Source organism: Phragmites australis, chromosome 18 (assembly GCF_958298935.1).
Source record: "Phragmites australis chromosome 18, lpPhrAust1.1, whole genome shotgun sequence".
Classification (NCBI taxonomy): Eukaryota; Viridiplantae; Streptophyta; class Magnoliopsida; order Poales; family Poaceae; genus Phragmites; species Phragmites australis.
This window is the reverse complement of record NC_084938.1, coordinates 1,405,557-1,466,504: the sequence shown is the minus strand read 5'-3', so window position 1 is coordinate 1,466,504 and position 60,948 is coordinate 1,405,557. Positions and strand designations below refer to the sequence as shown.

At 41.9% G+C, this 60,948-nt stretch overlaps 4 protein-coding genes and 1 pseudogene across 5 annotated transcripts; all 5 read left to right on the top strand.

Moving 5' to 3' along the window:
- The first annotated feature begins 7,689 nt into the window (after positions 1 to 7,689).
- On the top strand, positions 7,690 to 16,224 carry LOC133899492 (protein DESIGUAL 2-like). 2 transcript variants are annotated; one of them, XM_062340476.1, is made up of 4 exons: positions 7,690 to 7,789; positions 7,900 to 8,271; positions 8,451 to 8,635; positions 16,004 to 16,224. In XM_062340476.1, the coding sequence occupies exons 2-4, from the start codon at positions 8,170 to 8,172 to the stop codon at positions 16,182 to 16,184; spliced, it is 468 nt and encodes a 155-aa protein (XP_062196460.1). In that variant the 5' UTR covers positions 7,690 to 7,789; positions 7,900 to 8,169; the 3' UTR covers positions 16,185 to 16,224. The 2 variants fall into 2 exon arrangements, with proteins under 2 accessions (XP_062196460.1, XP_062196461.1); XM_062340477.1 differs by having other exon boundaries at positions 7,703 to 8,015; positions 8,142 to 8,271.
- A 2,390-nt stretch (positions 16,225 to 18,614) lies between these two features.
- On the top strand, positions 18,615 to 19,932 carry LOC133899416 (protein DESIGUAL 2-like). Its single transcript, XM_062340403.1, has 3 exons — positions 18,615 to 18,716; positions 18,906 to 19,087; positions 19,746 to 19,932. Exons 1-3 carry the CDS (start codon positions 18,615 to 18,617, stop codon positions 19,930 to 19,932), a joined length of 471 nt encoding a protein of 156 aa, XP_062196387.1.
- A 22,636-nt stretch (positions 19,933 to 42,568) lies between these two features.
- LOC133899414 (protein DESIGUAL 2-like) lies at positions 42,569 to 43,564 on the top strand (annotated as a pseudogene).
- Positions 43,565 to 46,974: 3,410 nt separating this feature from the next.
- Positions 46,975 to 49,790, top strand: LOC133898337 (zinc finger BED domain-containing protein RICESLEEPER 1-like). The gene is made up of 2 exons (XM_062339001.1): positions 46,975 to 47,198; positions 47,535 to 49,790. The coding sequence occupies exon 2, from the start codon at positions 47,543 to 47,545 to the stop codon at positions 49,529 to 49,531; it is 1,989 nt and encodes a 662-aa protein (XP_062194985.1). The 5' UTR covers positions 46,975 to 47,198; positions 47,535 to 47,542; the 3' UTR covers positions 49,532 to 49,790.
- A 6,460-nt stretch (positions 49,791 to 56,250) lies between these two features.
- On the top strand, positions 56,251 to 60,100 carry LOC133898817 (serine/threonine protein phosphatase 2A 57 kDa regulatory subunit B' theta isoform-like). Its single transcript, XM_062339572.1, has 3 exons — positions 56,251 to 56,695; positions 56,774 to 58,057; positions 59,272 to 60,100. The coding sequence occupies exons 2-3, from the start codon at positions 56,846 to 56,848 to the stop codon at positions 59,578 to 59,580; spliced, it is 1,521 nt and encodes a 506-aa protein (XP_062195556.1). The 5' UTR covers positions 56,251 to 56,695; positions 56,774 to 56,845; the 3' UTR covers positions 59,581 to 60,100.
- The last annotated feature ends 848 nt before the right edge of the window (positions 60,101 to 60,948 follow it).

Genomic DNA, 60,948 nt, shown 5'->3' with positions numbered 1-60,948 from the left:
GGAGGTTATTAGAAATTTATCTTGAATAAATAACTTGCATGAAATTAACCCTACGTTGGTCTGATTAAAATCATACAACAATTAAAACTCTAATCCGCATCACCGTTGGGCAGAAAACGGAAAAGAATTTGAATTAACATATAAAATAACGCATAATTACAGTCAACTTTGATCAGAAAGTAATTATGAACCTACATAAATAGATCGTAAAATTCTCTGGAAAGATCTTCCGGTTGGTTCCAATTTGTCCAAAGAATTAATCATAATTTTTGTGCATTAATCATCATTAATTTTTGGCCATAATCCAGTGCACAAATGGTTAATCATTAAAAATTCATTGGATAAAACATAAGGAAAAGTGACTGTAATTCCTAATACTTAAAGAAAACGGTCCAAAAGGTACTCTCAACCTAGCCCGACCCAAGCCACGCGCGCACCGGCCCGATGGCCTCGACGCTTCTCGACCGTCCATCGCGATCGACAGTCATCCGCTGTTTCACCAGATCAAACGGCGGAGCGGCGCCGGTCGCCCTAACCCTAACCCTATTCCTCCTCCACCCCTCCGGAAAACACGGCCGCAGAGAGAGGGAGAGAGAGGCGGTCGCATTGAGAGATGAGAGGTCGCGAGAGCTAGATCTGGCGAGAGAGAGAAGAGGAGGAAGGCAAGAAGATGCTGCCATCGATCGGCTCGCCGGCACGTTCGTGCGACAACGGTCGCGCGCAACTTCGTCAAGCCGGTCTGTGGAGGTGTCGTGAAGACGACGTGCGCACGCGACAAAAGAGAGACATACTCCGGCGCGAGAAGATGACAACGAGGCAAGGAGGTCCGAATGACTCGCGCGCTCTGGGGTTACAAAGTGGGGATTTGCGGGTTTAGGTCTTCGGAAATGGGGAAAGGGCTCAGATTTGGGGAATTGAGGAATTTTCTAAGGTTTTTCATTAGGGTTCTTTTGGATTCCCAAAATCCACTCCTTTTATGCACTGCTCGAGGCTTATACATGCCCTAAGCCCTCAAACCGATCCGAATAGCACACAAGAACACACATATATGCATAAATTATATTTAATCCGAGCCTCAAAACCCCTAATTCATGAACATGTTATCTAATCCGACGCTAATTGGGGCTAATTATCACTTAAACATGCTCATTTAACATTAATCCAAGACATAAACAACCTAAAACATGAATATGAGCATTGATCCGAGCCTAATTCATCTTAAATATTCATAATTGACAGCTAATTGGTGTAAACCGAAACTAACTAGGCCCGTTTGATCATAAAACAACGTCAACCGAACACAGTCTAACATAATTAAGGTCTAATAGACTTGATTAGAGGCAAGTTAGGCTTTGATGCCAAATATTAGGTCTAATCCTTAGCTAATTAACGTGATGCCCTAGCTCTAGGATCAAGCACCTTGTAACAGCAGAAGCGTGAATGTGTACCTGCATTCGGTGACGCCATCAGACGAGGTTGAGAGGCGTGATGTAGGCGTAGCCGTGCGTGATGATGATGATTGACGCCGTGCATACCGTCGGTGTTGTTGTCGCTGGTGTGATGTAGGTGATGTAGATGTGGCCGTGCATGAGGGAGAGCTTGGCAGAGATCTTCGAAGTAGTCCGGCAGCGGCCTTCGCTACACTGCAGCGCACCCTTTAGATCGGTCTAGGATTTTGGGATGTAGGGGTGTGCATTAGCTACGTGAGATCAATTAAACTCACGAGCCCCAGCATTCCTGTCACACCCGATTTTAAGACCAAAACCAGATGTAAACTATATGTATACCAGGATCAGTTTATTCATACATATAGCGACTTCATCAGTGCATAACAAACACAATGCTTCTTATTACAACGCTATTTATTACAAAATGACCACACACGGCTCTAAAAGAAAATACACCACAGCGGGACAGGAAAGCGCAGCTCCATGCCAACAGGCAGCCGACCAGGAGCTCCACAAGCCTAGAACTCGGCATCATCTTTAGGGAAATCAACCTCAAGAAATTCTTCAAAAGTTTCACCTTCTGAAACAGCAAGCGTGATTATTTCTAATACTCAACAAGTGGGGGAAAAATAAATTTGATATGGTGGCTTGAACCAAGGTTTCCTATTCTCTAGGGTTTCATTTGCATAAAAGCCGATTTTATCCCTAAACTATAAAAAAGCAAATTTTATTTTAAGAAGGAAAAGATGCACAAAAGATTTTCTTTAACCTCTGAGAATTCAACCAATTCTCAACCATGTAAGACATCCACCCGACTAATCATGTGAGGGTCCATGCTGCTCATAACCGTGAGCACGGCTGAATATTCAGTTTGACACTCTGCAGAGTTTGTACACTTTACCCATGAGTCGTGATCTTCTCTGTTGCCGGTACCTGCCGGTACCTTACACACTTCCGGAGTGTGCACCAAGAGATCACTACGAGGCTTTTCCAAAGAGCCTCCCACTATGCACTTGCCCACTGAGGTTTCACCGCCGTATATAAGTGGAGTAACCCTCCACCCCAGAAGCTCCCTCTTATGCCGGGTAGAATCAGGAAGTAACCCTTCCTTATCTACACATCCAATTGGCTCATACAACACTAGAAGAACATCTAATTACTAGCCAAACCGTACCATATTGGTCTCGTGATTGTTCTATTGCCATGGATGGTCGCTCCACGAACCGGTCCTTAAAATGGTATGGGCAAGACCGCCAATAACCCTATAAAGGTAGATTACCAAACATTCTAAACAACCAACCATGCTGGGAAAAATAGCCCTTTGTTGCCCAAAACCTCAATTATCTTTGTTGTTAACTCCCTTAACAACATCAATTTTCATGTCATACTTCCTATATCAACTTTTAGTTCATAACTCATGATTCATCACCTACATACTACATGTTCATCTAAAAGCATGGCTAAGCATAAACATGATGTTATTTTAAGGATAAAACATCTAAAACTAACACTAGTATTTGCTATACTACCCATTTTGTAAAACAGCATGCATATTTGATAAAGACTATCTTTATGTAAAAACTGGGTTCGCAACATGATCAAGACACTTGCCTTCGTTGAAGTGATGCACAGGTCCTTCAAAATCTTCTTCCTGGAAGTTCCTGAACTCTTGGACTGAATCGTCTACACGAGCACACAATCAAACATAAGAACAGTACACCAAACAGTCCTAAAGCTAGGGAAAAATCCTATAAACAGAATCTACACGTCGCTACGAGAATATGAGCGCAAAGATCACCTAAATCACAGCTACGAGCAGAAAGTTATGAGCGTTTGAAGTTTCAGGGGTGTTTCTGCAAATTTTACTTATTATCAGAGAAAATCCGAATTGTTTTTATACTGAAAATTGGATTTATGACGTCACAAAACAAAACCGAATTTCTTTCTCAAAACAAAATCATATGGAATAGGTCTACGGGACCATGGACCGCGACCTGGAAGGCCGGCAGTCCATGCCTACGGTGCACTGGATTTCAAAGGGGTATGCACCAAATAATCTGGGCTGCCGGATCTTGATCGGGCAGCACAGGCACGCGCGGGTGGCAACCGGCGGTGGCGGGGATCGCCGGACTCTCGCCAAAATGGCGCTAACGAGCACGGACCTCGGTGGGGAACGACGCAAAAGATAGAGGAGGCGGAGGGGAGTCTTACGGAGGGCTTCTTGCGGCGGAGAGGATCCAAAGGTGGCCGGCGGCGAAGAATGGTGGTCGGCGGCATTGGAGCCCGATGCGGCGGCGCTCCGGTGACGGGGAGAAGTCGAGGAACGTCGGGAGACTTCACCGAAGGCCCCGCGACGCCAAAGAACAAGAGCCAGGGTCAAAAGAGGGCTCGGCCATGAAGAACAAGGGTGCGCGGGGAGCTCTCTCCGGCGGCGGAGAAGAAGACCGGCGTCAGGGTCGATTCTGTGGGGGAGAGAAAGGGAGAACTGAGGGGAAAAGTGGGGAACGTCACCACGGAGGACAAGGGGAGCTTAAATACTCGAGAAGAGAAGAGGAGCGGCCGGAATTGAAGAAAATGGCCAGCGGCCATGGAGTTTAATTGCTTCGGTTTTGAGATTAATCAGAGAGGATTTGAAGGCAGGATTAAAGGGGAAACGGGCGGGGGCGCCTTAATGGCGATCAATGACTCGGATCTGGCCTGTTAGGGTAGTGGAGAGGGCGCGGGGAGGCACCGATTTGGCGGCAAGCTGGCACGAAGGTGATCGGGCGCGCCGGAGGAAGAAGAACGCGAGCCGCGGCTCGATCTGGCGGCTGGCTTCGGCTCGGGTGGGGCCCACGCGGCAGAGGGAGGCAACCAGCTCGGGACGCCAGCAGGCCGGCTCAGCCTGCGGGCCGGCACGGGGAAAGGAAGGCCGGCAGCCCATGTGGGAGAGAAAGAAGAGGGGGAGGGGGGTTTGGACCGGGGAAGAGAGAAATCGGCCCAAGAGCGATTTTCTTTTTAGGAATTCTTTTTTCCAATTTGATCAAACCAATTCCAAATGAGGTTTTAAAGCGGCGAATCCTAGCGAAATTTTTCAAACTTTTTCCACCCCATAAAACCTTATTGCATCTACAATGGCATGAATGCATTCAAACATTTATCCTAGGCCAAGTTAAATTTAGAAATTAATTTCCTATTGAGCTAAGTTGCAACACCTGAGTTAATTTCTAGTAAAATTTTAAATTATTGCAAATATTGAATTTTTGGGTGTTACAATTCCCCTTTTATTATTGCGCTGCGTGGAACGGGACTGCAACCAACATTGATGGTGCCCCCGATCAGGACGCTATGGTGGGGACAGATCCCCTTATTTCTTAATCCATTTTGTTAGAGAACATTAGCACGAGCTGAGATCAACTCCAATAGGCAGCTCTCAGCTCACAACTCTCTCTCCCTCCCTCTGATGAAAAGCAAGCATTTTTCGAATCCATCTTTGCGCTGAACTTGCTTTTTATATCTCTGTTTCAATGGAATTGGAGCTAGGACAATATCTATAGGGTAAGAGATTCACATATCACATCAGGTGTACAGGAACTGCCAAGCGGCAAGGTTGCAGATCCTTACAACCATTCCCGTAAGCAGATAAACAAATGGAGGTGGTGCAGTGGGCTGGGCCTAGCGGTGTAGATGAGGAATAAGTTTCAGCCAGCTAATGCGCCCATCGAAAGCCTAGGAAGATGAAGAAAGGAGAGGAAGATGGATGGGGCTGCGCAGGTTTCATTCGGGCCGAAGATGACTTGCCGTTGGGTTTGCAAAGGGGATTGCTATACCTCACTCAATTTTTTCTTCCTTCTCTCTCACTCGATTTTTTTCTTCCTCTCTCTTCCTCTCTCTTCCTCTCTTCTCTGATTCCAGCAAGATCCGCTCCTGACTTCTCCATCTTCGGCGAGAGCCGCCCTGATCTACTCCCTCTCCGACAAGCTCCGGTGAGGCCGGGAGGTTAGGGTTTCAGGGTTTCAGGGCCGGGGTTTCATCGGAGTATAGCGGGATTAAAGGGACGGCCGGTGGTGGCAGGTTGGCTTGGCGGTGGTGGCGGTCGTGGGGGCGGGGCGGTGAGACGGTGAGGACACCACCGGCCGCAGGAGGCGGAGGACTGCCGATTGGACAGTGTCGGGGCGGAGGCGTCACGACAACAGAGCTAGGTTAGTGCAACGGTGGTCAACGGAGGTAGATCCGGACTTGAGCAGGAGGGTGGGGTGAGGGCGTCACCAGCGAGATGGATTCGGGTCGGGAGGAGGAGGGCAGGGGGCCGGCGAGAGGTAGAAGAAGGATGAGGGCTGTCGAATCTCGATCTGATGGCCACAAAATTCAGTGAGGGGAGGCAATGATTTGCCCGAGTAAGCATAGACAGGATAGAAAGAAGAGGAGAGTCTAGTTGCTCACTAATTTTGGCCCGAGCAGAAGAGAGTTAGGAATTAGGAATAGGCCCGCCGCAACCGAGCTTGGCCTGCTCAAAGACGCGCTATCCTCGGTCAAGCTGACACCAGGAATGGTCGTGCGTCTTCTCTCTTGCAACCCGTCACCGAGCTGCCCTACCACAATGTTCAGGCATGGCAAGACCCGAATACGCGTGTTCCTGTTCCGGTTGGGCTATCTTGCCTCCGATTGCTGCCCGTTCTGCCCCGACGAGGAAGAAGCGCTACACCACCTTGTTACAGACCCAGGGGGATCACAGCACCAAATCAGCACACAGGAACACAATTCACCTCATGCTTCGACAAGCTCCTTACTGTCAATTCAACTCAATCACAGAATGGGGATACAAGTTTGGAGACAGAGAGAGAGAGATAGCACAGATGGAACTAGCTAGACTAGTCTGGAAGAAGCAAGGGGACGGGATTAGAGAACAGTAAGGAAGGGATTGGAGAGGAAGTTCAGAGGAGGTAGAAGAACCGTGGAAGGAGAAGAACGGACGAAGAAGTACTGGTTTGGCTATCTGTTGTTCGATGCCCTTCTGTAGAGATGTCCAGTTCCTTTTTGTACCTGTGGCTTGATCGGCCCGGTTAGCTCCAGCCAGGCGGCAGCTCAGCCGGTTCCTAACACACCTCTTCCTCGCCTGCCCCCGGCTTGAAGCTCTATGGGCGCGCATCTTCCCCAACAATGGCGTCCCGCGCGGGCCAGACCACGCCCTCGCTCTGCTCTCGGCGTCGCCCCTGCTCCAACAGCCAGTTTTCCGAAACACGGCGTTCCTCCTCCTCTGGGTGATTTGGAAAAGTCGAAACCGCATGGTCTTCGACAACGTGCGCCAGCATACATGCAAACGAGCTCTGTCCGATGCTCAACATCCACCTCCAGCTGCGGATTCACCGTGCCCCCTTGTGACCTGCTGCCTCAGCGCTATGCCGCTATCAATATAAATTAAAACCCTCATCCCCTCCCCCTCTCCATTTGTAACCTCTCCTTCTTGAGTAGTTTCCTTACCATGGGCTGAGCAAGCCAATGCAACGTCGCCACTCCCAAGGCATGTGACTGCTTTCTTTTTATCAGTATATAAGCTGCCAATGTTCCATGTCTTTTAAAGAAAAAGAAATTAGGCCACATCCATCGCTATCGGTGCCCGTGGCCAGGTCGAGTGAGTGGAATTCAGGATTGGCTTTTAAATTCAAATATAAAATTCTTTTAAACCATCGATTCATTTCGAAAACCTTTTGCCCCGTTGTGTTCGTCACAATTAATCCTTCAAAATATGATCTATATTCAATATATTATAGTGTTCCAATTTTGTTTCAAAAACACAATTATATCAAATATATACTGTTCCAACAAATCACCAAAAAATGTTTAATTTTATATTTATAAATTATTGAACTAGATTTTATAGTTGTTCCGCTATATCTTTTGAAAATGTTGCATATGCTAAGAAAGTTGAGTGCAGTTACTCTGTTTGTTGTTTAGCAAATTGTTTCATTAAGTTTTCTAAATTTTTGGGTATATCGGGATTAAAAGAAATAAAAATACAGACCAGTGATTACTAAGGGATAGGAAAATTGAGAGAAACGAGGAAAATGGAAACGAATAATAAATCTTGACTGTACGGAGCAAGTAGAGTGTTACTGCTTTCACTGTGTATTCAGCTTGCTGAATTAACGAAAGGTTATTCTTGTCTCTGATAGGCTCTATTGTCCTCTTACTGCGTTTTGTAAACAACCATTTCATGCAGCGCCGAGGCACGCTTCTCTACATTTCAGGTCGTTCAGGTTTCGGTCTGAGTCTGGTTTTCTATTATTTTGACCAAACACTAATTTCGTGCAGCTCGAAGGCACGGCTCTTCTCCTTCAGTTCATGTTTGGGTTTGGGTCCAGGTATGGATTTAATTTGGGTCCAGGTCTGGTTCCCTTTTAGTTTGAACACCTCAGTGTGCAGTCATCCTCTACAAAAAGCGCCGAGGCAGTACGCTTCTACTACATTTCAGGTTCAGGTCGTTCAGGTTTGGGTCTGGGTCTGGTTCTCTATTATTTTGACCAACAACTAATTTCGTGGAGCTCGAAGACACGGCGGTTCTCCTTCTAGGCTTGGGTTTGGGTCCAGGTATGGGTTTAATTTGGGTCCAGTGCTGGACGTCTGATTCCCTTCTAGGCATCCTCTACAAAAAGGGGCCACGGCTCCTTTTCTCGTAAGCATAATCCTTCTTCAGTAGTTCATCTCGTCTCACAGAAGTTCGATAGGATACTAGCAGGCTACAATGGCTAGAGTGCAAGCTGTGATTGCGGTGTGCTTGGTGATTCTAGCCCTGGATGTCTCAGCTGGAATGATGGCGATACAGGCCCAAGCTGCTGAAAACAAGGTACCATTTCAAGATGATCATTTCTCTCCGGTTTCATGAAGCACTTGCTTTTCAAGTTGAAATGCTTTACTTCGTCATGCGTGATTCTTGGTATTTGGTCTTGTTGCAGATGACAATAGGTGCCTGATATGATGTTTTTGTGATTATTTGACGCTTGTGTACGTTAATCTTTCCTGCAGGGTAAAGGAGTGGCAATCATCTTCTTTCAGTGCAAGAAACCAGTCTACGAAGCTTATCAGCTCGGCCTCGCGGCTGCAGTTCTCCTTGTTGTTGCCCACGCGGTAGCTTGCTCTCTGGGTGGCTGCTTGTCTCAGTTGGATTCCATCTGGGCATCCAGCAATAGGATCCTGGCACTGCTCTCATGGTAAATCCTCTTGCCTAGTACATTCCTTTTGAAATCTGAGACCATCCTAGTTTGGAGTTTTATTCTAGATGGAAAAAGTGTAACACTAAATGAAAAATACCCCATTAAATTAAGTCGAATAATCGTGGTAAGATATGTATATGCGCAAGAAACGACTCATGCTTGACTCAGGCTACTGGTTTATACGCTTCCTCATTTGTGTTGCTGTTGTCCCAGCACACCATATGTAGGACAAAAACGACGACTAGAGGGGAATGAATAGGCGTCACAATAATTTCTTTCGAAATAGATGTTCTTCTCTTATTTTATCACCTAACGTGCTTCAAAAATAGATCACAACAAAGTGCAACACAAAACACAAAAACCACAGCGGAAACAGAAGAAACTGGAAGTTCTGAGTTGAATCCGGAAGTTCCAGGTTGAATCGGAAGTTCCGAGTTGAACAGTACTGCGATTCAAAAATTCAAAATCCAAACATGAAAATCCAATCAATAATAGGTCTCATGATTGGAATCGAACACTAGGTTCTACAACATATCAATCCATGACTTATCCTCATACAAAGCTTGGATCTTAAGAAGAAACATCCAAATATCAAAAGGATGAACACCCGGTGAAGATAGTCTCCAAGTTGATAGATAAGAGGCAAGAGAATTCAATATCTAATTGTGTAAGTTTGTCCGTGAATTTTATACCTCTAGCAACGAGAAGAACCACTCCAACAAGGCGAGAAAATTCAGCTTAATTGCGAAAACAAAAATCACAACTAAAGGACGAAAAACTTGCAAACCCGCAAGGGAACCAATAGAGGAAAATTAGAATGAGGTGAAATCAAGCACAAGAGTAAACATAAATTCCATTGCTTGCATAGATCAGCTCTATTTTATATGGATTATAAAGATTTTCTCTTACAAAGCTCTAACCTAATAAATAGGCTAAGCAAGCCTCTTCCTCTCTTCTAAAATCCTATCACAAAGCTCTCATATGAATGGCTTAAGAGGCTCAAGTGGCTGGTTCATCTCTCCCACATAGCTCTATCCCTCTATTTATAGCCTAGTTTCCTTGACCCCTAAGTTTCTTAGCTTGTTTCCAAAATACTCTGCTCTTCTATTACACTCCTACCTACTACCGAGCGTATTCTGGTCTATTTTCTCCTTCATCCATCGAACGACCGTGACGCCTTCATGACTTAGCTTTGCCTCGACACAAGCTTCGCGATGATGCCACATGCACTTCCATTCTTCCCACGGGTTTGAGGCCAAACCACGAAACCCCTTGCACGCTTCTCAAAGCGAGACTCACTGCCACTTGCTTGACCTTAAGCAAGCATCCCGATGTCGACACGTATAATCCGTCTTGCAATCTTGACCACCAGCAAGTTTCTCCTGCTCCCGATCCCTCGAGCCGCCTTGTCACTTGCACCGACATCACTTTTGCTTGACTTTGTCAACATGTTGTCTCCATCCATCTTTCATGCGTTGCTTGACCTCCACGTGTACAGTTAGGATCACCCTTGACTCTGTCCGGCCTCCTCGATCGTTTGGCACCAAGCACCCTACTTAGCCCCGATCATCCCACCGTCGACTGCCAAATAACATCCATTACCTACACATCATAAGACAAGCAAATACATTTTTTCAACTCCAACTCCAGTTAATCCAAAATCAAAATCTTAGTTGAAATTACATTCCCAAGAAGAATCATGAATACGGGACAAACTGACTTCATCCATGGTACCCGGAAGTTCCGGTTCAAACCTGAAAGTTCCAGACTGGGAAGTTCCGGGCCAAACCCGGAAGTTTCGGTCCAAACTCGGAAGTTCCGGTACTCGAAAGTTCCAGGTTCAATCCGGGCAAGGGCTCTCGGTTTTGGTTTTCCCGAGAATCTGGAAGTTCTGGGTCTAGCCCGGAAGTTCCGAGTTCATATAACCGAAATTGAACACCGGAAGTTCTAGCGATACAAAAACACTGAACGTCGGATATTCACCCGGAAGTTCCAGGTTCACTGGAATCAGCACATCAAAGCTTAAGTAAAAATGAAGATCATCAAACCAAATCAATACCAATGTCAATCACTCATCACAAGCAAACTAAAACACATTTCAACTTGGTTTCTCAATCTCTCTTGATGAGTGTATTGACAACTCTCAAAGCACAAATACATTGATTTATTGAAGTTTAACAAAAGAAGCTTATCCAAGTGATCAAAAACTCGAGAAAGAGCAAAATCATATCACTTGGTATAAGAAAAATTACAAAAGCTCTAAGAGAGGTAGAGACAATCCAAAGACCTCAAAAGCCCAATAAAAGCACAAATGCCCCCCTTGATGAATGCACATTTTTCACATATTTTCTCCTCCTTTCATCATGCAAGATTCTTCTTTGTGGCTTCATGTATATTTTTCTCCCCCTTTGATAATGTAAACATCAAGAACAAAATACTATGCAAAGCATGAACATGCAATCCTAATAAGCTTTCACAAATATACTACAAAGTATTTCTAAATGCTAGAAACATCAAAGGGCTATAGAAAGTAGAATGTGGAGCTCACAAGCGTATAAAGGCTCAAAAATATACAATATTATAAGAATATGAAGCTGTACAAGCTAAACTGAAGAATTATTAGCGCATTTAAGTTCACGTAGTCTAATCAAGTTAAAAGTGACCAACACATAAGCATCCACTCGTGCCGAGACAATACAAATATTAAGAGTTAGCTAACTTCAATCTCAAACTATAGGTAAACAAGCATTCATGATAGTAGCCTTTGCAAATGCTCACATATGGAACCAAGACTCTGTTAGAATAAGAGATTAAAAAGGATTGAACAATTAGGCACATTTCATTGTAATTCATCTTATCCTCAAGTTGACTTTAGCAACTATAGGTTCACTTCTTTGGTAAACCACATGAAGCATCAAGGCAACCGTATTGGATCATATTTTAGCACAATAAACTTGATTTCTCAATATTATTCAAATTTGTATAAATTATCAAGTTTTCACATGATCAAATCAAGAAGTGCATTTGCAATACAAAGAACACATGTTCCCCCAAGATTCTATCCTAAGCTAAACATTTGACCAAGATTGAAAACATAGTGTAATGTTCCCCAATCCACTATCTTAAAATAAGAAGTTTAGAATAAGATATTCATCAAACTAGCCTTAACACAAGCATTGACTAAACCAAAGTAATTACGAAAACGGTGATAAAAAATACAGCATTTTATAGTCTACATGATTCATAAAATTATCAAATTTCATCTTTAGAAAAACTAGCTTACTTGAAATATTTCATGTTAAATCATCAAGATGAGGCTAAGATTAAAAGCTTGCTCTGCACAACTACTCAATTTAGTCCAAATTCAAATCTAGTAACAGAAAATGCTAAAGACATATAAGTCAAAGCTCAACTACTATGATTATCTTACAAGATTATACGTAATACAAATGCAATAAAAGTAAGATAGAGTATGTACAACTGAAACTCCCCTTCACACAATGCTATAGGGATGGCACACTCCAAGCTCTCCCTTCAAATAGTTAAATCTTGTTGCATCTAGAGGCTTAGTGAAAATGTCAGCAAGCTGGTGTTGGGTATCAATGTATCTTAAGTCATTATCTCCCTTCTCATTGTGGTCTTTTAAGAAGTGGAATCTCACATCTATGTGTTTGGTTCTGGAGTCTTGGACTGGATTATTGGCTAAGCTGATGGCACTGGTGTTGTCACACAAAAGAGGCACACTCTTGAAATCTAATCCAAAATTACTCAAGGTAGTAACCATCCAGAAAATATGAGAACAATAGCTAGCGGCGGTAACATATTTAGTTTCAGCAGTTGACTGCGTAACACTAGTCTGTTTATGAGAAGACCAACAAACAAGAGAGATACCTAAGAAATGACAAGTACTCAAGGTACTATTCCTGTTAATTCTACAACCAGCAAAATCCGTACAAAAAAATACGAAGAGAGAGAGAAGAAGAAGATGCAAAAAACTAAAGATCATACTCAAGGGTGTGTTTGAGATACCTCAATATGCACTTCACCGCTTGGCGGTGAGATACCCTTGGTGCCGCTTGGAAAAGGGCACACAAGCAGACGGCGAAGTGTATGCTGGGTCTTGTCACCGTCAGGTACAGGAGGAAGCCAATCATACTCCTGTACTACCGTTGGTCTACCTCCACACCATCTTCATCCGAATCAAGCACGATCGAGGTAGCCATCGGTGTCGCCAGGGGCTTTGCATTGCTCATGTTGAACTTCTTCAGCAAATTCTTGGTAAATTTCGTCTGGTGGACGAATGTACCTTGCTTGCTTTGCTTGATTTGCAGCCCAAGAAAGAAGTTAAGCTCGCCCATCATCGATATTTCAAATTTTCTACTCATAGTATCTGCAAACTTGGCTACAAATGCATGAGAAGAGCAAAAAAAGGATATCATCCACGTATATCTGAACAAGAAGAAAATCATTGTCATGCCTAAAAGTAAACAAAGTTAGCCACAAGTGTATGAGAAGAGCCATAAAAAATGATATCATCCACGTATATCTTAACAAGAAGGAAATCATTGTCATACCTAAAAGTAAACAAAGTTTTATCCACCGACCCTATCACATACACATGATCTAGCAAGAAAAACTTAAGCCTATCATACCAAGCCCTAGGCGCCGCTTAAGTTCATACAAAGCTTTCTGAAGCTTGTATACTATGTATGGATATTTGGGATGCTTGAAACCTGGGAGTTGCTTAACAGAGACCTCTTCTTCAATAAAACCATTTAGGAAAGCACTTTTAATATCCATTTGATACAATTTAACATCTTGGGATGCCGCAAATATAAGGAGGATCCTAATAGTTTCTAGCCTAGCTCCCGGTGCAAAGGTATCCCTTCTATTTGAGTGAAACTCTGAGCCATAAGTCTAACTTTATTTCTAACAACTGACCCATTCTCCCCCTGTTTGTTCTTGAAGACCTATTTGGTGCCTATGGTATGAATGTAAGGAGTTGAATCTACAAGGACCCAAACTTGGTTTCTCTCAAAGTTTTCTAGTTCCGACCTATCGGAACTTCCAGGTTGAATCAGAAGTTCCGAGTTGAATAGAACCGCGATTCAAAAATTCAAAATCTAAACATGAAAATTCAATCAATGTTGGGTCTCATGATTGGAATCGAACATTAGGTTCTACAGCATACCAATCCATGACTCATCCCAGACAAGGCTTGGATCTTGAGAAAAAACACTCAAATATCAAAAGGGTGAACACCAGGTAAAGATAGTCTCCAAGTTGATAGATAAGAGGTAAGGGAATTCAATACCTAATTGTGTACGTTTGTACGCGAATTTTATGCCTCTAGCAACGAGAATAATCACTCCAACAAGCTGAGAAATTTTAGCTTAATCATGAAAACGAAAATTGCAACCAAAGGACGAAAAACTTGCAAACTTGTAAGTGAACCAATAGAGAAAAATTAGAAGGAGGTGAATTCAAACACAAGAGTAAACATAAATTTCATTGCTTGCAGAGGTCAACCCTATTTTATAGAAATTACAAAGATTTTCTCTTACAAATCTCTAACCTAATACATAGGCTAAGCAATCATCTTCCTCTCCTCTAAAGCCCTAGCACAAAGCTCTTATATGAGGCTCAAGTGGCTGGTTCACCTCTCCCACATAGCCCTACCCCTCTATTTATAGCTTAGGTTCCTTGACCTCTAAGTTTCTTAACTTGTTTCCAAAATTCCCCTATCTTGTAGTACACTCCCACCTACTACTAAGGGTATTTTAGTCTATTTTCTCCTCCATCTATCGAACGACCGTAACGTCTTAATGACTTCGCTTTTTCTCAATGCAAGTTTCGCGACGATGCCACGTGCACTTCCATCCTTCCTATGGTTTTAAGACCAAACCGCGAAACCCCTTGCACGCTTCTCAAAGCGTGACTCACTGCCACTTGCTTGACCTCAAGCAAGCATCCCCATGTCGACACGTGTACCTCATCTTGTGATCTTGACCACCGGTAAGTCTCTCCCGCTCTCGATCCCTTGGGTCGTCTTGTCACTTGCACCAGCATCCCTTTTGCTTGAATTTATCAACACACCATATCCATCCATCTTTCATGCTTTGCTTGACCTCCACGTATACAGCTAAGATCACCCTTAACTTCGTCGGCCTCCTCGATCGTCCAGCACCAAGCACCTCGCTTGGCCCCGATCATCTCCCTGTCGGCTGTTAAGTTGCATCTATTATCTACACATCATGAGACAAGCAAACATATTTGTCCAACTCCAACTCTAGTTAGTCTAAAATCAAAATTCTCAGTTAAAATCATATTCCGAAGAACAATCATGAACACAGGATAAACATACTTCATCCAGGGTACCCGGAAGTTCCGATTCAAACTCATAAGTTCCGGACCAAACCCAGAAGTTCCGGTCCAAACCCAGAAGTTCCAGGTTCAATCTGGACAAGGGCTCTCGGTTTGGGTTTTCCCTGGAACCCGAAAGTTCCAGGTCCAAACCGGAAGTTCTGAGTTCATACAACCGAAACTAAACACCGGAAGCTCCGACGATACAAAAACTCTGAACGCTAGATATTCACCGGAAGTTCCAAGTTCACCAGAATCAGCACATCAAAACTTAAGTTAAAAAATAAAGATCATCAAACTAAATCAATACCAATATCAATCAATCATCACAAGCAACAAGTCATATTTCAACTTAGTTTCTCACCATCACGATTAAGGATTTTTATTTTTTTTATCTCAGCAAACTTTCATGAATTTCGTCCATTCCACCGGGGATGAGTAACCCCTATTTCGTTCAACAAATTTTTGTCCAGTTTTTTTTTCTTAATTTATTTTAAGGGCCTAAAGCATCAAAGGCACATACTCGCAAAAGCATATTTTTTCGATCGATTCAGCACTTGGGACACATCTAGTTTTTTTTATTCCTGAGCTCGCCGACAAATTTTTCATATTTTTATGTTACTGACAAGAGAGCCCTACACCTAGAACCGAGGGGAGGGGACAGGAGGGGGAACACAAAAATGTAGAAATCACAAGGGACGACCATACAATCGTCACTAGCTAGAAACGGCTACAGGTACACCTAGAAGTTAATATGTTTTTTTTATCATTTACAAAAGTTAAAAATTAAAATCTGTTTAAACCATTCAAATGAAATTTGGAACGGAAACTGGAATTCGCGAATATCATCTTTTCCACTGGTGAGTTTTTTTTTCTTCAAACCGGAATATGAATCCCTAGTCACAATGTGAAATAACGACCAAATGGTAGAGTTGATCTAACTTTTTTGGTATAGTTTATTTTGTGATCGCTGCTAAATGTCACCGTTCTATGATTTAATAGGATGGCCGTCATTGTTGGATTCTTGCTGTTGCGCGACGGGGCCATGTCCAATGCCAAATCAGAGATTTCATGGGGCTTCATCCACGTCGACATATTAGCCTTGGGTGGCAAGATTTGCTTCGTCCACTGCGTGATCACCATCGCCTACTACATCACCGCGGCAGCGCTGCAGTTTGCATAGCCTATCGGTTGCGGGGATCATCTATGGGGAGCATTTCAGTCGAGAGAGTCATTTAAGTCCTTAGCTCCTGTTTATAGAGCTACTTCTAATTTAAATTTTTTATGTAAAGTATTCTATGAACAAAGTGATTATTTAGGTTAAATTATATAGATGAAGTGATTTTATGGAAAAAAATGAATTAGGGGAAGCTGATTTTTTAACTCTCAGTATCTATCTAGTTCATTTCAGATAATCACTTTAATAGAATCACTCTGTGAGCTGAAAACTACAAACTATTATTTGATAGAACTCCTACTGATTTCACTCTCAAAATTGATCTAGAAGCTCTACCGAACAGACACTTACTTCTGTTGTTTCGTGTTGGTCTGTCTGTGAGCGTCTAGTTTTGTCCTGTGCCAAAGTTAAATAATAGAAGAGGAATATAATAGCATCTGAGTTACCAGAGAATAGCTCCACCATTTGGCCAGTTGGAGTCATGTCTTTATATTGAGCTTGTACCGACAATTGAAGTGCTCCTTATGGTGCTTATCTCTCAGTCGATTTTTTTTTTATTGTAATAGTTATATTTTATACTATGTTGCGATAGTTTTTTTATTTTTTATCTGATGCAGCAAGTATTACTGTGTGTTGAAATAATTAATTTTGTATGTTGCTGTAGTTCTTTGTATTTTTTTAACTACCAGGATTTTCTTACCAAAAATCCAAGTCTTGTATCTTATTGCTAGTCCCAGGCTAACATTGTACACCACATTGTTACAAGATGATATTATTTTCATACATATCGAGTACAACATATTATTACATCAAAGAGGCTTAAATCCAAGTACATGGACCAACCAACCAAATACATATATTAGCTAAGTGCTTATGTGTTATAACAAAAACACAAGTATTGAATGCGGTAGCATCAAACATAAACTCAAGGTATGAAGATGTGGATGCGTTATGGGAGTGCTGTCGAACGAATGCATCAGGAGCGATGTCGTAGTTTAATTTTAGATTGGATCTGAAAAAGTAGGAGGATATTATCTGCTAATTTTCCTCCTAATTTATTTGTTTTAATTATTTTCAATAGTAAAATCGTTTCTATATCCATAGCCGGTAACAAGACGGGGAGACTAGAGGATGAGGGCGGATGACAAAAGTGGGTAAATCATTATAATTTTAAGGGTTTTTATTAGATGAGAGAAGAGTAGAAGAAGAAGTGAAATGAGAACCAACTCATGTTTTATATAGTAGAGATAAAGAAACAACATGTGACACAACACTTCTCTAGCATACAAGAAAATTTCCCCTTCTCTACTGACGGCCACCCTACATCTCTGCATCGGTCAATGCTATCTCGTCTTCCACCTCACCCAGGCCGACAACATCCCCAGATGGGTTCAAACACAATGGAGGCATTGGGTGGAGCAGGGATAGGTAGAGGCAGAGGCGTTGGAGATGGATGGGTACAGTGAGGCGCAGGTTGGCTTTGGCGGAGCGGGACTAGATTAGGGATTGAGAGATTGGGGTCAGAGGAAGTAGAAGTGTATTTTGGGCATATTGGTGCATTTGACGGTTGAATGTCGGTGTTAGCTCATGAATGAAATGATGTTGCACTGACCTAACAAGTTTCAAAACCAATGGCATGAGCCTAAATATGACAAAACGATGGCAAATGTCGAAACCGTGATTAACATAGTGGCAAAAAACCTAAATTTTCTTTTTTACTTTGACTATATCTTTTTAAATATTTAGGTTGAAAATATGAAACATGCGTGCACATTTGTCTTGTAGAGTACTTTTGTAATATTATAATATTTCTATTGGTTTATATAGCCATATAACAATTGAAATTGGTGGTCAAAATTACATTATAAAAATATATCGATGTCCAAAATGACAAGTATTTTTGACCAGATAGAGTAAGTAGCGCTACAACTTTTGCTAAGTTTTTAGCTTGCTGAATTAATGAAGGTTATCGTTATCTTTGTCTCTGCTAGCCTCTATTTGTCATCACTGCGTTTTGCAAACAACGATTTGGTGTAGCTTCAAGATAGTGTGCTTCTCCTTGGGTTCAGGTTTGGGTCCGGGTCTGGTTCCCTTCTATTTTGACAGACAATTTCGTGCAGCGCCAAGGCTGGCCGCTTCTCCTTCAGTTCAGGTTTGGGTTTGGGTCTAGGTCTGGTTCCCATTCATTTTGACCAACGATTTCGTGCAGCGCTAAGACGGATCGCTCCTTCTTCAGTTCAGGTTTGGGTCTGGGTCTGGGTCTGCAGGTTCCCTTTCCGTTTTGTCCACCCCCGTGTTTGTCCACCCCCGAGTTTTGTCACCGATGAAGATTTCTATAAATGAAAGGGCCACGGCTCCTTTGATGGTAAGCAACAGATCTTTCTTCAGTAGCTCTTTTCATCTTACAGAAGTCCGATAGGATAGTAGCTCGCTACAATGGCTAGAGTACGAGCTGCCATTGTTGTCTTCATAGTGATTTCTGCCCTGGATGTTACTGCTGGCATGCTGGCAATCCAGGCTCAGGCTGCCGAAAACAAGGTAAGATTTCAAGTTGTTGATTATACCTGTCAGGTTTCATGGAGGGCTTTTCAAATTGAAATGGTTTTCAGATTATTTCTGTTTTCCCACTTCTTCATGCGTGGTTATTGGTATTTGATCTTGTTGCAGATAGAAAAGGTGCTTGATATGATAATTCATACCTGACACTTGTTGTGATCTCTGCTGCAGACTAAAAAAGTGGCAATCATCTTCATTCAGTGCAAGGGACCAGTATACAAAGCATACCAGCTCGGCCTCGCAGCTGCAGGGCTCCTTGTACTTGCCCATGCAATATCCAACTTCCTGGGTGGCTGCGCCTGCCTTTACTCTCAGCTGGAGTCCATCAACAGGAAGCTGGCAGTGCTATCATGGTAAATTCGCTTGTCCGGGACATTCTTTTGCAAATATAAAACCATTTCGTTTCAAAAAAACATATGAAGACATCCTAGTTTGGAGCTTTATTATAGATGGAAAAGTGTAATACTAAATGAGAAACCCCTTTTTCTGTCAACAGATTTCGGTTCAGTTTGATTTAGGGTCTGAAGTACCAAAGGCACAGGCATGTTGTTACCGTGGTGATTAGCTCGGTCCATCGCTTGTAGCACGTCTAGTTCTCGCCGGCAATTTTTTTCATACTTTTGTGTCCCTGACAAGTGGGCTCTACGCCTACAACGGATGGGGGGAATCAGAAATTGCGAGCCCAGTGCCTTGCCACTATGCGAGTAAGCGAGTGTTACTGTTACATGACTTGGATCCAGAAGGAAACATCTTTTTTATCCTTCAAAATATTTAAACATTTAAATTTGTTTATCAAACAAAATTTTGAACAAAAAAGTAGTGTTCGCAAAATTATAGTCTCTCCCGCTAGTTAATGAAATAATTTTGCAAACCAGAATATGAATCCATGATCACGATACAGAATCATCTTGTGATTATACGACACCGACCAAATGGTAGAGTTCATCCGACCCTTTTTGTAAAAGTTGTTTTGTGATCACTACTAAATGCAACTGTTGTATGATTTTATAGGATTACCTTCGGTGCCGCGCTCTCGCTGCTGCTCGCTGGGGCCATGTCCAACACAAAGTCAAAGACGTCGTGCGGGTTCATGCACTTCGACACTTTGGCCCTCAGCGGCAACATGTGCTTCGTCCATGGCGTGATCGCCGTCGCCTACTACCTCACGGCCACCGCGGCGGCGCCGGAGTTTGCTTAACCTATCAGCTGCAACGATTATCGTTGGGGACTACGCAGTGCGTTTTGTTGTTTCGTCTTGTTCTGTTTTTTTATTCGGCTTGGGAGCGTCCAGTTAGAAAGAGAAGATATGCTTGTGGTTTGATGCTTGCTGCGACTGCGTGAAAAAACCTGCGACATGGTTAGATGGTTCATTTGTAACAGTTTCTATGTGTCGAGTCGATCCCTGTGCAATGCAATGGATCATAAAGTTCCTAATCTCATTTTTTTAGTGTATAGAATCCATGATCGATATTGTGTATTTTTGTTTTGGAGTCATGTGTTTTTATTCAGCTTGTACTGACAAATGAAGCGCTCCCCTAGGGTGATCAATAAGAGATTTGCTAGTTCTCAATCTCCTGAAATTGTGCTTATCTCTCAGTTGATTTTTTTTATGTTGCAATATTTATTTCTATACTATGTTGCAACAACAGTTCTTCGTATTTTTGTATCTGTTGCCGTAGGTATTACTGTGTGTTGAAACAATTAATTTTGTATGTTACAATAGTTTTTCATATTTTTTTGTAACGACTCAGATTTTCTTTAAAAAAAATCCAAGTCTTGTACCTGAATGTTAGTCCCAGGAACATGCTACATTGTCGCAAGATGATATCATTTTCATACCTATCAAGTACAACATATTAATATTACATCAAAGAGGTTTAAAGCCAAGTACATAGGCAAACCGACTACATACATAGAGATAAAGAAATAACAAAAGACTTCTAATGGTGACACATAACTCCACAAGCAGACTTGAGCGTGAACATAACCCCATCATCTTCTAGTCTTCATGTCGTTTAGTCTTCATTACCTGATAGAAACTTCTAACTGGGTTGAAGCACAGCGGGTGATGTGGATGTGCGTGCGATGAGGTCTTCCATGACTCTATGGTCATCTTCTTGCCGAAGGAGCCCGCCGGTGAGAGCACTTTGGGTGGTAGCAGGCGGGCGCAGTGGGGGCGAGTGGGACGGCCATGTCAGAGAACAAGATGGTGGTGGTGGAAGCGTTGGAGCTGGATTAGGGATTGAGAGATTGGGGCCAGAGGAAGGAGAAGGGTATTCTGGTGCGGTTGACGATTGAATGCTGGTGCCAGCTCAACAAAATAGTGACGGTCGCATACGAGTGAAACGGAGGTGGCAAACCTAACACGTTTCAAAACCAGTAGTGGTATGAGCCTAAATATTATAAAAGCAATGGAAAATATTGAAACCGTGATTGACCTAGTGGCAAAAAAACCTAAATTTTCTATGAACTTCAACTATATTTTTTTAAATATTTAGGTTGAAATTATGAAACCTATGTGCACATTTATCTTGTAGAGTATTTTGTAATATTATAATATTTCTATTGGTTTCTATAGCCATATAACAATTGAAATTGGTGGTCAAAATTGCATCATAAAACCTTGTCGATGTCTAAAATGATAAGTATTTGTGATTAGATGGAGTAGTAGTGCTCCAGCTTTCACTAAGTAAGTTTTTATCTTGCTGAATTAATGAAGGTTATCGTTATCCTTGTCTCTGCTAGCCTCTATTTGTCATCACTGCGTTTTGCAAACAACAATTTGGTGTAGCTGCAAGACACTGTGCTTCTCCTTGGGTTCAGGTTTGGGTTTGGGTTTGGGGCTTTGGGCCTGGGTATGGTTCCCTTCTATTTTGACAGACAATTTCGTGCAGCGCCAAGGCTGGGCACTTCTCCTTCAGTTCCGGTTTGGGTTTAGGTTTGGGTTTGGGTCTTGGTTTGGTTCCCATTTATTTTGACTAATGATTTTGTGCAGCACAAGACAGATCGCTCCTTCTTCAGTTCAGGTTTGGGTCTGGGTCTGGGTCTGGGTCTTTCGAGAATCGGAAGCGAAAGGCAGATGACATGGCCCCGCCCAGCGCCCGGCAGCGCAGCTCGCCTTCTTCTTTAATTTCCTTCGCTTGAGGCTAGTTTGATTTCATCCATTGATATCTCTTCTCCGCTACTTTAACTGCATCTGAGCATCTCATATAGAGCAAACCAAGCTGACCCCATATTGTAGGGTGGATCTCGAAAGATAGGAAAGATCTCCCTCCAAGCCGTACATACGACTTTCATCGAATACGGCTTTCCGCCCATTCATTTGGTCACTTCTTTTCGTCAGACACGCATGAAAGAGGAGAGCACCCAAGGACGAAAGCCTGGAAGAAGCCAGCAGAAACCTGAAGGTTTGGAAGAATCTCTTACCGGATGCTGTCTTCCATTCAACCAGGCTGCGTGGTGGCACCACTCTTTCTGCTTAGAGATCTGCCAGCCGAGATTCTTGCAACGCCAAGAGTGTTCAGGACTCGATCATGAACCTCGCCTCATCGTACTGATCGGGCGAGACGCCGACGGCTACTGCATTCGACTGCTTCTCTGGCGAGGAGGAGCTAGGATCCATGGATCTAAATTTTTTTCTAATGGTGGTGAGTGCTGGAACGAAGAAAGCTAAAAGGCTTGTGTAGGAAGACTGATGGCAATGACGAGGAATAGCCGCTACAAGCCCAAGTCATATGGGTAAATAATAAAAAAATTACCGTCTCTTCGGCCGTTCCCATCTTTACAACGCTTTAACCAACGCGAAAAGAGGAATGATAACGACGTGTGAATCTTTGCATGCCCTTTTGCTCGCATTAAATGCGCCTACAACTGTCGTTTAAAATTTCGAAAGGTTTTTTAATTCTATTCGGAGTTAGGTGTCTATCAGTTGAGTTCTTTAAATCTTTTTTTTCAAGTCTCGAGTGTAGTTAGCCGTAGGGCGCTCGACCCGATTGAGCTTTCACTTGATGCTTGAGGAAGAATCCGTCTATACTCAATTCTTTCGACTATGAGCTTGATCCACTTTACTCGACCAAGTTTAAATTTGATGGTATTCGAGTGAGCGCTTATAGAAATCTCTCCTCCTGGGTAGCGTTAGGGGGCTACTGTCGAATATCTAACTATGAGGTTTATGCGCATAAGGAGTATATCACACACAGACAGGGTATGTATAACGTATATTAGGTAGCTCCATATATCATAGAACCGAATCAGCGATACCTGATACACCCGGAATCAAGAAAGTACATATTAGTAAGGTTTAGATTGGTTACCCAACCCGATACGATCAGTATTCAAAACAGATTTATCTGCTTGTACGTCAAAGAAGATAACTCCTTATCGACTACGACAGGATAGGAGTCGGTACCTCACCTCTATATAAGGCGAAAAGGCTGGGGGGAGAGACGAGGGAGAACTCAATGCAAGCATTAAGACCCAAGCAGAGAAGATATTCAGCAACTTAGTCTTAGGTTAGATTAGATCTGATCTACTCTCTGTAATAGTTTTAGGCATATTGCTTGTACTCGAGATCATCAATACTCGGAAGCAACACCTCCATAGGACGTGTAGTATTACTCTAATCAAAGACCCGAACCTGTATATATCATTTGTCTCGTCTGTTAATTAATCCCTACATTAAAAATACCCAATTAATTTATAAGATATTATCAGAAATTAATCTTCGTTAAAAATTAATCTTCGACGGGTGACACCAAACGCAGCTAGCTAACCACCTTCTGCCACTTTTTCCCTTCCACTCGCTGACTCGCTGTGCTAATCACCATTCGCCATCCGTCCATTATCCAAATGCATTTTTGTTTTGTTTCATGAGGAATTATGTCGAACAAGCCTGACAAACCTTCAGAAACAAATGGATTCTTTTGACTGGAATTTTGATTTCAGAGTGTATTTATCATTGGTCTCATGCTCGTGCTGAGGAACAAGGAATTTGATTTGAGATTTGGCCATCATAAAGTGGAGACCCAATTGTAATATCCGAAAATTTGCAATTTGCAAAGTTCGGAAGTTGATCGCGGGATCCATGAGAGATGTGGATTTTGACCTCTTGAACTGTTGTTCGGATGGACGATCGGAGATCGCGGATTCGTTCGAGGAATGTTCCTCGCTTGCTAGATGTTGGTTTATGTTATGTGCTGATAATATCTATATATAACTGTTTGTGTTTGTTTGTTTTTGTTATATCTATTTTTAGGAATGTGCTATCGAATTCTTTTTTTCAACAAACCCGTAGGTAAATTAGTAGCACTACGAGTTTACGGTGGTTCCCAGCGACACCAATACAAGAATCAACTCTCTCCTAGTGGTATGTTGGACCTGTTACAAGTCTACCAGCTGGGCCTGTGGAGCATCATTGGCTTATTTCTTATCTTTCTTTTAATTAATCTATGATTCTCACATGAGTTCTATTAGCATTTTTTAGTGCCTCCTTTCCCTTTGGGTACCCACAAAGGGTACCACAATAAAGGGCCAAGGTTTTCTTTATTCAACCCATTTTTTATTTTAAAATTTAGTCTACGAGCTCTGACTAGTTCATTGTTTCTGAATGTAAGTTTTATATGCTAAAATTCATCATGCTCCAAGCAATTGTAAGCGCACGGGCCGCCGGTAAAATTATTATATATGCTTATGCACGGACTAGATAACAATTTTGATTTGCCGTATGAAGTCATGAATAAATCTTTGGTGGATTAATACTTACAAAATTTTCGAAATAAAGGACATGAACTCTGCCTCGTTTCGCTACTTTAAGAAGATTGTAAAATAAAATAAGAAGGTACAAACAATTTTGAAGAAGAATATATTGTGTACCGACTACAATGCGGAAGTGAATTGTTCAGCGCTGGGTGCATCACAAAATGTACGCCAGAATATTTTCGACCGACCGGGGCTATCCATTCTCACGATTTTGGATTTGGTCCAAAAATGACTTCTTTTGTTTGATGAAATCTAAAAATTTGTTTGGTAAAATATAAAAATTGTACGTATATGCTTTAGTCTTATAGTATAGATAACTATTTTGCTCCTGATAGTATACAAAATTGCTTACTAGTTTGAAACAATTTGCTTTTCTAAAATTATCTTGCAGCAAAATTATCGTGAGCAGTGAGGCGTGCCAGTGCGGTTCACGCGGAACTGTGAAACCCTTCAACCCTATTGGCTAACACCATGGCTGCTACTTGGTCGTAATAGAGTTGATAAAACCTTTCTTCAGAGGTCTTCACTGACTGGCACCTCCCAAGGTCGCGGTGGAGTCCTCTGTTTTTTATGACAATGCTGGCTGGCACCTTCTAAGGTCGCAGCGGAGTCAGATCCTTATCAACGATACTGGCTGACGCCTCCCAAGGCCGCAGTAGAGTTGATATATTTTCTTTAAGGAGTGGTGTATCTGTCCGCCACAAGTAAAAAATTATTAATAAATAAATAATGATCATCGTTGGCTGGCTTTGCAAAACAGACGCAGCGAAAGGCTCCGGGGTGATACTCGGCAGCTGTTTTCCTTTCTTCTGGTTTCTGGGCACCAAGTCAAGCCCACACTCCTCTTCCTCGCGCAAGCTCAACTTGGTAGGGGGCATTTGTACGATACCATTTTGGTGTATATTTACACCCATATACGTATTCATATACATAAAAAAAAAGAAAAAAAAGAAAGGAGGCGGGCCTTTTCTTGAAGCCGGCCCGAGCCAGTTCAGCCTTTTCCTGCCGCGCGGCCCGGTCAGGCCGGCCCAGCCAACCCGCTGCTCTCCTTATCCACTCGGGCGAGCTGAGGGTGGGAGCCACTCCCTTGAATGGTTCTAATTTGTTAAGCAAAGAATAGAGAGTTGCTTGAACAGTTCTACTACTAAATATATAGACTAGTAAAGTTGAATAGGAGTTGGAAGCAATGACAAGCATGTAAAGTTGTTGACAAATATATAGACTAGTAAATTGCAACTTGCAAGAAGTCGTCGGCCCTCTCGACACACTCTGCGCTGTACGACTCCAATTTTACATCGAATTTTGCCATTGACAAGACCAGACGCGCCTCGCCGAGATCTGCTCCGTCCTCCGGGTGCTCGGCTGCGAGTTAGCTGCTCGATCGCCTTGTAAGTTCTCAACATCATCCCCTTCTCCGTAATTTTTCTTCTTTTCTTCTCCTGGCAAGTTTGATTTCATGCATTGATATTTTCTCCCGCTCTTGTTCTTGAAAGAAAAAAAATTCTTCTCTGCTTAGCAAGAGGAATCAACTAATCATATACAGGCTAATTGAACTTGTTAGGGTGACAAATCAACTATGAATTGGATTAGCTTGTGATGATTGTTAGCAAATCATGTAGTACCAAATATTGTTTAATTTCTGTCAGAGTGCTACTACTGTATCTGAGCATCTCATATAGAACAAAGCAAGCTTGCCCGTTCATTTGGTCACTTTCTTCGTCAGACACACACATGGAAGAGGAAGCTGCTGCAGCTGGGGCAGCACGACCGCCGCCGCCGCCGCCGCCCTGCGCTCCTTCAGGCTCCGATGGATCCACGGATCCTGAGCCTGCAGGCCTGGAAGAAGAAGAAGCCAGCAGAGACCTCGCTCGGATGATCGCGCTGCATGGATACGATCCGTCGATCGTGGAGGACGACTACTTCAAGAGCTTCGTGCGCCGTCTCAACCCTGGATTCGAGGTGCCCTCGCGCCGTGCCATTGAGCAGATGTGCGATGGTATCTTTGATGAGGCAAGGAGGGATCGGGATTACTCCTGGGTCGACGACGTTCCTGGGAAAGTGAGTTTAGCAATGGGTAAAGCTAAAACCATGGAGCGGGAAGTCCTATATACAGCGTGCCACTTCATCGATGATGACTGGAATCTTCACAAGGTGGTCGCGGACGTAAACCTGGACGTACCTTGGCCTTTTTACCATGGATCATTATTGGTACCCATGGAACAAGTTGATGTTGAATGCGAAGGGGATGTGACAGACATTAGTAGTTATTTTATTGAGGCTATTTCTGATGATGATCTGTTCATGATAGCTTGGGGGATAACTAATGATCACTCAGAACTGAATTATGACGTAACGGAGCTATTTCGTCGAACCTATGCAGGGTGCAGAGGGCTAGTTTGTACCACCTTTATGGACAATATACTTCACTCCGTTGCTCAATGCCTCAATCTAGATTTTGATCTCGTTCTAGATATGTGGTTGGAAGGAAAAGAATTAGACTTGACAAGACAAGAGCGTGAGAAGCTTCTTTCACGTCATGGCCTAGATCACCTATGGGCATACGACGACGGATGGTGGTATTCGTGGTATTGTTCTTTGGAAGTTCTTCGCAAGGAACGTTCTTCTAGAATTGGAGACAAGTATTTATTTATAGAACTATTGTGCAAGATTTGGGGGGCAATATATAGTGCCATCCAAACAATTTCTACCTTCAGCGGTCCCACTTCAAATCTTTGTCTTGGAGAGTTGTTCAATGTGAGGGTACTTTTGCAATCTGAACTCACACGGGCCAGTGGAGGCAATGCAAATGCTTACAATGGATATAATGGTTTTCTTGGTGGCCAGGATGTTGCGGATGTTCTAAAAAAGGCAATAGACATTTTAGACAAGGCTATACAAGATTCCTACCTTATCTGGTCTATACCACTTGTACTGGACCCCCGGTACAAACTCAGTTTACATTGGAGTACTATTTTCAACAATGCGTTTGGCCCCGAGGCTGCTAATAATTACATCTCCCAGGTAAGAACAAAGATAAAGGAGCTGTACACTGACTATACTGAAGATGACAGCGAGGAGATGTACACTGACTATACTGAAGATGACCGCGCCAGTGCAATGGCCGTTGACAGCGCTGATCCATCGCAACAAGCATCGGATGAACTCGATCGTTACCTGAATGATTCTCTCGTCAAACCAACACAAGATTTTGATATCCTCAAGTGGTGGAAGGTTCACAGCTCGGACTACCCGACGGTCGCTCGGATGGCGAGGGATGCTCTGGCCATGCCCACATGCAGTAAGCTTTCTTCTGACCAAATGGCCCACGTCAGGAGCATTATTCATGGCTATTCCAATTATATACTTTAAATAAATAAATTCCGTTAGAAGACGGTGGTATGATTCTCCAGCGCAAAAAAAGCGCCTCGACTCTCAAGTGACTGTAGCCATTCCAGTGCTCTTCTTTGGCAGGTTCTTCAACCTCGAGCTTCTTAGACTGGTGGCGTCTCGTCATCTGTGCTGTTGCATGTTGAAATGTAATTTATATTCATTATGTTACCATCCTTGTAATAATGTCTACTACTCTCCTATTTCCACATAAATTTTCAATGATTTAACCCTGGACATCATGGCAGTGCGGAATGCATAGCAAGAGTTTTGCATATCATTCTCAGGTGCTGAACAATGAACCCTGCTTGTGCTTTGTCTGCATGGACGTTGTCATACAGAGGATTTAGTTGATGGCGACAAGCGCCGGCTACTAACTATGGAATTGCTTGTTCCTCTGATGCAACAAAAATCCTCCACCACTCGGTTACCCCTTCGGAACTTGGCCCGGTCTCCGAGGTAAAAGTGGAAGGGTCCTCTGGCTCCTCCTTAACCAAAATGTTAGCGACCACTCCGGATCCCCGTGTCCTTGGGAATCACAAGGTAGGACGAAGCGTGCCCGCTGTGGGGGAGGTAGCGAAGCTCGGGCGGTCAAGGCATGCTGGACTCTCCTCTGGGAGCAGCGGCTCTAGCACTAGGGAAGGTTTCTCGTGCTTCGGGTCACCTCCAAAACAGCTGCCTCAGGTGCCTCCGAAAGAGTCATCGAGTCCTCTTGTGGAGCCGAGATCTCCGGGGAGGAGAAAGGGCCCAGGCTAGATTCGGCGTCCTTTATAAATAGAAAAAAACACATAAGTCAGTTTTTTTAGGCACAAACGCAGCAAGGAAAAATGGGAAACCATACCTCACCCAAACCAATGGCTACTGCTGTGGCGAGGCCCATGACATCCTCATTGTCAAAGGGGTTTGCAATCCCCCACATAACATAATCGTCAAGGGAGACCTCGCACCCCCTCCGCTTTGGTCATGGTCTGCCGGATTCGGGACAACCAGAGCCTTCCCCAGACCTTCGACTGGGGACTCATCCTCCATCGTGCAGCTCACACCTTCGGCGCCCTCAACACACCTCCGATGCTTTGTCCCATCTGACTCCGCAAAGGAAGACTCAGCTACCGAGCTAGCGCATAAGACCGTGGGGTCGAATGGGGGTTGAACCTAGAGTGGGATCGTGGGGATCACGGAGGCTGCTGCATCCGAGGCCCCGCACCCTTGCACGCTAACCCGGGGCTCCACCGGGTTTGGCCACGCCAGAGCCGCCATTCCGAGGCGGGAGCAGACGCGGTTATGCAGCTCCCAACTCCAGACGTTGGTCCCGCTTCGCAATAGAAGGTTGGCCGAGGAATCTATCCACGATCTTGATCGCTTGATCCAGCGTAAGGCAACCTTCTGAAAATATAAGGCGTCTCACGTATGCGGATTCGATGCTAGACAAGGAGAGGACTCATTAGAATTGACAGTGGGATGGGAGTATGCGTTCGGCTCGCCTTCCTCATCTTACTCAAAGGTGTGGTCCCAATCCGCTCGAAGGGGCCGAATGCACAATATCGTGAACTCCTCCGCAAGATCACATATGATCATCCTCCAGGCCACCTTCCGGAGGAGCGTCACCCTTGAAGCAAGTTGGGCCCCGGGCATGTCCACCACGGGAGTCCGGACATAGTGAATATCCCGGTTGATGGAGCGGAGGGGGGATCCGAAGCCTACATCATAGTAGAACCACCCCTTTGGCCATCCAGTGTACCACCGCTCGTTGATGGCCTTCATCGGAAACACGTCCAGATGTTCCCACCGGAGCTGTAAATTCACGCTACCGAAGTTGAGGGCCTTCATCTCTCCGCCCTCCATCTGGGTCTTCAGGTGGCAAATCGCTTCGTGAATGGCAGTGAAAAGTTCCGCTCATCTTTCGCAGCCCTCCGCCCGCATGGCCTATTCGAAGATGGCCAGGAGAGTGATGACGTTGGCCGAGAGTTGAGGAAGCTCCACGTAGAAATGACAAAGCACCCCTTTAAGGATTAAAATGGTCGGGAAACCGAGACCCGCGTTGAAGAAGGCCTCGAAGACTAAGATCTCGTGCCCTCACGGTGTCAGGGTCACCTCCCCACATGACACGCGAGCGACAGATCTCATTGTACAGCTTGCTTGTTCTGGTTTGGGCAAAGTGTCCATCGGGAGATGGCCAGCTTCGGCCGATGCGTAGGGTCGTCAGCACCGCCCTCTTCGTCGCTGGGGGAATTTTTTTATTGTAACCCTTTTTAAACTAATATTTTATTAATAGCACGAGGGGAACTAAATTTACAGTAAGTAGCCCATTTTATCACGCCAAATTCTTTGGTGTGACTCCTCAACTTGATCACGCCAATTTATATGGTGTGACCAATTTAACCACGCTAGTATCCGTCCTAGCGCCTTTACACGTGGAGCTTACATGGGAGACTGAGTCATGCCAAATAAGCTGGCGGGACTCAGTGTCGGATGAACAGTACCCGACATGATTTTATTTTTTTTCTTCCTTCTTTCTCTATTTGGACAGTGGGGTTGCCGTACTCCAAAATTCAATAAACTTTTTTTTGTAGTTTCTATAATTCATGATTAATCCATTTTAGAAGGATTCACGTCAATAACCCATGTATGTTTCAAAATAAAAAAATCCAAAAAGGGCTACTTTTAGAAGTTCTAGCAATTTTTAAGGCCTCAAATAAATTCTCAAAAATCTGAGAAAATTTACTAATATTCCTCTTATGTGTTTTAATAATTTCTAAAATTATTTCCAACTCTAGGTTACTTGGTGAAAAAGTGAGTTCCTTTGCAATATTCTATTTATATGCATTTTTATCATTTCATACTATTTAGCCTTGTAAATGCCCTCTAAATAATTAGCAATTGTGTTCGATTTTCCTCCAAATTTTGCCAGCGCTTAATTCAATATGTATAGGTCCTATTTACAAACATGCACATCCAATAGATCGTAGAATTTGAATTATTCAATTTTGAATGTTGGTATCTGTTACAATTTATTTTGTAACAGTAATACTTAGGTGACTTGGGGAGCAAAAAGAATTGCCATTTGTGGTCTAAATCTTACCAAATTTGTTATATGGAAAGTTCATAATATGTTTTAGCTGAACCACACACATGATTTTTATTGGCTAAGTGTTAAGGTTACCTACGGGCAATAGATTTGTAGAATTTGATTTATTAATTTTATTTTATTTGGACTCTTTATTTAGATATCCCAAACCGTATGGGAATCGACTCTCAATTTTCCATAATTTTTACTTTCGAATTTAGCTATTTATTAATCGTATTGATATGGACTTTTTTGGTTTAATCTCGACCGTTAGATGTTCATAATAATAAGTTATTTATATTTTTTTCTTTTTTATTAATGTGGTAATTTTGTGACCTTAAAAGTAAATATGGTAGTTCTTTTTTCATACTTAAATATTAACATAATAGATTGGTGGTCAAAATTGCATTTTAAGCCCTTGTTGATGTCCGCGGCAGCCATTATCTCTGACTGTACGGAGCAAGTAGTGCTACTGCTTTCACTATGTATTCAGCTTGCTGAATTAACGAAAGGTTATCCTTGTCTCTGAAAGGTTACTGCGTTTTGTAAACAACCATTTCGTGCAGCGCCAAGGCAGTACGATTCTCCTACAGTTCAGGTCGTTCTGGTTTGGGTTTGGATCCAGGTATGGGTTTAATTTAGGTCCAGGTATGGACGTCTGGTTCCCTATTATTCATCATCTACAAAAAGGGCCACAGCTAATCTTTCTTCAGTAGTTCATTTCGTCTCACAGAAGTTCGATAAGATTGTAGCAGGTGACAATGGCTAGAGTGCAAGCTGTGATTGCAGTGTGCTTGGTGATTCTAGCCCTGGCGATCCGGGCCCAAGCTGCTGAAAACAAGGTAACATTTCAAGATGATCATTTCTCTCCGGTTTCATGAAGGGCTTTTCAAGTTGAAATGCTTTACTTCTTCATGCGTGATTCTTGGCATTTGGTCTTGTTGCAGATGACAATAGGTGTCTGATATGATGTTTTTGTGATTATTTGACGCGTGTGTCCGTTAATCTTTCCTGCAGGGTAAAGGAGTGGCAATCATCTTCTTTCAGTGCAAGAAACCAGTCTACGAAGCTTATCAGCTCGGCCTCGCGGCTGCAGTTCTCCTTGTTGTTGCCCACGCAGTAGCTTGCTCTCTGGGTGGCTGTTTCTCTCAGTTGGATTCCATCTGGGCATTCTTTTTGAAATCTGAGACCATCGTAGTTCGAAGTTTTATTCTAGATGGAAAAAGTGTAACACTAAATGAAAATACTCCATTTGATTAAGTCAAATAATCGTGGTAAGATATGTATATGCGCAAGAAACGACTCATGCTTGACTCAGGCAGTCAGGCTTTGGTTACTGGTTTATACGCTTGCTGATTTGTGTCGCTGTTGTCCCAGCACACACCATCACGATTAAGGATTTTTAATTTTTTATCTCAGCGAACTTTCATGAATTTCGTCCGTTCCACTGGGGGATGAGTAACCCCTATTTCATTCTGATCTAAAAAAAACCACCTATTTCATTCAACAGTTTTTTAAGTTTTATTTAGTGTTCTTAATATTTTTTAAGGGTCTAAAGCACCAAAGGCATATACTCGCAAAAGCATATATTTTTTTCGATCGATTCAGCACTTGTAACATGTCTAGTTTATTATTCCCGAGCTTGTTGGCAAATTTTTCATATTTTTATGTTACTGATAGGAGAGTCCTACACCGACGAACCGAGGGGAGGGGACAGGAGGGGGGGAAAATGTAGAAATCACAAGGAACGCCCATACAATCGTCACTGGCCAGAAACGGTTACAGGTACACCTACAAGTTAATATGTTTTTTTTATCTTTTACAAAAGTTAAAAATTAAAATCAGTTTAAACCGTTCAAATGAAATTTGGAACAGAAACCAGAATTCGCGAATATCATCCTTTCCACTTATGTTTTTTTTTTCAAACCGGGATATGAATTCCTGGTCACAATGTGAAATAACGACCAAATGGTAGAGCTGATCTAACTTTTTTGGTATAATTTATTTTGTGATCACTGCTAAATGTCACCGTTATATGATTTAGGGCTTGTTTATTTCGGATTTTGGATTCTGTATTGTGCTCCATAATCGGATTATACAAACAAATAGACAGATTCTGGAAGCAGATTGTAGCAATTCAGACCCGGATTGTGGCACAATCCACAATCCATCTCAGAGTAGCTTCTACAATCCACAATTCATAATCCAAATTCTCACAATCCGAAGGGGAAACAAACAGAACTTAATAGGATGGCCATCATTGTTGGATTCTTACTGTTGCGCGACGGGGCCATGTCCAATGCCATGCCAGAGATTTCATGGGGGTCCATCCACGTCGACATATTAGCCCTCGGCGGCAAGATTTGCTTCCTCCATGCCGTGATCATCATCGTATGCTACATCACCACCGCCGTGGCAGCGCTGGAGTTTGCATAGACTATCGGTTGTGAGGATCATCTATGGGGAGCATTTTAGTCGAGAGAGTTATTTTATTTTTTAGTCTGTTTGGTAGAGTTTTTCTGATCTAAATTTTTTTAGAGGAAGTGATTTTTTTTAGAAAGTGATTATGTTGTTGAAAGTGATTGTAAGTTAAATTTTATGGAGGAAGAGATTTTGTAGCAAAAATGAATTAGGAGAAACTGATTTTTTTTAGCTTCTGATATCTAGTTTATTTCATATAATCACTCTCACGGAATCACTTTAGAAGCTAAAAACTATAAACTGCTTTTTGACAGAGCTCTCACTGATTCTACTTAAAAACTGATTTATGAGTTCTACCAAATAGACCCTTACTTATGTTGTTTCGTGTTGTTCTATCTGTGAACATCTAGTTTTGTCTTGTGCCAAAGTTTAATAATAGAAGAGTAATATGGTAGCATCTGTGTTACCAGAGAACAGCTCCACGATTTGTCCCGTTGGAGTCATGTCTTTATATTGAGCTTGTACCGACAGTTGAAGTGCTCCCCTATGGTGGTCAATAAGAGATTTGCCAGTTCTCAATCTTCTGAGATTGTGCTTATCTCTTAGTCAATTTTTTATATTGTAGTAGTTATTTCTATACTATGTTGCAATAGTTTTTCGTATTTTTTATCTGCTGCAGCAAGTATTACTGTGTGTTGAAATAATTAATTTTGTATGTTACTATAGTTCTTCGTATTTTTTTTAATGACCTGAATTTTGTTACCAAAAATCCAAGTCTTGTATCTGATTGTTAGTCCCAGCAACAGTCTAACATTGTACAACACATTGTCACAAGATGATATCATTTTCATACATATAGTACAACATATTATTATTACATCAAAAAGGCTTAAAGTCAAGTACATGGACCAACCAGCCAAATACATAGAGACACGTAAGTTGCAACAAAAACACAAGTATTAGACGTGGTAACATTAAGTACAAACTTAAAGTATGGAGATGTGGATACGCTATGGGAGTGCTATTGAACAAATACATCAAGAGCGATGTCGTAGTTTGATTTTAGATTGGATCAAAAAAGAGGAGGTTATCCACTTATGTCCCTCCCGGTTTCTTTATTTATTTTTAATAGTAAAATCGGTCCTAGGTAACAAGACGGGGAGGCTAGAGGACGAGGATGGATGGCAAAAGTAGGTAAATCATTCGAATTTTTGGGGGTTTTATTAGAAGGGGGAGAGTAAGGGAAGATGTGACGCGTGAACCATCTCGTGTTTTATATAGTAGAGATAAAGAAACAGCGGGTGATACGGTGCTTCTCTAGCATACAAGAAAATTTCCCCTTCTCTGCCGACAGCCACCCTACAGCTCTGCGTCAGCCACCGCTGCCTCGTCTTCCACCTCGTCCCAGGCTGATGACGTCCCTAGATGGGTTCAAGCGCAGTGGATGACATAGATTTGCGTGCGATGAGGTCTTCCATGACTCCATGGTCATCTTCTTGCCGAAGGAGCCCGCCGGGGAGAGCGCCTTGGGCGGTGGTAGGCAGGCGCAGGGAGGCGAGCAGGATGGCCGTGTTAGAGAACAAGATGGTGGTGGAGGAGGCATTGGGGTGGAGCAGGGACGGGTAGAGGCAGAGGCAGAGGCAGAGGCATTGGAGATGGTGCGGGACTAGATTAGGGATTAAGAGATTGGGGTCAGATGAAGGAGAAGTGTATTCTGGGCATTTTGGTGCATTTGACGGTTGAATGTCGATGCTAGCTCATGAATGAAACGGTGCTGGCACTGACCTAAAAAGTTTCAAAATCAATGGCATGAGCCTAAATATTACAAAACGATGGCAAATGTCGAAACCGTGGTTAACATAGTGGCAAAAAACCTAAATTTTTCTTTTAACTTTGACTATATCTTTTTAAATATTTAGGTTGAAAATATGAAACATGCGTGCACATTTGTTTTGTAGAGTACTTCTGTAATATTATAATATTTCTATTGGTTTGTATAGCCATATAACAATTGAAATTTGTTGGCAATGTCGGCCAGGAGCACAAGGATGGAGAGGACGGCGGGTGAGCCCCAGCACGACGAGCATGAGGATGGAGAGGCCGGGCGACACTAGCTCCTCCAAGAGAGCTAGGGGAGCTAGGGGGTCGGCCCCACTCCCTCTAGCCGGCGAGCTCGCCGAAGATGGGGAGGGAGGGGGCCGGATCTGAGGGGCGCTCTAGATCTAGGTGGGAGAAGGTTCTGGGGACGTACGTGTGTAGGGATCGGTGACATCCTAAGAGGGGGGTGAATTAGGACATCTAAAACTATTTTTAGCTCTAAAAATAACACAAGATAAACCTATATCAATTTCTATCTAAATGTACTCTAGGTTTATCTAGTGTGTCTACTCTACCGATCAAAGCGCTTGCAACCTATCTAAGAAGGTAAATTACAAGTAAGTAAATGCGGAAACATGAATAAGGTAGAGAGAGCAAACTCGGCACAAGGATTTTTCCCGTGGTATCGATGGCATGAATGCCACCCCTAGTCCACGTTGGAGCTCCACAAAGGATATGCTCCCGGTCGGCACCCGGTCACGGCCTTTGAGCCACCGAGTCACAAAGACAAGGCCTCCCCTGGATGAGCCACCAAGCCACCAAGGCAAGGTCTCACCACTAGCCTCTCTTCCATTTCTTTGCCGCCGTGATCACTTCGGAGCTTGAGCCACAAAGGCAAGGGTCTCCGCGTCCCCGCACAATCGCCTTGCCACCGCTCCACACCAAGTCGGAGGGTCAACAAGCTTGCCGGCGAGTCACCAAGACTCCAAGGTGCCGGCGTACCAAGAGGTACACTGTTGGATCACTCCTTGATCCACTCTCTAGGTAGCAATCACCTAGCAACTAACTCTCTAGGCCTATAAGCACTAATCACTCACTAATCTTGTGCTTGATCGCCTTGGATGATCACTTTAAGCACTTTGGTGGCTTGAATGTCTTCTCAGGTGTTTATGAACTTCTCTAGACTTCAGCCCCCTTAAATGACTGAGTGGAGGGGTATTTATAGCCTCAAACTTGCGCACTAGCCGTTAACCCAACGGCTCTAAAAAGCTATTAACACCGAATGATCCGATGAGAACAGTAGTACTAACACCAGATCATCCGGTGAGTACACTCTCACAAACTAGCAGTTGGAACCCCCACTCAAGTCTCTGTGAACACCGGATTATCCTGTGATGGCTCACTGAACACCGGACAAATGCACCGGATAATCCTATGTGTATATGTTCATTGTGATGCTCTCTGCAAATAATAGTCCGGTGTATTCATTTTGTGAACACCGGATCATCCTGTGATAACTTATTGAACACCGGACAAATGCACCGGACTATCCTATGTGCATATCTTCATTTTGGAGCTCTCTGGAAATATTAGTCCGGTGTGTTCATTTTGTGAACACCGGATCATCCTGTGATGCAAAAAATTCCGCTTCAAATTTTCTGTGAACACCGGACTATTTTTCATTGAACTCACCGGATTATCCTATGCAGCACCGGACTAATTTTTATGTGAGCACCGGATCATCCTGTGAGGCAAATTTCAGCAAAATATCGTTATGTATTTTGGGCATAACTTTTCACTCTGAACTCCGATTTTGATGATCTTTGGCTCTATAGAAAGCTTGTGAAGATATCTACAAGATTATACAGAAATATATTCCATTTGATCATATCAAAATTCATGGAACAAGTCTAATTCATTCATCTCTTTGTTCCGGCTTCGGCGACTTCTCTTTTGTTGCATCCATGAGACCTACTAAAGCATATACTTGACAAACATGTTAGTCCCAATGACTATGTTGTCATTAATCACCAAAATCACAATCATAACCTAATAGGGCTATTTTCGCTACAACGTGTAAGGATAAGGTTATGAGGATAATCTCTCGACAGGCATTGTGTGTGGTGCAAAGCGGGACACACGGTGTTGGAACCGTCTGAACTGCATTGCGTGTGGTGCAAAGCGGGACACACGGTGTTGGAACTGTCTGAACTATGTTATTTGTACAAACGATCATATTTTAGGGCCATCTGTATTAATAGTACAGACAGTTCTTAAATACGAACCATCTATAGTAAAGCGTTCCGTTGTGGAAACTACGGCTAGTTATTTTTCAAACGGTTCAAGTTTGAAACCGTCTGTGATACCCTTTTCACAAACGGCTCTGAATAGTTGTCTGTATAAAGACGTCCCACTAAATCATTTTTTATAGTAAAGAGAGCCCTCCACATAGAACCGAGGGGAGGGGAGGAGACAGGACGGGGAACACAAAAATGTAGAAATCACAAAGGACGACCATACAATCGTCACTAGCTAGAAATGGCTACAGGTACACCTAGAAGTTAATATGTTTTTTATCCTTTACAAAAGTTAAAAATTAAAATCTGTTTAAACCGTTCAAATGAAATTTGGAACGGAAACCAGAATTCAAGAATATCATCTTTTCCACTGGCAAGTTTTTTCTTCAACCCGGAATATGAATCCCTGGTCACAATGTGAAATAACGACCAAATGGTAGAGTTGATCTAACTTTTTTGGTATAATTTATTTTGTGAACATTGCTAAATGTCACCATTCTATGATTTAATAGGATGGCCGTCATTGTTGGATTCTTGCTGTTGCGTGAAGAGGCCATGTCCAATGCCAAATCAGAGATTTCATGGGGCTTCATCCACGTCGACATATTAGCCCTCGGCGGCAAGATTTGTTTCGTCCACTGCGTGATCACTATCGCCTACTACATCACCGCGGCAGCGCTGGAGTTTGCATAGCCTATCGGTTGCGGGGATCATCTATGGGGAGCATTTTAGTGGAGATAGTGATTGCATTCCTTACGTCCTGTTTGATATAATTTAAATTTTTTATGGAAAGTGATTTTCTGAAAAAAGTGATTATTTAGGTAAAATTATATGGAGAAAGTGATTTTATGTGAAAAGTGAATTAGAGTAAATTGGTTTTTTAAATCTTATTATCTAGTTTATTTCAAAGAATCACTTTTACATAATCACTCTTAGAGTTGAAAACTATAAATCATTGCTTGACAGAACTCCCACTTATTCTACTCTCAAAATTGATCTGGGAGCTTCACCGAACAGACACTTACTTCTGTTGTTTCGTGTTGGTCTGTCTGTGAGCGTCTAGTTTTGTCCTGTGCCAAAGTTAAATAATAGAAGAGGAATATGGTAGCATCTGAGTTACCAGAAAATAGCTCCACGATTTGGCCCGTTGGAGTCATGTCTTTATATTGAGCTTGTACCGACAATTGAAGTGCTCCCTATGGTGCTTATCTCTCAGTCAATTTTTTTATATTGTAATAGTTATTTTTATACTATGTTGCAGTAGTTTTTTTTTATCTGCTGCAGCAAGTATTACTATGTGTTGAAATAATTAATTTTGTATGTTGCTCTAGTTCTTCGTGTTTTTTTTAACTACCCGGATTTTCTTACCAAAAATCCAAGTCTTGTATCTGATTGTTAGTCCCAGGCTAACATTGTAGACCATATTGTTACAAGATGATATCATTTTCATACATATCGAGTACAACATATTATTATTACATCAAAGAAGCTTAAAGCCAAGTGCATGGACCAACCAGCCAAATACATAGACTAATTAAGTGTTTGTGTGTTGTAACGAAAACACAAGTATTAAACATGGTAACATCAAGCACAAATTCACGGTATGAAGATATGGATACGCTATGAGAGTATTGTCGGATGAATGCATCGAGAGCGATGGCGTAGTTTGATTTCAGATTGGATCCAAAAATAAGAGGATATTATCTGCTAATTTCCCTCTAAATTTATTTATTTATTTATAATAGTAAAATCGGTCATATATACATAACCGATAACAAGACGGGGAGGCTAAAGGATGAGGGTGGATGATAAAAGTGAGTAAATCATTCGAACTTTAAGGGTTTTTATTAGATGAAAAAAGAGTAAGAGAAGAGATGACGTGAGAATCAACAGCGGGTGACACGGCGCTTCTCTAGCATACAAGAAAATTTCCCCTTCTCTGCCAACGGCCACACTACAGCTCTGCATCGGCCACCGCTGCCTCGTCTTCCACCTCGCCCAGGCCGACAACATCCCCAGATGGGTTCAAGCACAATGGATGGCACAGATCTGCGCACAATGAGGTCTTCCATGACTCCATGGCCATCTTCTTGCCGAAGGAGCCCACCGCGGAGAGCGCCTTGGGTAGCAGCAGGCGGGCGTAGGGAGGCGAGCGGGATGGCCATGTTGGAGAACAACATGGTGGTGGTGGTGGCACTAGGTGGAGTAGGGACGGGTAGAGGCAAAGGAATTGGAGCTGGATGGATACAGTGAGGCACGGGTTGGCTTCGGCGGTGCGGGACTAGATTAGGAGCTGAGAGATTGGGGTTATTGGGGTCAGAGGAAGAAGAAGTGTATTCTGGGCATTTTGGTGCGTTTGACGGTTGAATGTCAGTGCTAGCTCAGCAAAACAGAAACGGTCACATATGAACGAAACGGCGCTGGCACTGATCTAACAAGTTTCAAAAGCAGTGGCATAAGCCTAAATATTAAAGAGCGATAGCAAATATCGAAACTGTGATTAACATAGTGGCAAAAACCTAAATTTTCCTTTTAACTTTGACTATATCTTTTTAAATATTTAGGTTGAAAATATGAAACATGCGTGCACATTTGTTTTGTAGAGTACTTCTGTAATATTATAATATTTCTATTGGTTTGTACAGCCATATAACAGCTGAAATTTGTGGTCAAAATTGCATCATAAAACCTTGTTGATGTCCAAAATGACAAGTATTTGTGACCAGATAGAGTAAGTAGTGCTACAACTTTTGCTAAGTTTTTAGCTTGCTGAATTAATGAAGGTTATCCTTGTCTCTGCTAGCCTCTATTTGTCATCACTGCGTTTTGCAAACAACGATTTGGTGTAGCTTCAAGATAGTGTGCTTCTCCTTGGGTTCAGTTTTGGGTCCGGGTCTGGTTCCCTTCTATTTTGACAGACAATTTCGTGCAGCGCCAAGGCTGGGCGCTTCTCCTTCAGTTCAGGTTTGGGTTTGGGTCCAGGTCTGGTTCCCATTCATTTTGACCAACGATTTCGTGCAGCGCTAAGACGGATCGCTCCTTCTTCAGTTCAGGTTTGGGTCTGGGTCTGGGTCTGCAGGTTCCCTTTCCGTTTTCTCCACCCCTGCGTTTTGTCACCAATGAAGATCTCTATAATTAATTTTGTATGTTGCTCTAGTTCTTCGTGTTTGTTTAACTACCCGGATTTTCTTACCAAAAATCCAAGTCTTGTATCTGATTGTTAGTCCCAGGCTAACATTGTACACCATATTGATACAAGATGATATCATTTTCATACATATCGAGTACAACATATTATTATTACATCAAAGAGGCTTAAAGCCAAGTGCATGGACCAACCAGCTAAATACATAGACTAATTAAGTGTCTATGTGTTGTAACGAAAACACAAGTATTGAACATGGTAACATCAAGCACAAACTCACTGTACGAATATGTGGATACGCTATGAGAGTGTTGTCGGATGAATGCATCGGGAGCGATGGCGTAGTTTAATTTCAGATTGGATCCAAAAAACAAGAGGATATTATCTGCTAATTTCCCTCTAAATTTATTTATTTATTTATAATAGTAAAATCGGTCATATATCCATAACCGGTAACAAGACGGGGAGGCTAGAGGATGAGGGTGGATGGCAAAAGTGAGTAAATCATTCGAACTTTAAGGGTTTTTATTAGATGAAAAAAAGTGTAAGAGAAGAGATGACGTGAGAATCAACTCGTGTTTTATATAGTAGAAATAAAGAAACAGCGGATGACACGGCGCTTCTCTAGCATACAAGAAAATTTCCCCTTCTCTGCCGACGGCCACACTACAGCTCTGCATTGGCCACCGCTGCCTCGTCTTCCACCTCACCTAGGCCGACAACATCCCCAGATGGGTTCAAGCAAAATGGATGGCATGGATCTGCGCATGATGAGGTTTTCCATGACTCCATGGCCATCTTCTTGCCGAAGGAGCCCGCCGGGGAGAGCACCTTGGGTAGCAGCGGGCGGGCGTAGGGAGGCGAGCGGGACGACCATGTTGGAGAACAACATGGTGGTGGTAGTGGTGGAGGCATTGGGTGGAGCAGGGACGGGCAGAGGCAGAGGAATTGGAGCTGGATGGATACAGTGAGGCGCGGGTTGGCTTCGGCGGTGCGGGACTGAATTAGGAATTGAGAGATTGGGGTCAGAGGAAGAAGAAGTGTATTCTGGGCATTTTGGTGCGTTTGATGGTTGAATGTCGGTGCTAGCTCAGCAAAACAGAAACAGTCACATATGAACGAAACGGTGCTGGCACTGGTCTAACAAGTTTCAAAAGCAGTGGTATAAGCCTAAATATTACAAAAGCGATAGCAAATATAGAAACTGTGATTAACATAGTGGCAAAAACCTAAATTTTCCTTTTAACTTTGACTATATCTTTTTAAATATTTAGGTTGAAAATATGAAACATGCGTGCACATTTGTCTTGTAGAGTACTTCTGTAATATTATAATATTTCTATTGGTTTGTATAGCCATATAACAACTGAAATTTGTGGTCAAAATTGCATCATAAAACCTTGTTGATGTCTACAATGATAAGTATTTGTGACCAGATAGAGTAGTAGTGCTACAAATTTTGCTAAGTTTTTAGCTTGCTGAATTAATGAAGGTTATCCTTGTCTCTGCTAGCCTCTATTTGTCATCACTGCGTTTTGCAAACAACGATTTGGTGTAGCTTCAAGATAGTGTGCTCCTCCTTGGGTTCAGTTTTGGGTCCGGGTCTGGTTCCCTTCTATTTTGACAGACAATTTCGTGCAGCGCCAAGGCTGGGCGCTTCTCCTTCAGTTCAGGTTTGGGTTTGGGTCCAGGTCTGGTTCCCATTCATTTTGACCAACGATTTCGTGCAGCACCAAGACGGATCGCTCCTTCTTCAGTTCAGGTTTGGGTCTGCAGGTTCCCTTTCCGTTTTGTCCACCCCCGTGTTTGTCCACCCCTGCGTTTTGTCACCGATGAAGATCTCTATAAATGAAAGGGCCACGGCTCCTTTGATGGTAAGCAACAGATCTTTCTTCAGTAGCTCTTCTCATCTTACAGAAGTCCGATAGGATAGTAGCCCGCTACAATGGCTAGAGTACGAGCTGCCATTGTTGTCTTCATAGTGATTTCTGCCCTGGATGTTACTGCTGGCATGCTGGCAATCCAGGCTCAGGCTGCCGAAAACAAGGTAAGATTTCAAGTTGTTGATTATACCTGTCAGGTTTCATGGAGGGCTTTTCAAATTGAAATGGTTTTCAGATTATTTCTGTTTTCCCACTTCTTCATGCGTGGTTATTGGTATTTGATCTTGTTGCAGATAGAAAAGGTGCTTGATATGATAATTCATACCTGACACTTGTTGTGATCTCTGCTGCAGACTAAAAAAGTTGCAGTCACTTCATTCAGTGCAAGGGACCAGTATACAAAGCATACCAGCTCGGCCTCGCAGCTGCAGGGTTCCTTGTACTTGCCCACGCAATATCCAACTTCCTGGGTGGCTGCGCCTGCCTTTACTCTCAGCTGGAGTCCATCAACAGGAAGCTGGCAGTGCTATCATGGTAAATTCGCTTGTCCGGGACATTCTTTTGCAAATATGAAACCATTTCGTTTAAAAAAAAACATATGAAGCCATCCTAGTTTGGAGCTTTATTATAGATGGAAAAGTGTAATACTAAATGAGAAACCCCTTTTTCTGTCAACAGATAAAGAAATAACAAAAGACTTCTAATGGTGACACATAACTCCACAAGCAGACTTGAGCGTGAACATAACCCCATCATCTTCTAGTCTTCATGTCGTTTAGTCTTCATTACCTGAGAGAAACTTCTAACTGGGTTCAAGCACAGCGGGTGACGTGGATGTGCGTGCGATGCGGTCTTCCATGACTCCATGGTCATCTTCTTGCCGAAGGAGCCCGCCGGGGAGAGCGCTTTGGGTGGTAGCAGGCAGGCGCAGTGGGGGCGAGTGGGACGGCCATGTCAGAGAACAAGATGGTGGTGGTGGAGGCGTTGGAGCTGGATTAGGGATTGAGAGATTGGGGTCAGAGGAAGAAGAAGGGTATTCTGGTGCGGTTGATGATTGAATACTGGTGCCAGCTCAGCAAAACAGTGACGGTCACATACGAGTGAAACGGAGGTGGCAAACCTAACACGTTTCAAAACCAGTGGTGATATGAGCCTAAATATTATAAAAGCAATGGAAAATATCGAAACCGTGATTGACCTAGTGGCAAAAAAAACCTAAATTTTCTATGAACTTCAACTATATGTTTTTAAATATTTAGGTTGAAAATATGAAACCTACGTGCACATTTATCTTATAGAGTATTTTGTAATATTATAATATTTCTATTGGTTTCTATAGCCATATAACAATTGAAATTGGTGGTCAAAATTGCATCATAAAACCTTGTTGATGTCTAAAATGATAAGTATTTGTGATTAGATGGAGTAGTAGTGCTCCAGCTTTCCCTAAGTAAGTTTTTATCTTGCTGAATTAATGAAGGTTATCGTTATCCTTGTCTCTGCTAGCCTCTATTTGTTATCACTGCGTTTTGCAAACAACAATTTGGTGTAGCTGCAAGACACTGTGCTTCTCCTTGGGTTCAGGTTTGGGTTTGGGTTTGGGCCTGGGTATGGTTCCCTTCTATTTTGACAGACAATTTCGTGCAGCGCCAAGGCTGGGCACTTCTCCTTCAGTTCCGGTTTGGGTTTGGGTTTGGGTTTAGGTCTTGGTTTGGTTCCCATTCATTTTGACTAACGATTTTGTGCAGCACAAGACAGATCGCTCCTTCTTCAGTTCAGGTTTGGGTCTAGGTCTGGGTCTGGGTCTTTCGAGAATCGGAAGCGAAAGGCAGATGACGTGGCCCCGCCCAGCGCCCGGCAGCGCAGCTCGCCTTCTTCTTTAATTTCCTTCGCCTGAGGCTAGTTTGATTTCATCCATTGATATCTCTTCTCCACTACTTATACTGCATCTGAGCATCTCATATAGAGCTAACCAAGCTTGCCCATTCATTTGGTCACTTCTTTTCGTCAGACACGCATGAAAGAGGAGAGCACCTAAGGACGAAAGCCTGGAAGAAGCCAGCAGAAACCTGCAGGTTTGGAAGAATCTCTTACCGGATGCCGTCTTCCATTCAACCAGGCTACGTGGTGGCACCACTCCTTCTACTTGGAGATCCGCCAGCCGAGATTCTTGCAACGCCAAGGGTGTCCAGGCCTCGATCATGAACCTCGCCTCATCGTACTGATCGGGCGAGACGCCGGCGGCTACTGCGTTCGACTGCTTCTCCGGTGAGGAGGAGCTGGGATCCATGGATCTAAAATTTTTTCTGATGGTGGTGAATGCTGGGATGAAGAAAGCTAAAAGGCTTGTGCAGGAAGACTGATGGCAATGACGAGGAATGGCCGCTACAAGCCCAGGTCATATGGGTAAATAATAAACAATTTACCGTCTCTTCGACCGTTCCTATCTTTACAACGCTTCAACTGACGCGAAAAGAGGAATGATAACGACGTGCGAATCTTTGCATGCCCTTTTGCCCGCATTAAATGCGCATACACCTGTCGTTTAAAATTTTGAAAGGTTTTTTAATTCTATTCGGAGTTGGGTGTCGATCAGTTAAGTTCTTTAAATCTTTTTCTTCAAGTCTCGAGTGCAGTTAGCCACAGGGCGCTCGACCTGATTGAGCTTCCACTCGATGCTCGAGGAAGGATCCTTCTATACTCAATTCTTTCGACTATGAGCTTGATCCATTTTACTCGACCAAGTTTAAACTTGGTGGTATTCAAGTGAGTTCTTATAGAAATCTCTCCTCCTGGGTAGAGTTATGGGGCTACTGTCGAATATCTAACTGTAGGATTTATGCGTATAAGGAGTATATCACACACAGATAGGGTATGTATAACGTATATTAGGTAGCTTCAGATATCACGGAACCGAATCAGCGATACCTGATACACCCAGAATCAAGAAAGTACATATTAGTAAGGTTTAGATTGGTTACCTAACCCGATACGATCAGTATTCAAAACGGATTTATCTGCTTGTACGTCAAAGAAGATAACTCCTTATTGACTACGATAGTATAGGAGTCGGTACCTCACCTCTATATAAGGCGAAAAGACTGAGGGGAGAGACGAGGGAGAACTCAATGCAAGCATTAAGTGTATTTATCATTGGTCTCATGCTCGTGCTGAGGAACAAGGAATTTGATTTGAGATTTGGCCATCATAAAGTGGAGATCCAATTGTAATATCCGAAAATTTGCAAAGTTCAGAAGTTGATCGTGGGATCCATAAGAGGTGCGGATTTTGACCTTTTAAACTGTGGCTCGGATGGACGATTGGAGACCACGAATTGGTTCGAGGAATGTTCCTCGCTTGCTAGATGTTGGTTTATGTTAGTGTGCTGATGACTATATATAATTGTCTATGTTTATTTGCTTTTGTTATATCCGTTTTTAGATGTGCTATCGTAATTTTTTTTTTCAACAACCCCGTAGGTAAATTAGTAGAACTCTGAGTTTACGGTGGTTCCAGCGTGCTACACCAATACAAGAATGCGCGTGACTGGCTCTGGTCAATTCTCTCCTAGTGGTATGTTGGACCTGTTACAAGTCTACCAGCTGGGCCAGTGGAGCATCTTTGGCTTATTTCTTTTCTTTTAATTAATCTATGATTCTCACATGAGTTCTATTAGCATTTTTTAGTGCCTCCTTTCCCTTTGGGTACCCACAAAGGGTACCACAATAAAGGGCTAAGGTTTTCTTTATTCAACCCATTTTTTATTTTAAAATTTAGTCTATGAGCTCTGACTAGTTCATTGTTGAATGTAAGTTTTATATTCTAAAATTCACCATGCTCCAAGCAATTGTAAGTACACAGACCGCCGGTTAAACTATTATATATACTTATGCACGGATTAGATAATAATTTTGATTTGCCATATGAAGTCATGAATAAATCTTTGGTGGATTAATACTTACAAAATTTTCGAAATAAAGGACATGAACTCTGCCTCATTTCGCTACTTTAAGAAGATTGTAAAATAAAATAAGAAGTTACGAACAATTTTGCAGAAGAATATATTGTGTACCAACTACAATGTGGAAGTGAATTGTTCAGCGCTGGGTGCATCACAAAATGTACGCCAGAATATTTTCGACCGACCGGGGCTATCCATTCTCACGATTTTGGACTTGGTCCAAAAATGACTTCTTTTGTTTGATGAAATCTAAAAATTTGTTTGGTAAAATATAAAAATTGTACGTATATGCTTTAGTGTTATAGTATAGATAACTATTTTGCTCCTGATAATATACAAAATTGCTTACTAGTTTGAATCAATTTGCTTCTCTAAAATTATCTTGCAGCAAAATTATTCATAAACTGTTCTTATTTTTTATTAAAAATATTTAACAGCTAGATCTGATATTGCTTTTGAATGGCTCTAATTTGTTAAGCAAAGAATAGAGAGTTGCTTGAACAGTTCTACTACTAAGGAGTTGGAAGCAATGACAAGCATGTAAAGTTGTTGACAAATATATAGACTAGTAAATTGCAACTTGCAAGAAGTCGTCGGCCCTCTCGGCACACTCTGCGCTGTACGACTCCAATTTTACATCGCATTTTGCCATTGACAAGACCAGACGCGCCTCGCCGAGATCTGCTCCGTCCTCCGGGTGCTCGGCTGCGAGTTAGCTGCTCGATCGCCTTGTAAGTTCTCAACGTCATCCCCTTCTCCGTAATTTTTCTTCTTTTCTTCGCCTTGCAAGTTTGATTTCATGCATTGATATTTTCTCCCGCTCTTGTTCTTGAAAGAAAAAAAATTCTTCTCTGCTTAGCAAGAGGAATCAATTAATCATATACAGGCTAACTGAACTTGTTATGGTGACAAATCAACTATGAATTGGATTAGCTTGTGATGATTGTTAGCAAATCATGTAGTACCAAATATTGTTTAATTTCTGTCAGAGTGCTACTACTGCATCTGAGCATCTCATATAGCGCAAAGCAAGCTTGCCCGTTCATTTGCTCACTTCTCTTCGTCAGACACACACATGGAACAGGAGAGCAGCCAAGGGCGAAAGCAAACGCCACGACGGGGGCGCAAGTTGAAACCGCGGTCCGGCGTGTGGGCGCACTTCACACGTTGCAGAGATGACCTTGGAAACGATACCGGCATGGCGCAGTGCAACCGTTGCAAAAACCAATTGAACGCAAGTTATGGCACGACCAGCCTGAAGAAGCACGTCGATAGATGCATCGAACAGGAAGCTGCTGCCGCGGGGGTTGCACGACCGCCGCCGCCGCCCTGCGCTCCTTCAGGCTCCGATGGATCCACGGATCCTGAGCCTGCAGGCCTGGAAGAAGAAGAAGAAGCCAGCAGAGACCTCGCTCGGATGATCGCGCTGCATGGATACGATCCGTCGATCGTGGAGGACGACTACTTCAAGAGCTTCGTGCGCCGTCTCAACCCTGGATTCGAGGTGCCCTCGCGCCGTGCCATTGAGCAGATTTGCGATGGTATCTTTGATGAGGCAAGGAGGGATCGGGATTGCCCCTGGGTCGACGACGTTCCTGGGAAAGTGAGTTTAGCAATGGGTAAAGCTAAAACCATGGAGCGGGAAGTCCTATATAGAGCGTGCCACTTCATCGATGATGACTGGAATCTTCACAAGGTGGTCGCGGACGTAAAACTGGACGTACCTCGGCCTTCCTACCATGGATCATTATTGGTACCCACGGGACAAATTTGTGTTGAATGCGAAGTGGATGTGGAGATCATCAGTAGTTATTTTTTGGGGCTTATTTCTGATGGTGATCTGTTCATGATAGCTTGCGGGATAACTAATGATCACTCAAAACTGAAGTATGACGTAACGAAGCTATTTGATGATACCTATGCAGCGAGCAGAGGGCTAGTTTGTACCACCTTTATGGACAATATACTTCACTCCGTTGCTCAATGCCTCAATCTAGATTCTGATTTCGCTAAAGATATGTGGCTCGAAGGAAAAGAATTAGACTTGACAAGACAAGAGCGTGAGAAGCTTCTTTCACGTCATGGCCTAGATCACCTATGGGCATACGACGACGGATGGTGGTATTCGTGGTATTGTTCTTTGGAAGTTCTTCGCAAGGAACGTTCTTCTAGAATTAGAGACAAGTATTTATTTATAGAACTATTGTGCAATATTTGGGGGGCAATATATAGTGCCATTCAAATAATTTCTGCCTCCAGCGGTCCCACTTCAAATCTTTGTCTTGGAGAGCTGTTCAATGTGAGGAAAGTTTTGCAATCTGAACTCGCACGGGCCAGTGGAGGCAATGCAAATCCTTACAATGGATATAATGGTTTTCTTGGTGCCCAGGATGTTGCGGATGTTCTGAAAAAGGCAATAGACACTTTAGACAAAGCTATACAAGATTGCTACCTTGTCTGGTCTATACCACTTGTACTGGACCCCCGGTACAAACTCAGTTTACATTGGAGTACTATTTTCAACAATGCGTTTGGCCTCGAGGCTGCTAATGATTACATCTCCCAGGTAACAACAAAGATAGAGGAGCTGTACACTGATTATATTAAAGGTGACAGCGAGGAGATGTACACTGGCTATACTGAAGATGACAGCGAGGAGATGTATACTGACTATACTGAAGATGACCGCGAGGAGATGTACACTGGCTATACTGAAGATGACAGCGAGGAGATGTACTTTGACTATACAGAAGATGACCGCGAGGAGATGTACACTGACTATACTGAAGATGACCGCGCCAGTGCAATGGCCGTTGACAGCGCTGATCCATCGCAACAAGCATCGGATGAACTCTTTCGTTACCTGAATGATTGTCTCGTCGAACCAACACAAGATTTTGATATCCTCAAGTGGTGGAAGGTTCACAGGTCGGACTACCCGACGGTCGCTCGGATGGCGAGGGATGCTCTGGCCATGCCCACATGCAGTAAGCTTTCTTCTGACCAAATGGCCCACGTCAGGAGCATTATTCGCGGCTATTCCAATAAAAAAAACTTTAAATAAATAAATTCCGTTAGAAGACGGTGGTATGATGCTCCAGCTCAAAAAAAGCGCCTCGACTCTCGAGTGACTGTAACCATTCCAGTGCTCTTCTTTGGCAGGTTCTTCAACCTCGAGCTTCTTAGACTGGTGGCGTCTCGTCATCTGTGCTGTTGCATGTTGAAATGTAATTTATATTCATTATGTTACCATCCTTGTAATAATGTCTACTACTCCACTTCTCTCCTGTTTCCACATAATTTTTCAATGATTTAACCCTGGACATCATCACATCATGGCGGTGACAAGCGCCGGCTACTATGGAATTGATTGTTCCGTTGATGCTAGCACCCCAGCATAAATAGTACAAGCTACGCAATTGATAGTTCGTCGTCTGATAATGCATCCGTTTGGTTGTTAACATGATGAATTGAGCAAGAGACATATATCCAATAGTTTCTGTATTATGTCCAAGATATCTAGGAGGCTACGATGAGAAACGAGAACAAAATATTTCAATCTACAAGAACCATGCGAGAACCATCATCACCTGAAACACTAACATGATTTAGAACAACTGAGAGCAAAGTACTTATAGAACTTGGGAGTCACAAATGTAGATATGGGAAGTGCTGTTCGAACTGGTCACCTTCTTCAGCCTTCATTGCCGAGGAAGAGCAAAATCTACTGTATTGTTTTCAAACAAAAGGGCAAAGTTCAATCAGAAAAGGTGCAAGATGAGTGACCTTGGTCAAAATCAGAAACTGACAAAGGATATCTCAGGTTGAAATCTCTGATGATAAAATAAGAAAGGCGGAACAACAAACAAAAATGATACATAAAACAGGCGGCTGCTCATGGTCAAATATCTGAAATTAAGCATACAGCACAGAACATAATAGGCACATTGACATGGTGGGCAGAAATACAGGAAACTAGACATAATAAACAACTCAACAGCAACAGAAGATGATCTCTGACCTATAGCATACCTCTTCCTTAAAAAAACTGGAAACAGTATCACTACCAAATTTTCCAGTGCACCAGTTCTTCAAATGTTTAGTTCGTATTCATTAGACAACTGGATTTCGTACTGATTGCACAATTAAGAGCATCAAGTAAAAAATCAATGACGTACTTGTCAGCTTGCAACAAAGATGACCAATACAGAATCACCAAAATTTTAAGGATCTGAGTAGCTGTTACTTCATAAAATGCTGGAATCAAATTTAAACAATAATCAATAATTCCCATGGGAGTCACCAGTGATTTTGCTGCTGAGTGATGAAATTTCCTGACCAAAGTTGCCAAGACACGCTATCAGGCACTAATCCTTACAGGATAAAGGGAAGATATCGAAACATTAAATCATGACGCAGTAGCACGTGAACCATTCTCTTTACCATCTCCAAACGATTCCCTTCGCGGTTCGCGTTCCCTTCATGAAGAGATTTTCGTTCCCTTCAGCGTTCCAACGGTATCCTTTCGCAATTCCTGTCACGAAGGGATTCCCACCTCTATTCACTTCGCTCTGAGATTCTCTCTCCTTTCCCTTCACGAATCCTCTCGAAGGGAAGCTGTTGGAGATAGGGTGGAAATAAAAGGAATAGTAACGGGGAGGGAATCAGGAAGGGAACGGAACGAAGGGAAAATGGTTATGGATGGTCTTATGTCCATAGCCATGATTAGATGCGCTTGGTCAAACCTACCAGGATGATTACCAAAACAGTAATGAGAATGATGATGACAATACAAGAGAACAAGCTACTCGATAATTGATGGACTCCAAATTTAAAACTGACATAATTTAACAATATAGTTTTCTACAACAGTCCCAACATTTAAATGTCCAGCTTAACTATATCAACGTAGGAATGTGCTACCTAAAGTACAGTTGAAGCCATCAAGTTTTAAAAGGACACCTGAGGATTTTAGAATGAGCGCAGATATGTAGGTTGAAAAAACATGATTATAGAGAGAAAACGAGTGAATACATTCAGACAAAGTCAATAGGCATCGCAACATATATCCATTCTTCAAGTCCCTACTAGCAGATAATCACTAGTTGTCTTGTTTAGAATTGTAGAAATCATACAATCACACAGAGATAACCATGGTTGTTCTAAACTTTTAATTTACTGCCAACAAGCAACAGAATGCTCTCCAAGGCTAACAAAGTTAATTAGACTGATACACTAAATCCACTGATTTCATATACAACGTTCCAGTCCAGACCAAGTGACGCCTAGACTTTTGCATCCTAAGCATATGCAATATAAATTATAAAATGTGTTTCTGAACATAGAAATGCAATACTCCCATCTCATGAGTAACATATCTGGCAACGGATGTAACACATTTCAATCCTCACGCGAACTAAGTAGGACAAATTTCAGCATCAGACAACACAGAATCAGCAAAGGCCAACGGCAATGCGACCAATCAACCTAGCCTTCCACAAGAAAAAAAACTACATAATGCAAAGAGAAGGACGAAAGAGGGGTCACCTTGGGAGAGGTAGCTCCAGCAGGCCGAGTCGCCGGCGATGCACGACCGCAGCCGCGCGACCGCCACCGCGCTGTGCAGCGGCATCAGCGACTCCATGCTCGCCAGCGCCGCCACCGTAACGGGCCTGAGACAGGCAGCGTCAAGAAAGGCACACATTTTCAGGACAGCGATTAATGGCAACTTCAATATCATACTTATTTTTAATAAATTATTTGAGTATGAACATTTTATTCTTTTTTTTGAACTTTTTACATACGGACTTATAACATTTATCTATGACAACTTCAATATGTGGCAAAAAAAAGAGAGAAAACATTTGATGAAAGATCAATGTGTTCTGTCTGCCTCTTAAATGTAGTTATATAAGTAATTTTGTGAAAAATTATAAGAAAATTAGATTGGAACCGTGAGCAATTTAAGAAATAGGTTAAGGCAATTCAGATCGGATGTTCAACAATTTTTGTGAACAAATTAGAACCATTCAAATGCAATATTAGATCTAGCTACTACATATTTTCAATAAAAAAACAATTTGGGACCAATTTCGTTGCAAGAAAAATTCAAAAAGCAAATTGGTTCAAACTCATAAGCAATTTTGTATACTTTCTGGAGCAAAATAGGTGTGCATGCCGTAAAACTAAAGCGTGCATTTGCAGTTTTTAGATTTTATCTTTCTTTTATGTGTTTTGCAACCTTGCATGACTCTCCTCCAGTGGCAATCACATGTCATTTGGACATTATAACAGGCTAAAGAAATATTTCCTGCAAGTATTACTTCTAGAAAACATTTTTGCCTGAACTCTGAGGCGTGATCGCTCTCTTTTCCTGCTGTTTCATTTTCGACAACAGCTTTGTTTCGGTACCTAGTTAGCTAGTTACAGTGAAATTTGCTATAGTAAAGTGCCATCCCTCGCCGGGCTTTAATAGTGTTACCTGTATTTTTCTATGTATCCTGTAAAGTCTAGGAGGGATATATGTGGCTTCGGCTACCTTCTGTATAATTTTATTTTTTACTCTTCTTAATTGAAAGGTAGAGCTCCTGCTACTTAGGTTAAAAAAAAAGGTAAATGTTGCTTGCACAAGCAGTGGACAGAGCGAGAGGCAGGCAGGGTTCACATTACTGACCGAAGCTCGATAACCGAGCTGCAGCGATAACCGAAAACCATGGTAACCGCGATAACCGCTCGAATTTTGAATAAATTTCGGATAAAATTCGTTTGAAAAAATTAAATTTTGGAGAAAAAAATCATGAATTTAGCCTCTCGGTAACTGGTTGAATTGGACCGTTTACCGAGCGATTTTCTCGATTTATCCAGCGGTTTTCTCGAATTTTTCGTATTGTCGGTAACCGCTCGGTTTTATCATAACCTCTCGATTTTCTTGATTTATCGAGCGGTTTTCTCGATTTTCAGTGAAGTTCAATTAAAAACCTAAAAATTATCTCAATCTTGTAAATCAATAACTAATTCATCTGAGCTTCAAATCAAGTAAAATAAATTTTGTTGGTTTCCTTATAATGTGATCTATATGATAAAAGTATTTATACTCATAAAAAATTTCAAAATTTCTATGAGAAAATGTATTTGTTAAACCAAGTTAAATGCATAGTTTACTCTTTGCTAATCCAAAAATCATGAAACTAATTTTTTTAGTCTTCTTACATGATGATATGTCTTTTAAAAATACATGAACTCATGAATTAGTTATTGTAACATGCAGGATTGTATAAATATGTTGTGACTAGATTAATTCATAACTGATCCATCACACCTCTAAAATTAGTGAAATCACTTTTATTAGTTTATTTATACTATGCTTTATGTAGGAAAAATAATAGCAGATATGAAAAAGTTAATTACAGTGTTGTTTTTAATATATTCACTTTATGCTTGTGAACTTTGTAAAAATTATAGAGAAATTAATAAAATTCTAAATGAAGTGAATCAATTTTAAAGATCCTCTTAAGATAGGTCATACGTAAAAAAAAAATGTGTTTGCATGTTAAGCTTTTACTTAACTGAGCCTTACGCTTCAACTTTTTTTATTTTTTTAAACTTTCTCCCTATATAATATGATGCAAACGACATTATTTTTAAAAATATTTTTCACAGGTCTTAGAATTGTGTCTAGTTTTTAAGGATTTTTTTGAATTTTTTAATTTTTTTAATTCAAATTTGGTTACCATTTGGTTTCTAAAACCGAGCCGAACCGAGATGTCCGATTATCGTGAATTTTTGTCAGTTACCAACGAATTTTTGAACCGTGGAGGCAGGCAGACAATGCAGGTCAACTGCACAGGCATTTGCTTTATCACATTCCTCTCCTCCTTTCTTACGGCCATTTGGTACTTGCTTATCTAAATTAAGGGTCGAGTTACTGTAGTTACTGCAACAATGGATCCCGTGCATGTGTAATATATATATATATATATATATATATATATATATATATATATATACATACATACATACATACATGTACACATAATTTCTATTTTTGAGAAATTCTAGAAAAATAGCGAAAGAAATATTAGTTATATTGATAAATCAGCTAAAATAATCTAAAATACACAGAAAAATATATAAAACTCAGAAAAACAAATTTTGTTATGTTCATGTTACTGTCGTCTACATGTTAAAATTATGTGTATACATAAAAATACTATTATTTTATTTATAATTAAATGAATATGTTAAATATTGATAAATATTGAGATATCTAAATTGGTGAACCTAATTTTTTATCATATTTTATTATATTCTGTGAAAAAAAATGTGGTGTGAACGCGCCAATCCACTAGTGGTCCTAATTGTGACACCAGAGGCAATTTAGCTAACCAGCTTTCGCCATTTTTTCTCTTCCACTCACTGTCTCGCTGTGCTAATCACCATTCGCCATCCGTCCATTATCCAATGCAGTTTTGTTTTGTTTCATGAGGAATTATGTCGAACAAGCCTGACAAACCTTCAGAAACAAATGGATTCTTTTGACTGGGATTTTGATTTCACAGTGTGGGCCTGTTTGATAAAATTCTTTCTGATTCAAATTCTCTTAAAAAAATAATTTATATGGGAAAATAATTCTGTGATTGAAAGGAATTCTCTAGTGATTCTCTAGAATAAATTATATGGAGAAAATAATTTTGTATGGAAATTTAATAAGTGAAAACTATTTTTTTACTCTCTAGCTTTTAGTTTATTTTAGATAATCAGGGTCTGTTTGACAGAGCTCCTAAAATAGTTTTCTAGTTGAATTCAGAGAAGCTCTATCAAACTGTAGCTTTTACTCTCTGAGTTGAATCTGTAAGAATGATTCTCTAAAATAAACTAGAAGTTGAGGAGCTAAAAAAAACAGATTCATCTGTTTCACTTTCCGTACAGAATCACTTACTTCGTATAGTTTATTCTATAGAACAACTTTTAACCACCAAATCATTTCCCTAAAGAATCATTCTCCGCAAAGAATTTAAATCAGAAAAAAATTCTACCAAACAAACACTCATTTTCACTTATTTCACTCAAATAACTAAAAGCTAAGAGCTCCTAATTCCAGCTATGCCAAACAAACCTCGTATTTATCGTTGGTCTCATGCTTGTGCTGAGGAACAGGAATTTGATTTGAGATTTAGCCATCATAAAGTGGAGACCCAATACAAGAATGCGCGTGGCTGGCTCTGGTCAATTCTCTCCTAGTGGTATGTTAGAACTGTTACAAGTCTACCAGCTGGGCCAGTGGAGCATCATTGGCTTATTTCTTTTCTTTCTTTTAATTAATCTATGATTCTCGCATGAGTTCTATTAGCATTTTTTTAAGTGCCTCCTTTCCTTTGGTACCCACAAAGGGTACCACAATAAAGGGCCAAGGTTTTCTTTGTTCAACCCATTTTTTATTTTAAAATTTAGTCTTTAAGCTCTGACCAGTTCATTATTTCTGAATGTAAGTTTTATATGCTAAAATTTACCATGTTGCAAGCAATTGTAAGCGCACGGACCGCCGGTAAAACTATTATATATGCTTATGCACGGACTAGATAACAATTTGATTTGCCGTGTGAAGTCATGAATAAATCTTTGGTGGATTAATACTTACAAAATTTTCGAAATGAAGGACATAAACTCTGCCTCATTTCGCAATTTTAAGAAGATTGTAATGCACTCAGCGCTGAACAATTCACTACCACATTGAAGATGGTGCATAATATATTCTTCCGCAAGCCAGAATATTTACGACCGACCGGGCTATCCGTTCTCACGATTGTGGATTTGGTCCAAAAAGGACTTCTTTTTCTCTCCACCTCCTCGTCGTCTTTAATTTTCTCGCCCATTTTGGCTTTCGCCCACCTACTGTCTCCTCCCACTGCGCCCCATGAGACCCTAACGAACGAACGTCTCCACGAACGACCACCTCCTCCTCGAATCCCACCAAAAATCCCCACAGGTTTCTGCAGGGATCCGTCCAATTCGCAGCCTTTCCCTTTTCTCCGGGGCCAATTCGTGTTAGAATTTGTGAAAAAGCCACAATTTTCCGCCTTTTTTCTTTAGCTTTCGACCCCTTTTCCTTTTTGACTCCACCGGCCCGGTTCTTTACTGGTGTTCCTGATTGCGCTTCTCGTCGAAAGGCTTGGTTTTGGGAGGGTCTCGATCGCGGATTCGGCTCTGGAGGCATCGATTTGATCCGAAGGTGAGCTTTTCCCCAATTCCGTCTTATGGTATGCGTGCAAAATTCTTTTCAGCTTCTTACGGTGCTTAATTTGATCAGGTAAAGAAATTATGGATTTGGGAAGAGTTCTTTAGAGTGGTTTCGATCGAGGACTTGTTCGGGCAATCCATCATGATTAAGCAAATCCTCGGCCGGCTACCCAAGAAGCCGACCAAGTCCGGCGAGAAAGATTTGGCCGGAGCGGGCTCTTCGCTTCCCAGCCCGACGTCTGATGCAAGAAGAACCACGACGGATTTGACCATGTCTAATAGGATTGTCAATCCGGACAGTTATGCCTCCACGGTCACAAATCCTGGCCAGAATTACGCAGTCAGGAACGCCGGTGTTGGTGGCGGTGTCAATAATGGATTCGCGGCCTCAACCGGTTACGAGGCTCTTCCGAGCTTCCGTGACGTGCCGGCTTCAGAAAAACCCAACTTGTTCCTCAGGAAGCTGGCCATGTGCTGGGTGCTGTTCGACTTCATGGACCCGACAAAGGATGTGAAGGAGAAGGAGATCAAGAGGCAAATGTTGCTTGAGCTCGTGGATTATGTCACCTCAGCCACCGGGAAATTCTCGGAGTCTGTCGTGCAGGATGTCATCAAGATGGTGTCTATAAATTTGTTCAGGACCCCTACCCCTGCTCCAAGAGAGAATAAGGCGCTCGCGTCGTTCGATTTGGAGGAGGAAGAGCCTGTCATGGACCCGGCATGGCCGCACTTGCAGATTGTATATGAACTGTTCTTAAGATTTATTCAGTCTCCTGAGACGGATGCGAAGCTGGCCAAGAGATACATTGATCATGGTTTCATTATCAGGCTTCTTGATCTCTTTGACTCGGAGGATCCAAGGGAGAGGGAGTATTTGAAGACAATACTTCACAGGATATACGGGAAGTTCATGGTGCACCGCCCATTCATTAGGAAGGCAATTAATAATATCTTCTACAGGTTCATATTTGAGACAGAGAAGCATAATGGCATTGCAGAGCTGTTAGAGATTTTGGGGAGTATAATTAATGGTTTTGCTTTGCCACTCAAAGAAGAGCACAAATTGTTTTTAGTCCGGGTGCTGATTCCACTCCACAAACCAAAATGCGTTAGCATGTACCATCAACAACTTTCATACTGTGTCACTCAGTTTGTTGAGAAAGATTGCAAGCTTGCTGATACTGTTATAAGGGGTTTACTGAAGTATTGGCCCATCACGAATAGCTCAAAGGAGGTGATGTTTTTGGGTGAGTTAGAGGAGGTACTGGAAGCTACTCAGCCAGCAGAATTCCAGAGGTGTATGGTGCCACTTTTTCATCAACTTGCCCGCTGTTTAAGCAGTTCTCACTTTCAGGTAAGAGGGATTGCAGAGTGTCAACTATACCATAAACGTAGAATATTTACTTATTAATAGCTCATGAAAGTTCTCATCTTCAAAATTACTGTTGGTTTTGTGGTTCACTTTTTGCATGTCGCATGACTATCATTTATGAATGCAAGTCAACTAAGCTGTAGCAAGTGCTAAGTATAAAGTGCATACTAATTCTGTTCGTGTTGATACATAAATAATCATATTAACTTAGTTGACTCTTGGACTTGCATCACAAGTGTTCGTAAAACCTTCTGCAAATTTGATGTGATGCATCACAAGAATAATCCTGTTGCAAGTATTTCAAGAACTATAGTGATTTAAAGAAGGTTAGATAAAGATTCGTGATGAGAAAATACTGTGGACAATGGGCTTACTGAAGCGAGTCAAGTTTGCTATATGGATGCAATCTTCTTGTGAAGTCACTTCACTTTCATCCTGTTCTGTTGCTATCATGCTGTAGCCTACAGATAGCATCTCTGTAAGATTGCATTTTGTGTCAAACAATTTACTCGGTCAGTTTTAAATGATTGTTTACCAGGGTTCTCCTCATTTTAAAACTCTCCAGTAGCATTTTGTCATTTCTGAATAGGATGTCAGAACAAGGACATAAACTTTCATTCCATATCCTCTCAGTGCACCCACTTAGCCTTTCCCATTCTTTGGCACAGATTACACTACTCATGAATACCGAAGTAGAATGGTGAAACCCTGTAGCCTGTTATGGATCATGCTAGTTCATGTCTTCCCAATAAATGATTTTTTCTTACCTGAGTGAGGCAGTTGAGGATGTCTTCCCAATAAATGATTTTTTCTTAACTGAGTGAGGCAGTGGAGGATTAAGTAGTACTGTAGTAGCGGTCCACTTTTTCATTATCAAGAGTCTCGAGAAGGCACCAACCCGTGTACTTTATCACTTGACCACCAAAATCTCATTTTGAGCTTCCTTATTTGTCTTATCATTTTTAAACTGATTTTCTGCATCTGTAACTGACAATACCCCTTCTTTTGGATTCGTGGCTTGTAAATGTCTAAGTGTTGAGAATGTCCATCTGTTTCTTGATCTTTTATCTGACGATTTCATATTTGGTGTTTTCCAGGAGTGATAAATCAAGTTATGTTTTCTAGTTATTCCATTCCACCTTTTTGGTTTTTGCTATAGAATCTAATGTTGTATAATTTCTTCTTTTGTTTTACAGGTGGCGGAGAGAGCTCTCTTTCTATGGAACAACGATCATATTGAGGGTTTGATCAAACAGAACAGCAAGGTGATACTGCCCATAATCCTTCCTGCGTTAGAACGAAATACAAAAGGCCACTGGAACCAGGCAGTTCAAAGCTTGAGTCTAAATGTTCGCAAAATATTCATGGACCATGACCCCACACTGTTTGAGGTGTGCCGCAAGAAGTTTGAGGAAGATGAAGCTCAAGAAGCTAGCGCGAGGTCAAAGCGTGAGGCTAGATGGAAGCGCCTAGAAGAAACCGCCTTGTCAAAATCTACTCAGTGAAGTAGTACATCTTCCTGAGGTTATAGTTCATCATCAGAGTTCCTCTATCTAGTCTTGCTGACTGCATATGAGCAGCTCTTTCTCGCGGGATCAAGTTAGATCGCTGATGTAATGCTCATGGATGACTGGTTGCCTATTGTTACTTGTTCCCGAACAATTTACATGCTGACATGTAAATACGAGGTAGATGATGGGCTGTAACGCTTCAACAGAGCCTCGAGTTGCGTCAGTTGTGTGATCAACTGTATCGGTTCCGTCATCAGAAGACAAAGGAAAAGAGGCAAATGATCTGTCCCGGCTTTCCTGAGATGCATGCGCCACATGTTAATGCGTAGCCTGCAGCTCAGTGTCCTGATCCTAGGACGGTTAGGATAGGAGCATGAAAGAACAGCAAGTCGAGTAGCACTTGCACTTGCTTGTTGATGGTGATTTTGCTGGACTGTAATCTGCTTAATGTATGAATGATAACTTGAATCCATGTCGTGATAATATGTAATCCTGGTGTACATGTGTTTGCTTCCGTCGATGTATACAAAAATTTGGAATGAGCAATGATGATTGCCAGCTGTTTCTAATCAAAATTTGGTATCCTAGAATGTTGACTTGCATCATCAGACCAGCTTTGTTTTGGATGAACAAAAAAGCTATATATTTGCATTTTAAAACATACTAATCATTTAATATTATCGGATCGGTCTAAAAATAAACCAATACACATACTATATATTGAGCTAGGAATCAATAGATTTTATAGATAATAAGCGGAACATTTGTCATAACTTAATGTTAATATTTATTATTACAGAGGGGACATTTGAGAGTAAAAAAGTAAATAAAACTCTGCAGCTAGCGCATTCTTCTTATTCCGCATCTCCTACGAGCAATCTATGTAGAGCACCGTCTTCAAATTCTTCGTCTTCAGAAAAATCCTCAGAATTCTTTCCCTGACTCAGCATTATGGTTATAGCAAGTATGAGTACGTCTCGTACTCTACAAATTATGATAAAAGATGTAATAAAGACATTCATAATAATAAAGCTTATAGGGGCTTAATTGCACAAATGTAGAATTTAACAAGACATTTAATAAAAATGAAAGCAAATAACTTAATAAAAACAACCTCAAGAATTAACCTTTTGACATGACCCACATCAAATAGTTCCCGCGAACATGAAAAACCATCAACCCAAAGCTATCCATCCCAAACAATTACCAGTGTATTCTAATAATATGTGGCATTCCTCGCTGCTCATAACCGCGAGCACAACTGATTAAATAGTTTTACACTCTACAGAGGTTATACACTTTATTCATAAGTCATGATTTTCCGTTTTGCCCGTACTGATCAAACACTTACACACTTCCAAG

Excerpts from the sequence above, each read along its gene's own strand:
- LOC133899492 (XM_062340476.1), top strand. The coding sequence starts at position 8,170 with ATGGCTAGAGTGCAAGCTGTGATTGCGGTGTGCTTGGTGATTCTAGCC. Across the intron at positions 8,272-8,450 it reads CCCAAGCTGCTGAAAACAAG|GGTAAAGGAGTGGCAATCAT; the intron begins GTACCATTTCAA and ends TCTTTCCTGCAG. Across the intron at positions 8,636-16,003 it reads ATCCTGGCACTGCTCTCATG|GATGGCCGTCATTGTTGGAT; the intron begins GTAAATCCTCTT and ends ATGATTTAATAG.
- LOC133898817 (XM_062339572.1), top strand. The coding sequence starts at position 56,846 with ATGATTAAGCAAATCCTCGGCCGGCTACCCAAGAAGCCGACCAAGTCC. Across the intron at positions 58,058-59,271 it reads TAAGCAGTTCTCACTTTCAG|GTGGCGGAGAGAGCTCTCTT; the intron begins GTAAGAGGGATT and ends TTTGTTTTACAG.
- LOC133898337 (XM_062339001.1), top strand. The coding sequence starts at position 47,543 with ATGGAACAGGAGAGCAGCCAAGGGCGAAAGCAAACGCCACGACGGGGG.
- LOC133899416 (XM_062340403.1), top strand. The coding sequence starts at position 18,615 with ATGGCTAGAGTACGAGCTGCCATTGTTGTCTTCATAGTGATTTCTGCC. Across the intron at positions 18,717-18,905 it reads CTCAGGCTGCCGAAAACAAG|ACTAAAAAAGTGGCAATCAT; the intron begins GTAAGATTTCAA and ends TCTCTGCTGCAG. Across the intron at positions 19,088-19,745 it reads AAGCTGGCAGTGCTATCATG|GATTACCTTCGGTGCCGCGC; the intron begins GTAAATTCGCTT and ends ATGATTTTATAG.